This window comes from Ceratotherium simum, chromosome 24 (genome assembly GCF_057802395.1).
Source record: "Ceratotherium simum simum isolate JZ-2026a chromosome 24, ASM5780239v1, whole genome shotgun sequence".
NCBI lineage: Eukaryota > Metazoa > Chordata > Mammalia > Perissodactyla > Rhinocerotidae > Ceratotherium > Ceratotherium simum.
Window position 1 is genome coordinate 28575074 of NC_141923.1, and position 64219 is coordinate 28639292.

The 64219-nt window shown below is 43.3% G+C and overlaps 2 protein-coding genes across 10 annotated transcripts; one reads left to right on the plus strand and one right to left on the minus strand.

Annotated features, from left to right (window-relative positions):
• The first annotated feature begins 435 nt into the window (after nt 1–435).
• Nucleotides 436–27995, plus strand: MLH3 (mutL homolog 3). 8 transcript variants are annotated; one of them, XM_087448183.1, is made up of 15 exons: nt 453–551; nt 1940–3598; nt 4520–5270; nt 8460–8558; nt 9235–9320; nt 10294–10398; nt 11778–11850; nt 14789–14908; nt 16394–16465; nt 17996–18107; nt 19125–19284; nt 24469–24492; nt 24600–24678; nt 26665–26816; nt 27587–27995. In XM_087448183.1, the coding sequence occupies exons 2-15, from the start codon at nt 2003–2005 to the stop codon at nt 27707–27709; spliced, it is 3552 nt and encodes a 1183-aa protein (XP_087304309.1). In that variant the 5' UTR covers nt 453–551; nt 1940–2002; the 3' UTR covers nt 27710–27995. The 8 variants fall into 8 exon arrangements, 6 of the variants coding, with proteins under 6 accessions (XP_087304311.1, XP_087304309.1, XP_087304305.1 ...); XM_087448179.1 differs by having other exon boundaries at nt 1940–5270; XM_087448185.1 differs by lacking the exon at nt 14789–14908 and having other exon boundaries at nt 436–516; nt 1940–5270.
• Nucleotides 27996–35324: 7329 nt separating this feature from the next.
• Nucleotides 35325–41564, minus strand: EIF2B2 (eukaryotic translation initiation factor 2B subunit beta). 2 transcript variants are annotated; one of them, XM_087448189.1, is made up of 9 exons: nt 41332–41564; nt 41114–41234; nt 40807–40955; nt 39717–39880; nt 38977–39072; nt 38234–38371; nt 37127–37193; nt 35974–36063; nt 35325–35878 (listed from the first exon to the last, which is right to left on the minus strand). In XM_087448189.1, exons 1-9 carry the CDS (start codon nt 41492–41494, stop codon nt 35721–35723), a joined length of 1146 nt encoding a protein of 381 aa, XP_087304315.1. In that variant the 5' UTR covers nt 41495–41564; the 3' UTR covers nt 35325–35720. The 2 variants fall into 2 exon arrangements, with proteins under 2 accessions (XP_087304315.1, XP_004426422.1); XM_004426365.3 differs by lacking the exon at nt 35974–36063 and having other exon boundaries at nt 41332–41562.
• Nucleotides 41565–64219: the final 22655 nt, after the last annotated feature.

Here is a 64219-nt window from a genome sequence, read left to right on the forward strand (position 1 = left end):
CTAGATAATTTCCCAGTCTTTTCCAGCTCTGAAATGCTATAATTCCGTAAGATGGAAGGCTCTGGATTTATTCATTCATTGAGATCCTAACATAGGCCAGGCACTCTTCTTGGCCATGGGGACACAGCAGTAAAACAAAACTGACAAAATCCCTACCTTCATATAGCTTACCTTTTAGTGAGAGAGGACAGACAAGCAGCAAATAAAATATATATTGAAGTAAATGGTAGTACGGAGAAAGGAGGAAAGGGGAAACGGGAAAAACAAAAGTAAAAATTGCTAGAAACAGCTTTTCACACCATGCTAAAAGGGGATAAGGATTGAGAATTCGGACTACCAGTATGAAGGGACTCTGGGCTTGAGAGCGCCTAAGCCGGTAACACTTGGTGCGCATGCGCATTGGGGCGTCACGGACGAAAGGGTGTCCTCGGCGAGCCTCCTCAAAAGCGCATGCTCCTGGGCTCGCGCGTGCATGAGCCTCGCGAGCCACCGTGCGCGCGTCCGGCGTCTGAGGCGGTTGGTGTCGGGGTGATGGTGAAGCGCGATCCTAGGTGACTTGGGGGGAAGCACGCGACGAAAGGATGGTTCCTGGAGCTCTTGTAACACCAGAGGGCGGTGACGACTGCTGCGGGCCAGCTTTTCGGACCCAGCTGCGCAAGAGCTCCAGGAGGCCTCCCGGCCTTTCTTCAGCGCGGGCGCCCGTCCCGGCTGCCGGGGGTGCGGGTTGAGAGTTGGGGGAGGGGTCGGGGTGGAGCCTGAGCCTGGGGGGTCCGCGCCCTGGCCCTGCCCTCCGAAACTTTCTTAGCTCGGGTCCCAGACCGCATTGTCCCATTTGACCCAGGAGCTGTGCCCCTGAAAGGAGTGGGATGTAATCAGGAAATCGTTGAGTTGGGTAACAATCGGAATACTGTTAAACATTTTGCTTTCATTCGCTGCCGGCTGTCAAGTTCATTAGCTTAGAAAGCATCAGATCTGCGATTATAGCTCTGATTTTCCCAGGTTTGAAAAAGTAGCCCTGCTATCTTGGAGAGGTCCAGCCTGTGCTGCTCTCTCACCTATGAAGAAAAGATGGCACATTTAATTACACTATAATCTTAATTTTTTTTACCTGCAAGAAAACAAAATCAAGTTCAGGTAGCCCCTGACCATCACTATTATGGCCAAGGTAGATTGTAGCCACCCGTAAAGACCAAAAAAGTATTAATACAAAAGAGTATTAATAATAAGGACCTTCTGAAAACTTTTTATCAAAGTAATACATGAACAATATTTTAAAATCAAATGATAGAGAAAGGAAGGCTTATAATGAAAAGGAATTTCCCTTCCTTATCCTTTCCCAATCCCAGTCTCTTTCCTCTGAGGCAACTACCTTTAACCAATAATAATAATAATCTCTCAATGCTCATCTCTTCTTGATACAATTTGATTTTTTTAATTTCCCCCTTCACCTTCCTTATTACAGTGTCTCCCAACACTTGATTATAAATTTTTTCTAAAAGTCATGGTTATCACCTAATGTATAAGTGTTATAAAACTAGCTTGGATGTCTTTTTCATGAATAAATTCTAGCTAATATTTCTTAGCTGAATTTAGTTTAGGCGTCTGTTTTTGGTGAATTGATTAGAGTTTCTAACACTGTCTTTATGGGTCAATTTCAAGTGTGATTCTGATTTCACTTTAGGGCATGTGGGATTTGGAAAGGAGCAGTCAAAATTATGAAATTATTAATGCTACTTTGGATGTTAAATCTGTTGCACCAAACGTGAGCTGTGTGATCTGCCTAGAGATCAGAGCTATAATTTGTTTTGTTTTGTTTTACAATGTGGTTTAATGAGAGATTTCATTTACCTCAGATGATATTTCTTCATGCTTGAGAGAAATGGGTAATGCTATGTAACTCTGAAGCTTTGATAATGTGTGTGTGGTTTTCCTCCCATAGGCAATTATTTCCAGTCAGAGAAGGAAACCAGTGCCTGGCCTTCTCACCAGCTTTCCTCCTGCCATGATCAAGTGCTTGTCAGTTGAAGTACAAGCCAAATTGCGTTCTGGTTTGGCTATATGCTCCTTAGGCCAATGCGTTGAGGAGCTTGCCCTCAACAGTATTGATGCGGAAGCGAAATGTGTGGCTGTCAGGGTGAATCTGGAAACCTTCCAAGTTCAAGTGATAGACAATGGATTTGGGATGGGGAGTGATGATGTAGACAAGGTGGGAAATCGTTATTTCACTAGTAAATGCAACTCTATACAGGACTTGGAGAACCCAAGGTTTTATGGTTTCCGAGGGGAGGCCTTGGCAAGTATAGCTGACATGGCCAGTGCTGTGGAAGTTTCGTCCAAGAAAAACAGGACAATGAAAACTTTTGTGAAACTGTTTCAGAATGGAAAAGCCCTGAAAGCTTGTGAAGCTGACTTGACTAGACCAAGCGCTGGGACAACAGTAACAGTATATAACCTATTTTATCAGTTACCTGTGAGAAGGAAGTGCATGGATCCTAGACTGGAGTTTGAGAAGGTTAGGCAGAGGATAGAGGCTCTCTCACTCATGCACCCTTCCATTTCTTTCTCTCTGAGAAATGATGTTTCTGGTTCCATGGTTCTCCAACTTCCTAAAACCAAAGACATATGTTCCCGATTTTGTCAAATTTATGGACTGGGCAAGTCCCAAAAGTTAAGAGAAATAAATTTTAAATATAAAGAGTTTGAGCTTAGTGGCTATATCAGCTCTGACGCACATTATAATAAGAATATGCAGTTTTTGTTTGTGAACAAAAGGCTAGTTTTAAGGACAAAGTTACATAAACTCATTGACTTTTTATTAAGGAAAGAAAGTACTATATGCAAACCAAAGAATGGCTCTGCCAGTAGGCACATGAATTCAAGTCCTCGACTTCGGTCTAACCCAGAACTCCATGGGATATATGTAATCAATATGCAGTGCCAATTCTGTGAGTATGATGTGTGCATGGAACCAGCAAAAACTCTGATTGAGTTTCAGAACTGGGATACTCCTTTGGTTTGCATTCAGGAAGGAGTAAAAATGTTTTTAAAGAAAGAAAAATTATTTGTGGAATTGTCAGGTGAGGACATTAAGGAATTTAGTGAAGATAATGATTTTAGTTTACTTAGTGCTCCTCTTCAGAAGCATGTGTCCTCTGATGAGAAGGGTGACCAGGTCAGTTTCCAGGAAGCATGTAATAATATTTTGGATTCCTATGAAATGTTTAATTTGCAGTCAAAAGCTGTGAAAAGAAAAGCTACTATAGAAAACATAAATACACAGAATTCTAAGGATTCAGAAGCTATCATAAAAAAGACAAATGATTCATTTTTGTACACTTATGACTCAGATGGCCCAGGCCATAGTAAAAAGACAGAGTCATCTTTACAAAACAAAGATAGCTCTTGCTCAAAATCAGGGATCTTAGAACAAGAAACAGCTGAAGCATCAGAATCAGGAGAAAATGAGAAACATAAAAAATCCTGTTTGGAACTTAACTCTTCAGGAAATCCATATGGAACCAGTTCAGAAATGTTCACAAGCCCTTTTCAGACATCTTATCACTTTGAGGAAAATGGAGAAGATCTGGAAACACAGAAAGTAAGTACTACTGTTAATGGCATGACTGCCAACATCCTGAAAAATAATAGAATTCAGAATCAACTAGAGAGATTTAAAGATGCTACTGAAATGGGATACCAACCTCTGCCTTATGAGACAACGTCATTGAGAGTACATGGTACTCAGAGAGAGGATGAGAAAAGAAAAAAAGAACCTAGTAATTGTGGAAAAAGAAACGTTTTTAGTTATGGACAAGTTAAATTATGTTCCACTGGCTTTATAACTCATGTGGTACAAAGTGAGCAAACTAAATTAACTGAAACAGAACATTTATTTAAAAATTGTGTTCGACCTGGTCCTGCAAGTGCCAAAGAAACATTTGGAAATAGAACATGCCATTCAATTGAGACTCCAAACATCAAAGATTTAACCAGCACTGTAAGTACAGAATTTGCTCAACTGCCCAACAAAAAATTATGCAGAACAAATATAAGTTATGGGCTAGAGAACAAACCCATAGCAACTTATAAAAATTTTGCTATTTTTCAGGAAGGTAGTAAAAAGTCAGATACAGGCTGCTTATTACCTAACACATCCTCTTCTTTCCCTTGGTGTAAACATGTTTCAAATGGTAGTAAGAAAACAGATAAGTTGATTGATTCCTCCAAACCCATAGCCCTTAAGAAGCTAAGCTTAAGTTCACAACTAGGATCTTTAGAGAAGTTTAAGAGGCAATATGGGAACGTTAAAAATCCTCTGAATACAGAAATGGAAAATAATAATTTTGAAATCACTACCAATCTCAGTCCTCAAGTTGAACCTGACAGTCTGCAGAAAGATAAGAACCACTTAGACAACTCCAATATTTGTAAAATCACTACTATGAGATGTAATGATTCAAATAGTAGTTGTCAACCAGTCAGTCACATTCTTTACTCAGAGAAGTTTCCATTCTCCAAGGAAGAAGATTGTTTGGAACAACAGATGCCTTGCTTAAGAGAAAGTCCTACGACTCTGAAGGAGTTATCTCATTTTAACAGAAAACTTTTGGATGTTGAGAAGTCACCTGAATCTCTAGCCTCTAAATTATCCAGAATGAAAGGTTCCGAAAGAGAGACTCCAACAGTGGAAATGATGAGTCATTTTAATGAACTTCTACAATCAGATTCCAGTAGGAAAGACATTGACTTGTGCAGTGGGTTAACCCTAGATTCTTATAAGTTATTTAAAAATGAACATAAGAAAACAGAGAGTGGCATCATCCCGATGTTGGACTCTGTCACACAGGATGAAACATATTCTGACAATACAACAGAGAACTCGGTGATACCAGAAACTCCTTTGGTATTACCCTCTAATAATTGTAAGTCTTTCAGTAAAGATTCAGATGTTCTTATAGATTCAGAACAGCAGAGAGGAAGTCCTGACTCTCCCAGTAGAATGTTAATGAGTCACATAGAAGATTCCACAGTTGACCAAAAGGGAACTTGTTTTCAGAGTGAGGAATCTATAGCAAGAACTTGTTCTGAAGATGAAGAGTCAAACACATGTTCTTTGGATTGGCAGCAGCATTTTGATGTAGCACTGGGAAGAATGGTTTATATCAACAAAATAACTGGACTTAGCACATTCACTGCTCCTACTGAGGATGTTCAGGCTGCTTGTACTAAAGACCTGACAACTGTGGCTGTGGATGTCATGCTTGAGAATGGTAAGTATATAGTGTTCGCTGGCATGCATTGCTTTTGAAGATGGGAATAATGGCCAAGGAGTTAGATAATCATTGTTCAAAGAGATTATCTCAGCAGATAGAACATTTTGAAGTTTAATTATAAAACATTTTATGATATATGAAGATTCTCTAGGTCCAATACTATTTAAATCTAGAAATACAATGAAAGATTGATGGAGAATGGAAGTGTACGTATATGTGTCTATGGGTGTGTGTATGTGTAAGAGGGCGAGACAGTTTTTAAATTTTATTTATTTATTTATTTAGTGTGTTTGTGTGTGTGTGTGAGAAAGATCAGCCCTGAGCTAACATCCATGCCAATCCTCCTCTTTTTGCTGAGGAAGACTGGCCCTGAGCTAACATCCGTGCCCATCTTCCTCCACTTTATATGGGACGCCACCACAGCATGGCCTCACAGGCAGTGTGTTGGTGCGCACCCGGGATCCGAACCTGGGCAGCCAGCAGCAGAGGGTGCAGGCTTAACCACTATGCTATGGGGCCGGCCCCAGGACGAGACAGTTTTTAATGAAAATTGTACTATTAATAGTTGAGAAGATGCACAGGGCTTCCCTACCGTGCTTTCTGCTCTCTCCCAAACATAACTCTCCTAGAAATTTGTCTTTAAAGGCACCTGCAATGCGAGTGTGGTATTTTTCTAGAAGTTGTTCTCTGCAGCTCCCAGGTAAAGGGCCAGAATGATCCTGTTATCCTAGATTTCCCAATAAAATCCATGGCTCAGTATGGTACCATATTTATGAACTTTTTTTTTTTTAGAAAATAGAACTTGGCCATAATTTTTTTTGAATATAGGTTAAGTATGTACTTTCATAACTATACTTTTCAAATGTACTTTATGATAATACATATGCTAATCCACTTGATCTGTTTGGTATAAGTAGTTGTTATTCAGGAAAACAATAACGTGGCTTTTAGATCATACCACAAAGCTGCTTCAGAGCCTAGACGAGGACTCTGAGTTCTCAGGTCTCAGTCAACATTAGAGGTGACATTGTTTTGGCAGTGTGTTGAGAGCCAGATGTTGGGAGATAGTAAAACTGACTTCCATCTGGATATATATAATCTTGGTTTTGTATCAGGAGGACAAACATTAAATCTGTGTCCATATTAAAAGTCTTGAATGTTGCAGAAGAATGTAAATTGTATGAATGTAATTGCAAATTAATTTATAATTTCTCCTTAGGATGAATATCTCTAGCAGGAGGCTCTGATTTATTTAAGGTTAAATAAGACCTTTATTTTTTAATGGTTTCCAGTTTTTTTCCTTGTGAAAAAAATAATCACTAGGAGCCAGCCCCATGGTGTAGCGGTTAAGCGTGCACGCTCCGCTGCTGGCAGCCCGGGTTCGGATCCCGGGCGCACACCAACGCACCGCTTGTCAGGCCATGCTGTGGCCGGCATCCCACATAAAGTGTAGGAAGATGGGCATGGATGTTAGCCCAGGGCCAGTCTTCCTCAGCAAAAAGAGGAGGATTGGCATGGATGTTAGCTCAGGGCTGATCTTCCTCACAAAAAAAAAAAATCACTGTAGTAACTTTCAAAGTATTAAATAGGAGAAAAGCCTTTTCTTTCAATACTGCTCCTGAGACTATCAGGTTGCTCTTAAAGACACGTGTTTTTTCAGTCTGTGTAGTTTTATGTCCTGATTATATTGAATGCTTATCAGATGTCACTGTAAGGCACTGGCGCCTCATCTTCCTGAACATGGTGACCAAAAATAACTGGATTACCTTAAACTGAGATAGTTGTTGCTAAAACAAAGGGGGACATCTTGGCTGCCATACTCAACATAAACATCTGTTCCTCTTAAATCTAGATATTTAAAACACTTAAACTTACTTAACTTTCTGGATTAGCAAGTCTTATAGTGAACTTCTGAAGGTCATGTTAACTCAGAGTTTCATAATGAAAAATAAAGTATTTTATGTATAGAAACGAGTTCCATGAAAAGATGGCTCCTAAGCACCCTCCATTCACATGGAATGTTACCTTTCTAGAAATGGCTGATGTATATAGCAGGACATTAGGACATTGTTGAAGCATACACAAAAATGTTACATAAGGTGAATTCTTAAGAGGTAAATTTAGTTGTACAGCAGAGAGGATCTATAAAGGTATTTTTAAGTAGTAGTGCAAGTCTCTAAGCCCTGGCAGTTTTTTTCTTTAAAATGTCTTGAACTCTGTCCTTTCTGTTACCAGTGACACAGCCTTATTTCACATCACACTTTAATTTTATCATTCTGAATTTAATCTCCCTCCAGTTTTTGTCCAACAGATTTATTTTTTTGAAATATTAGTTTCATCATGTTTTGCCCCTGTTCAAAGCTGTCAAATTCAGCATTGTTTCTAAAACTCAAATCTGATCATCTTTCAGAGAGGAGGTATAATTTGGGCCAGATCTTACTGGACTTTGGAGATTAAATTCAGAACTTTTCATTCATTCATCTATTCATCTATTCATTCGCTTATTGATCTTTCACACTGTGCTAGGTGCCACCACATTGCAGATTAATTGACTTTGCTTTCAGGAGTTCGCAGTCTATTAGGGAAGACAGCTATCTAAACATAATTATAATATGATGACATAATTGTTATAATAGACACATATACTGGCGATAAGAGACATATAAACTGGGGACTTGGGAAGGTTGCACCAAGTAGTGGAGGATGGCAGTTAAGTACCACTATATGTCTAATACAGAGTTTCTCAGCAGTGGCACAATTGACATTTTGGACTAGATAATTCTTTGTTGTAGGGTTTGTCCTATACATTGTAGGATATTTAGCAGCGTCCCTTGCCTCTATCTGCTAGATGCCAGTAGCACCCCTCACTCAAGGTGTGACAACCAAAAATGTCTCAAAATATTGCCAAATGTACCCCAAGCAAAATTGCCCCCACCGAGAATCAGTGGTCTCTTTTAATAGGTTCTCATTCTGTCTGGTCTAGATGGATAATGGGACTTAGCATTAATGTAGATTCCTAAATTAGCAGAATAATCTCATTAAAGAACATCGGACTCTCAATCTACTGTTTAGTAGTCTGCCTTATGTCTTGATTCAGTTTGTGCAGAAAGAGATTTTATGTAACTTAATTTTTAAATTGTTTATATTTTGAGTTCAAATGTCTAGGTTTTTCTTTTTTATATTTAGGATCTCAGTACAGGTGTCATCCTTTTAGAAGCGACCTTGTTCTTCCTTTCCTTCCTAGAGCTCGGGAAGAGAGGACTGTGATGAGACAGAATAACAGAGGTAGGGGCAATGAGAGAGACTGACAGTACACCTAGTACATTCTGTACCACCTAACTCAAAAACAAAGCAGAGTTGTATTATTAAGCTTGATCAGTGCCAGCTGTGCCTTGCTGGAACCAAGAATTCCCCACGGTCCTATTTAACAGCAGAACTAAGTAATTCAGTGCATGCATTTAGATCAGAAATTACTTTTCCAGACTTGAGGTCAATACTGGGTGATTATGCACAGTCTGTGGCATCTTGTGAGGAGAAAATGGTTATTTTTCAAGATCGGAGTTGTACTCCATATTGCAGTAGTTTTATGTAAGAAAACTCTTACCCACAAAAAAAGCTACAGACATTTATTATTTTTTCTTTTCTTTGTTTCTGAAAATAGAGAAGGTATGTTTTGTGAGGCTACTAATTTGGACCAGTTTCTTCTGGACTTGTATTCTGAAATATCTCTTGAAAATAATTTGGAGAAAAAGCTATAATGCCAGAAGATACGATCATCAATTCTAGTTTTAAAAATAACAGATCAAAACAATTTAGAGATACAGCAAACACTGGACATTTGTAGAATATTGTAAAGTGTGTCTGATCTTTGGTCTTGAGCTACACCACACCAAATATGAGGTGCCATTCACCCTTCCCCGAGGCTCTTGATGCTGATTTGACCTATCCCTTTTTGCCCTAGATACTGTGTATGATGCTGTTGGTAGTGAATCGCTTCAGTCTTTGTTCTCAGAATGGGACAATCCAGTATTTGCCCGTTATCCAGAGGTGGGTTTGCAGCAATTTTTCTTTACCTGTTATTTTAAAATTTGAATTTCATTTAAGTTGGGTATGAGCATGAATGACTATACTAATTTGTAATTATAAATGGAAAGTGGGCATGTTTCCAAATAATGTATTTGGAAATTATATTTAATGTAGAGAAGAGGAATCAAAATTCATAGCATTTTGGGAGTTCAGACATTTTGGATTAAACGTGTAATCAGTATGTGAATAGTAAATGTGTTTACCACTCTTAGAAACCCTGACTTGCAGTTTTGGCAAAGTATTTAAGGTGGTGATAATAAAAAGTGTTATCATTGGATAAAGCAGTGAATCTTCTCCTGGAGGAACAGTTCATCACTGGACCTGAGTGTGCGTTCTCTCCTCAGTGGGTTATCACAGAATGTGCTTAGTGTGTTGTAAAGAAGGTGTATAATAGATGAGCATCTGATTACTGATTCTTCAGTTAAGATATCTTTAAGGACTTGATCACGGAGCATAGACAGATTGCTATTCTGAAATAACATTGATTTTTGTCAGTAATTTTTTTTATAAACAAAAATTATTATTTAAGACTAATAATTCATAGAGCCTTTTGAATTTCTGTAAATTCCCTGAATTCAACCCACCTCTAGCAGGTTCTATGAAAATAAACGTTTTTAAGGCACTTTGAGGGCCGGCCCCGTGGCTTAGCGGTTAAGTACACGCGCTTCGCTCCTGGCGGCCCGGGTTCGGATCCCGGGTGCGCACCGACACACCGCTTCTCCAGCCTTGCTGAGGCCGCATCCCACATACAGCAACTAGAAGGATGTGCAGCTGTGACATACAACTATCTACTGGGGCTTTGGGGGAAAAAAATAAATAAATAAAATTATAAAAAAAAATAATAATAATATTAAGGCACTTTGAGATCTTTGGTAAAACATCTTCAGACATAGGAAATTAAAATTTAAATGATGTTTGTGCTGGTTCTTTCTAGGTTGCTGTTGATGTAAGCAGTGGCCAGGCTGAGAGCTTAGCGGTTAAAATTCACAACATCTTGTATCCTTATCGTTTCACTAAAGAAATGATTCATTCGATGCAGGTAAAAGATTGACTTTGAAATCTCATAAAAATATATATAAGACCTAAGCTAGACTAACTCTTGTGGAATTGGATTTACTTAATGATATAGACCACGCAGGTCAAGGCACATGTGTTTTTTTAAATCTTACTGGAACTTTTATCACCAGAAGAAAAAGCAAAGAACTAGTTATAATTACAAAGGAAAAAATGTCCTTAGTAGTGTGAGCAGGTTTGGAGGGATGAATTATGGATTCAGGCTCACAGTTTCAAAGATCATATATTGACTTCATATTTTGACAATAATTTATAAATCAACTAAGTACTGTAGAGACATTGTCCTTAAATGTGCGACACTGCCCCTTTTTAAATGACCCTCTATTATGTGAGGCTACAAATGACATGGCTTAGGAGACCCCAGATTGAGGAGTTCCATTAACAAAAAGGACCCCTTGTCTCATCTGCTTGTCTAGTTTGCCCTCTCTACACCACTCAAGCTGTCTTTGTCTCCTTGATTTCAATATGAAAACAAATTAGGATGTTAGACAGATCTAGGTAAACTCCTAACCTGGCATTGACCTGGTACCAGAGCAAAGCAAGCCCTTGATCCAGAAATAGACCCTAGGGAAGTGGTGTAGACTGGGGGCCAATGGGGGAACCTTATCTGTACCTGGACAGAGAGGAGCCACTAAGGTCTAATACCGTGGTGGCTTTTAATGGACTAGTTCCTCCAAAATGGTTTTCCTTGCTTTTGCATAAATTTCCAAAATTTATTTCAGCCCTATTTGTTAGTAATCTGGTCATATTAATAATTCTCTGGGGGCCGGCCCGGTGGCGCAAGCGGTTGGGTGCGCGCGCTCCGCTGCGGTGGCCCGGGGTTCCCTGGTTCGGATCCCGGGCGCTCACCGACGCACTGCTTTGGCAGGCCAAGCTGTGGCGGCGTCCCATATAAAGTGGAGGAAGATGGACACGGATGTTAGCCCAGGGCCGTCTTCCTCGGCAAAAAAAAAAACAGGAGGATTGATGGATGTTAGCACAGGGCTGATCTCCTCACAAAAAAAAAATAATAATAATAATTCTCTGGTCATATTGCCTATTAATAGGAGTCATTCTGTTGGGAACATTTCAGGTCTACTCTAAAGTTTTGTTAGCATGTCCCTCTTAGATGCCTCCGTCTGTGTTCTCTTATAGTCTCCTTTTATGTTTTCTGATCACTCTACTTGCCCATTCTTTATCCTTCCTAATGACTCCCTTAGGTTCATCAGCACCTTACCTCAGTCTTAGATGTGAATGTTATAATGCAAACAACTCTAAATTAAGTACAGTTTTGTCTCTTTCTATGCAGATAAGCCTTTGTTAATCTTTATTTAGTGTTGTACCACTTATTTGAATGTATGGCAGGTTCTCCAGCAAGTGGATAACAAGTTTATTGCCTGTTTAATGAGCACTAAGACTGAAGAGAATGGTGAGGCAGGTAAGAATGGAGTTTAGCCTCGATTAATAACCAGCTGGTCTTCTAATAGCTTCCTTTTAAGGTTATTTTTATATACAATACAGTTGCAATGATTTGGACAGATTAGGGAAAACCACTGTAAATTAATATTCTGAAACAACAGTTTTAATGTATTTTTAGTTTTATATACATATATATATAAGATACACATTAAACTATTAGTAGTAGTTACCTTGGGAGTGAGAATGGGAGTGGGCAAAGGGGAAATTTCATCTTTTACTCTTTAGAATATTTTATATTGTTTGACTTTTAAATAATGTTTTCATGTATTCCATTTATAATAATAGAAAGTTTATATAATGAACTCTGCTAGGTTTATCAAGCATTATATACAATTTCTTGGTGACCTGCTTTAATAAAACAGTAATGGTTTGTAAATAATAACATTAACTCATTCAAAAAATATTGATTGAGTGCCTATTTCATGCCAGAGACTGTACTAGGCCCTAGGGATACAATGGTGGGAAAAAACATACATGCCAGAGAAACAGACAATTACACAAACATTAAAATTTTCCCTGTAGCTGGTGTTGTGGAGGAGAGAAAACAAGATGCTATAAGAACGTGGTTTGGGAGATTTGATTTAGTCTGGGAGGTCAGGGAAGGTTTTCTTGGTAAAGTGAGATCTGAAGTCTGAGGATGAGGTAACCAGGTACAGGAGGGAGGGAGGAGAACACTGGGCAGAGGTAATAACACATGCAGTTTGTGTCTTCCTGCCATTTAGTGAGAGGAAGCAGGGCAAGTGCAGCGGGAACGAGAGCAAGGAGGTGAGGCTAGAGAAGGAGGTTGCAGCCAGAACGTAAATGCTAGTTACAAGCTTTGTCTTTGTCCCAACACCAACTGGAAACAATTGAAAGCTTTTTGTTTTCTGTTTTTGTTGTTTGTTTTCACAGTGGCACATGTCACATCACATTTGCATTTTGAAAATATTGCTCTGGTTGCAGTGTTGAAAATAGATTGGGTGTCGGGGTGGAGTCCCAGTAACTGCAGAGAGACTTTTAGGAGGATATTGCAATATCGGAGAAATTACAGTTAGCTGGGACCAGGGTGGACTAGAGAGAAGTGAATGCATTAGAAAGATATTTAGGAGATAAAGTTAACAGGGCTTGGTGATGGATTGGATACGGGGAAAGTATATCAAAGATGACTCCTAGTTTTCTCACTTCCATAACTGAGTGGATGATGTTGCAGGACCAGGTTGGAGGAGACACAGGCAGGGAGGGTGAAAATCGTGAGTTCAGTCTGAAATCTCTTTGAAATGTTCAAGAAGAGATGTCAAGAATGTGGGTGGATATTACAGGTCTGGGACTAGAGAAACATTCTGACATGGAGATATAAATGTGAGCTGTCAGCATAAAGTTGGTCATTGAAGTCATGGGTGTACATTTTATCACTGAGAAAAGGGGTGAAGAGTGAGGAGAGGAGAGATTCTGAATCTAGAATAATTCCAGCATCTAACAGCTGGGTAGAAAAGAGTGAACCAGCAAGAGAGATTGTGAAGGAACAGCTAGAGAAATAGGAAAAAAACAGAAGACAGGTGTGTTGCAAAGCCAAGACTTTGTACTAAATGCTGCCGAGATGTTAAGATGAGGATCAAAAATAACTGTTCAATTTCCTGACAGTGGAAGCCAGAGACTTAAATAAATGAGAGCTGTTTCAGAGAAGAAGTAGGGCAGGATGCTGACAGAGACCAAAAGGAGAGACTCAGAAATCTATGACGTGGAAGAGAGGGACTGAAGGAGGGTGAGAGTTAAAGAAGGCTTTTTTTTTATTTTTAAACTAGGAGACTCTTGAGCACAGTTACAAGGAATGCTTTATAGTGTAAGGTTCCAGAAAAGGCCTGAGTGGCTGTGACCCCTGAGCACTGGTAGAGAGGTTGGCTCTAGAAAGGTAAACCTGCAGGCGAGTGCTTCTAAAGTTTGAAAGTTCATTCTCTTTGTATTTCAAAATATTCCCTTTTACCTTGTTTACATTGTAGATTTGTTTAGTAAATGTCATAATAGATCTAAGGCAGATTAACTAAAAATTCTGTCATAATTATCATAAATATGGAATTAGCGAAGGTCAAATTCTAGTAGTTTTTTTCCTACTGTTTCTATAAAGTGAATAGATTTTTTTCTGAAGTTTTGATTACCTGGAATTCTTTGTTGTTTAACACCAAAATCTCTACTAGTGGCACCTGAGATGGGTGTAGCCACAAAATCTGCAGATGTTCAGAGAAGTAAAATGGACCTCTTTAAATTTCTCTTGAGGTTCTATATTATCAGTGTAATGATTAGCTGCCACCAAAGAGTACTCTTAGATAAATACATTTTCTAAATTAAAATGTAAGTATTTTTACTGTCGCTCACAAATACCAAAAGCAACCTATTCCTATAATTGACTTACTTTTATTTTAATATTTGCACATACTTTTGTAATGGACAAATAGATTATTGTTTTAAATTATAGTGAAATTAATGCCATCTATTGGCATTTTTTATTGCATTTTTCCACCTCCAGTAAAATACAGTTGCTCAGTTATGGTACCCTAAAGAATAAGGATGCATTCATTTATTCTGTAAATATTATTATTGAGTGCCTATGTCCTGGTGCTGATACACATGTTGGGAATATAACAGGCAGAAGTCCTTGCCCTTATGAAGCTTCTATTCTGTTGTGTTGGAATATCAAAAATACAGCTTCTGACGTGAATAAATTACCTTAATATATTCTATGTCATTCGAGAAATGGAAAACGTCGTGAACCCTACATAGACTATCAACCATTCCTCCAGAGTCAGGTGCAGGATTGACTTCTTCAGGTCTCCGACTCTTGGTAATTCACATTGGCTCTAGTTTCACGTTTGAGGTTGCTCCCTCAAAATTTATTATTTATTCCATTGTTTTGCCCAATACAGGATGTTCAGTATTCATCACAACCAGCTGCAACTTCTCCTATCCTCAAAGGAGTTTAAAATCCAACATTTTGGAGCTGTTTCTATGGTTGAACTGCTGTCAAAAACATGCTGTCAAAAAAAGTATTTCCTTTTTTTCTTTAAATCTTAATCTCTCATGCCATGAATTTGATGGTGCCATAGAAACAATTTTTTAATCTTTAGTAGAAATAGGAAAAATAGGCATTATCTATTTTGATCAAATACAAGAGGAGAACTTTTATTTCTATATAATCAGTAGCAATAAACCACAACCCTGTGGCCAAAAGTAATAAAATTACAAGCTAAAAAAATGTACTGATGTAACTGAGAATCAGTCCTGTCAACGAGAAAGAGATTTCCCTGTAGGTTTGGCTTTTTGGGTCAGAACATTCTGCCTCCTCTCATGCACTTGAGAGTCTAAAGCCTTGCTGCACAAAGTCATGGTCTGTAAATAGCATCACTTGGGACTTTGTTAGAATTGCAGAATCTTGTGTCCCATTCCTAACCTACTGAATCAGAATCTGCATTTTAATAAGATCGCCAGGTGATGCGTATACCCATCAAAGTTTGAGAAGCCTTAGTCTAAAGCAAGGCAATCTATGGCCTGTGGGCCAGATCCAGCCATCACCTGTTTTTGTATAGCCAGGGAGATAAGAATGGCTTTTACATTTTTAAATAGCTGAAAAAAAGCAAAAGTAGAAGAATATTTCTTTTTTTTTTCTTTGCTGAGGAAGATTTGCCCTGAGCTAACATTTGTTGCCAATCTTCCTCTTTTTTGCTTGAGGAAGATTAGCCCTGAGCTTACACCTGTGCCAGTCTTCCTCTACTTTGTACGTGGGTCACCGCCACAGCATGGCTGATGGAGTGATGTGGGTCTGTGCCCCGGATCCGAACCTGCAAACCCGGGCCACCAAAGTGGAGCATGCCGAACTTAACCACTATGCCACAGTGCTGGCCCCAGAAGAATATTTCTTGACACATTAAAATTACATGAAATTAATATTTCAGTGTCCGTAATAAAGTTTTATTGGAACAAAGCTACAATATTCACATATTGTCTATGGCTGCTTTGGTTCAAAATGAATAGTTGAGTAGTTGTGACAGAAACTGTGTATCCCAAAAGCCTAAAATATTTACTGTCTGGCCCCTCACAGAAAACATTTGCTGACCTCTAATCTAGAGTGTAATAGGATCACGTTCTTCTTGGGTTCCAGAGTAGCTTGCAAATCAAGGTCAGCTGATTATAATAATCTGTTTTTTTAATGATCCTTCATTATATCAAATTTGAATTAATAAAGCAAAATCAGTATTTAAACAGTAAGAATGTAGGGCTTTAACCTTGTTTTATAAATGAAATACTAATGATCTGAACAGTTTTTCATCAGGGATAAATTTGTTTTAGTTTTCCCGATAATTTTGACTTTTTTAGAAAATAAAAGATAGACTTCTTACTATTCAGTATGTATGTTTCTCTTATGCTCATGTTGTTAAATAGTTTGAATTAACCTTTTCTCCCTCAACACCACATGATTATTTTAATCTTGATCTGAGAATTTGAAACTCCAGTAATCCTTGCTAATCTTCTAGATGGAAACCTGCTAGTTTTGGTGGATCAGCATGCTGCCCATGAGCGTGTCCGTTTGGAGCAGCTTATTATTGGTAAGCATCTGTTTGGGACTAGAAAAGATCTGCGAGTCCCAAGCAGAATTTGTATACCTGAAAGAGTTTTTCTAACTGTGACTGTTGTGAGGAAAGATGAATTGTATGTTTAAAAAATTAAGCTGAGGGGCCGGCCCAGTGGCGTAGTGGTTAAGTGCGTGTGCTCTGCTGCTGGCAGCCAGGCTTTGGATCCCGGGCGCACACCGAGGCACCGCTTGTCAAGCCATGCTGTGGCAGTGTCCCATATAAAGTGGAGGAAGATGGGCACAGATGTTAGCCCAGGGCCAGTCTTCCTCAGCAAAAAGAGGAGGATTGGCATGGATGTTAGCTCAGGGCTGATCTTCCTCACAAAAAAAAAAAAAAAATTAAGCTGAAGTCCTTTGGTTTGGCTTCTTTTATAACTAAAAGAATGCAATAGTTCACTTTACTGATTCAAATATGTGGGTCTTACTTACATGGTCAAAGGCATATTTGTCATATATTTATCATCAACCCTAAGGATTGGGTACCTAAGGGTTAGGCTACTTTATCATGACATCCAGCACAAAGATAAGCCCCACCATATGCCCATATGATATTGGTATACCTTCTTCACAGTTCATTGGGCAGAGACCACCAGCAGTTCAGAGGGCCCAATATATTGTTTTTATTTTAAAATTTAATTTGTTTTTGAATAGGTAGTATGATCAAATAGGTTCAAGTCTGAACGATACAAAAGGGAATATAATAAAGTCTCCGTTCTACCTTTGTCCCTCATCCCACCTAGTTTCTCTCCCCAGAGGCAACTAGTATCACTCATTTGTTATGTATCCTTCCAAAGTCAATACATGCTTTTTAATCTTTGCTACCCTTTTTTCTCATCGTGAGGCAGTGTGTTCCCCAAGAGGTAAAATACCAGGAACATCTTTACCCCTGTGGTCAAGTAATGAAAAACCCTAATGTCAAAGAGTTAGGTGAGGGAGGACCTAGAGAGATCTTTGATGGGCTAGAATGACAATGATGTTACTTCTGTGTTCACTTTTCCTTATAAAATGAAGACCTAATTGTTGGGAAAGATGTAGTAAAAACAGTATTAGAAAAACTTACTTGCTATAGGCCCTGGACCATTTGAGAATAGTACTGACTGCTTGTCTTCAGAGGCTGGGAAACCCTTCTGAAGGAATGGGGAAGCCTTCTTGAGCCACAGGGTTGTGTAGTAAACCCATTTTATTTCCCCAGTAATCCACAGTATTCACCTCTGTTGTTAAAATCACATTTATTGACTATCTACAGGAACAGTGCATTATTCATTTGAATGTAAGATTTAAGTCTTATATTTCTTATTTTGGAAAATACTGCTAAAATGAATAAACAGACTGGATGTTTACTAGTTTGACTTCAATAATGGAAATTCAAAACCTAAAACTGAACATTGAACACACTGCTAAGCACTGTAATAAGTACATGGCTGTGCCTTACCATGCTTCATTTTTATCTGAATCTAGAAGACTTCATTTCCTATTCTTAATCCATTCATCTTTCTCCCAACAGATTCTTATGAGAAGCAACAGCCACAAGGCTCTGGTCGGAAAAAATTACTGTCTTCCACTGTAAGTCCTCCACTAGAGATATCAGTGACAGAGGAACAAAGGAGACTCTTATGGTTAGTACCACCATGAGGATGTGACGTTGGTAGTGTAAATTCTCACAATAATTCTCTGAGGCATAAGCATAACTATTGTTCCTTTTTTCAGATGAGGCACCTGAGACCAGGAGAGGTTACATGACTTATTCAAGGTCATAACAACTATTAGGTGGTGGAGCAGGCACTCAGATGCAGCTCTTCTGACTCCCAGTGCTGTTCTCTTCACTATATCACAGCTGTTGAGTATAGGATAGAGTTTCTCTGATAATTTTTTCCAGCAGTTGGCTTAGAATACGCTCAACATTTCTTGGAACCAGTCAGTGTTTATGCTGTGCTGTTTCTGAAAGCAAAGTTACTGCAGTAATTGCTTCCATTCTGCTTTGCCTTGGCGCATTCTAGATTCTTAGTTTTCGTTACCATAATCATATTGGGAAGAAAGTAAAACACGGAGCCGCAGGGAAGGGGCAAATCATATAGTGAATCACAAGATAGGACGTTTTCCCACTTTTGGACAGTGCAAATGATTGGAAATGAAAAAGAGAATTGTCTCTGAATTTGTTTCAGGTTTGGGAATATGCTATTGCCAATAAATCTTTTTCCCTGAGGCATAATTTATATTAGAGGCAGATCCATTTATTTACATCCCGTTAATCAGGACTTCTCAGTTCCTGGGGCTGTTAATTACCTCCCTGCTTTAACGCTGATTCAAAACATTCTCAGCCCTTTTATTTGTGCCAGACTCCTCTAAGTGCCAACAATGAGAAGTTAGCAATTCCTCAGTGAAGAATAAAAACTGAGGAACAAGACCTAGAAATAAATTGATTCTCTCAATGGAAAAGAGAAAAAAAAATGAAGGTTACTGTAATTCGGAAAGGAAGTTTGATAATAAAACCCTAAATAAACGCCCATAAGTGTCAGAAAAACAGTACAACCCTTAAAACTTGTGGCAGCTTTTGAGAAACTATTAAGTATTCAGTACCAGTACTAAAATGTGAATGAAAAGTAATGCTTTTACATTTGAGGTTATCTCTTTAGGTGTTACCAAAACAATCTGGAAGATCTGGGCCTTGAAATTACATTTCCAGACACTAGTGAGTCTCTGGTCCTTGTAGGAAAAGTGCCACTCTGTTTTGTAGAAAGAGAAGCTAATGAAGTTCGAAGAGGAAGATCTACTGTGACCAAGAGTATCGTGGAGGTAAGACATAACTGCAGGTGTTGAGGAAATTGCTGAGTGATAGTAACCTCATATTTTGTTTAGAAACTCGATATTCATCTTTTATTCAATGAGAATTTATGAAGTACCTGCTGTGTGCCAGGTGCTAGAGATTCAAAGATGAATTAGCTTGAGGAGAGGAAGAACATCTAAATAATTATAATATAGTGAAATTTGGCCAGTAGAAGTATGTTCAAAAGTGCTATGGAAATACAGAATGATTACTGTGCCCAGGAGGGTGGAGGTCAAGGAAACTGTCACAGAAAGCTGTTTTATTAGGAAAAGTCTTGTAGAACAGCAGGAGCCTGCCAAGTACAGAAGAAGGGAGAACAGCATTCTAGACAGAGCAACAGATACCAGAGACTTGAAGCAGATCCTATGTTTAGGGAACTACCAATATATATGGCTCCAATTAAGATCTCTATGGGGTAGTGGTGGGACTGGATGAGGCTAGATAGGCTGTCAAGACTAGCTCATAAAGGGATTTAGCATATTCTGCTAAGTAGTTTGAATTTCATCCTGTAGGCAGCCAATGAAGAAGAGTAAGATACATTTTAGCATTGCATTTTAAATATGAGTACTCTACATATATGTTTTGTAAAGGTCTGGAAAGCTGCTGCTGGGATGTGGCATTGGAGGTGATGACGAGGCCATTACTTCTTACTTTTCTTATGTGTTTCATTTTTTTTTTTTTTACAACAAATATAATTTATTTTGTCTTTGTTGCCTTTTCTTTCCTCCTTTCCTGTTTTCTATTAGAGTTTTCTTTTTTTTTCTCTACTGGTTTAGAAGTTACATATTCCATTTGTGTTCCTTTAGATTAGCCTTAAATTTTAGCCTGCATACTTAACAAAGTTTAAAGGTAATTTGTTCCTCTATTCTCTTCCTAAACTGTACAAAAACCTTACAACCCTTTATCTTCCGTCACTCCCCTCCCATCTTACATGTTGTTACCTAGTATTTTAATTCCACCTTGTTTTTAATCTCCCTGGTAGTCATTACTTTTATAGTCATTGTTTATTTAGATTAACCAAATTGTTACCAGAGTCTTTGTTCACTGTTGCTTCTTGAATCCTACTTATTCTTTCTGTGTTCAGTTTTCTGTTTTATGGAAGTAAATCTTTTAAAAGTTCTTTTATCAAGAGTCCATGAATGATAAATTGTCTTTGAAAATGTCTTTATTTTCACACTTGCATGATTGTCTAGCTAAAAATAGAATTGCACATTGCCAGTTATCCCTCAGCATTTTGAAAATATTCCATTACTTTTGACATTCTATTTTTGCCGTTAAAAATCCCTTGTCAATCTAATTATTTGTAGGTAATCTGATTTTCTCTCTGGTTGCTTTTAAGATTTTCTCTTTCTGGGCCGGCCCCATGGCTTAGTGGTTAAGTGCACGCGCTCCGCTGCTGGTGGCCCGGGTTCGGATCCCGGGCACGCACCGACGCACCGACGCACCGCTTCTCCAGCCATGCTGAGGCCGTGTCCCACATACAGCAACTAGAAGGCTGTGCAGCTATGACATACAACTATCTACTGGTGCTTTGGGGGAAAATAAATAAAAATTAAAAAAAAAAAAAAAGATTTTCTCTTTGTCTTTGGTGTTCTGCCATTTCCCTATGATGTATCTTTGTATGGATTTATTTTCATTTCCTTCTTGGGATTCATCATGCTTCTTTTTTTTTTTTTTTTTCTTTTTGTGAGGAAGATCAGCCCTGACCTAACATCCATGCCAACCCTCCTCTTTTTGCTGAGGAATACCGGCCCTGAGCTAACATCTATTGCCAATCCTCCTCCTTTTTTTCCCTTTTTCTCCCCAAGGCCCCAGTAGATAATTGTGTGTCATAGTTGCACATCCTTCTAGCTGCTGTATGTGGGACGCCGCCTCAGCATGGCCGGACAAGCGGTGCGTTGGTGCGTGCCCGGGATCCAAACCTGGGCCGCCAGTAGCGGAGCACTCACATTTAACTGCTAAGCCTTGGGGCCAGCCCCCCATCATGCTTCTTTATTTGGAAAAATGTACAGTTATCACTTCAAACATTGCTTCTTCCTCCATTCTCTCTCGTCTCCTAGAAATCCTGTCAGATGTCTATTGGACCTTATCTTTCTAGTCTCCATGTCTTTTAACTTCTCATATTTGCCATTGTTTAATCTCTCTGTGATGCATTCTGGGAAATTTCCTCATTTATCTTCTAGTGAACTAAATTCTCTCTTCACCTACTGTTTAATTAGATGTTTAACTTGTCCACTGGGTTTTTTATTTCAATTACTATATTTTTTTATTTCCAGAATTTTTATTTGGTTCTTTCTCAAATCTGTCTGTTCTTTTTTCATGGTATCCTGTTTTATTCATTTTGGTTTCTTACTCCTTTATCTCTAGCTCTTTCTGTTTGGCGCACAGGCATATCCACATCAACTCAGTCTACCATTTTTCTGGAAATCTGAATTACTTTAGTAATATCTAAAAAATTAGAAGATAGATTTAGTGGATAAATTGTGGGATAGATTGATATGGGAAAGATTTGAGGTAGGGAGAGCTGTTGAGAGGTTCTTGCACTGGTTCAAATAAGAGAGGATGAGGATTTGACAAAGTCAGTAGCAGTGGGAATGGAGAGGATGGACATATTTGAAACATAATTTGGAAGGTAGAATCAAGAGGACCTGGTAAGCAAGAGAATATAAAAGGGATAAAGGAGAAAAGATAAGTAATGATTCTGAGGGTTCTACCTTGGATGAGGGATGACTGGAAGGATGGTGGTACCATTGACAGAAAAAGGAAATACATACCTGGTTGGGGTGTCAGATTATGAGCCTAGGTTTAGACACATGGAATGTGCCTTCAAGTGGGGATGTCCAGTGTACAGGCAGCCTGACAATCTAGTGTTTGGGAAAGAAGTCTGGGCTATATGTATCTATTTGGGAGTTAACAGTACATATATTTTGATAATATCAGAAGCTGGAGAGGGGTCTAGAGGAAGTGAGATTGTCCAGGGAGAATATGAAGAATAAAAAGAGAAGAGAGCAAAGGGTGGAGCCGTAGAATACCAGCATTCAGGGTGTATATGTTTCGGCAAAGGTCTGGAAAGCTACTGCCGAAAAGAGGAAACTGTAAAGGATGATTGAAAATATTTAGTCAGAGAGGGAGGAGGCAAGCCTAGGAAAAGGAATATTGCCAAAACCAAGGGAAGTTTAAGCAAGAAAGGAGTGGAGTAAAGCCTGGAAAGTTGGAGTTGGCCGTCATGAGGACATTGGTTACCTTGTGGAATGTGTTCCTGGGGGTGAGGTGGGGCAGAAGACAGACTGCAGTGGGTCAGGGAGAGAGTGAAGGGAGAGGAAGTGGGCTAAGTGGGCTCCTCTTTCAAGAACTTGCCTGCATACAGAAGAGAGAGGGTGATAGCTAAAGGTTAGGGAGGGTTGGGAAGTGTGGGGCAGGACCCAAGCTTGAGGAAAGATGTTTGTTTTCAGATGGGAGAGACTTCAGCATGTTTGGAGGCTGAGGGCGAGGAGACATTCTTGAGGAAGAGGCAGTTAACAGAGCCAGCTCTGGGACTACATTGGTTTACCCTTTCCAAAGTGCCCTTTGATCAGACACCGTGTGCTTTCCTTTCAGCTATGCTCTTTTCTCCCGACAGAGCTTATTTTCTCTAGGGTTCCTCCTCCAAGTTGTCTTAAATCCAAAAGATAGGATCTGTTAGAATCTTTTATTGTAATTCAATCCCTAAGTATTTAACCAGAAAATTGTAATAAAAACTTTTCCTAAAGTGACTTCAAAGACTACTAGTAAGAAGTTTACTTCAACTTGAGACAAAGCTTATGGTTTCAGAAAATCTTGATTATGTTAAGTCAGGCTGATCAGGAGAGATTTTTGTTGATTCTGGAAGAAGCTAGAACAGTTTTGGTATCTTGAAGAGGAGGAGGTAACTCCTTAGATCCTAGCAGTTGAAAGATCACTAATACATCTTCCTATAAAGTTCTATGCTTTAGCCTGATGAACAAGCCTTTTTAGTATTATTTAAATTACCTAGCATTAGTCAAACCATTGAAAAATGAACAGAGAGTAAGATCCATCTCCCGTTCACCAGGCTTACAAACTGATGTTTACACACCCCAGATATATAAGCACAAGGAGAATAGCAAAGAAGTTAGGTTAGATCTGTATCCACTCTAAGCTTTGTTAGTGGGTCAGGTGTTATAAGACATCTTTCTGTTTAGGCTTTTGGGGAAAATACATGGCTTTTAAAAAATATATACTATCTACCACCTAGCTCTTGGTAAATATGCTCATTTATAAGCATGGTGGACTAGAGTATATATGAGGGAGGGGAGAGTATTTTCTGAGTCTGGTTTAAAAAGAAGGCTATCATGTTGTAATCTTAGGAAACTAATTTATACATAGCCCTTTCTAGAAGTAAAGAAATCCTGTGTTTTCTTATAAAGAAATTGTTAAATGTGCCATATCACAAAAGTGTTTTTTTACCTCCAGAGGTTAAACAAATTGGTAGCATGAAATAGTGTCTGATTTAAATTTCTTTAAAGTCCTTTTGTAAATATTATCATCTACAGGGATATAACTATTGAAAAGGCTGCGCTAGGACAGAGATATGTGAGGGAGGAGAAACTTATTATCAGAATGTCTCAGAAAATAAGCTTTTTGACCTGAAGGGAATCGTCAAAAAAAAAAAAGCCTGTGGGAACTAAAATGACTGCTTATGTTTATGATATTTAAGCAAGTGTTATACTGAGTGCACAGTTGTGTTGATGATTGTTGTGTATTTATTCTGTTTGCATGTAATATTACACTTGTTCTGGCTAAGATTATAAATACAAACAGACAGCCTCTTAGTGAGATGCCTCCCTGATATTTAGAATCAGTTGAATCATCAAGACTACTCTCACTGGTTACATAACCTCATGAGCTGATGAGCTATCTCTGGAGGAAGTTTCAGTAGCTAAATATATTCTCTATTCAATAAGAGTTCTATACATCTGTCTTGGTATTTCATATTCAAAGTGCCTTACAAGAAATAAATTATGCACCTAAGTACTATATGGCTAGAACTCTCTCCTTTAAGAGACATATTTTAAAGAAGAAAATTGGGATATTTTGTACACTATCAAAGGGCAATTATAAGTAGCTTAATGGGTGTTTTCCTTTTTTCTTTGTAGGAATTTATTCGAGAACAAGTGGAGGTAAACTTTTCTCTTATTTTTGGGGTTTCACACAGAGGCACCACACACAAAAGCCTCCATTGTCCCATTTCCTTTTCCCACTAATATAGATTGTGTTTATGCATTAGCTACTCCAGACCACAGGAGGCATCCAAGGGACTTTGCCACTGACTGTCCAGAAGGTGCTGGCATCCCAAGCCTGCCATGGTAAGACTCTCCACATACCAGCTGTTGAGTGCCTCCGCATGCTAAGCACTGGCAGGGGTTTTTTTTGATTATGAAAATTATGAAATTATGAAAGAAGTAGAAGGCACATTTACTACTTCGCCTCTTGGAGGGTACAGTTTAGATCAACAAACAATACACTAAAAATGAACATGAAAACATTACTTGTACAAAGCAAAATACCAACACATGTATTTAACCAGAATGCAGACTGACTTATGAGTGGAGGAGTAACACCTAGAGGAGATGCATTTTCAGTCAAGTTTTGAATGAGCTGAGGGACATAGAGTCATAGGATGGAAGGAAAGTTTACTATAGGGGGAGGAATTAGCCTGTGCAGAGACCCAAAGGCAGAAACAAATTAGTTATATGAGGAGCAGCAAAAAGTATCAAGAAATTAGGCTAGTAAGAAAGAATAGAAGCCTAGAAGGTCACAACAAAACCTTTAGATTTTATACAGAAGGCATTAGGTTCCTGAGTAGGGTAATACGATAAAATATAGAAAATGGTATTGGAGGAACTTACTTTAGGGATCGTGACAGCTACAGGATCCCCTGCAACTATCATTTGACCACAGTGGGGTCTTCAGTCCACTGACACCCTCCCTCCTTTTATCTTTCCATCAGCCTTCTCCTCTTCTCACTCCTGTCTTTTCTGGCTTAGTAATGTCAGTCCCTCATTAGTTTGTCTCCTGCAAATATTGTAAACTCCTTCGCACCATTATCCTGTCTTTACTTCTCATATCTGCTCCATCACCAAATTTCATCACCTCTACCTTCAAAATGTATCTTAAATCTCTCTGATGTGATTTGTTTCCACTGCCACCTCCCTAGTTCTTGCCACTGTTGAGTCTTTTTACTTAGTCTCCCCATGTCCATTCTGACTCCCCTTCAAGCCATTGGACCCTCAGCAACCAGATGTTTCTTTTGTGTTCCTTTTGAAACATCCCTGTGAGTATGTCATTCTTCTAACTAAAACGTGCCAGTGACTACCCATTGCTCTGGGAATAAAAATTTTATTCTTCACCATGGCCTACAAGGGTCTTCATGATCTGGCCCCTGCCTGCCTCTCCAGTTTCATCTCACATTGCTCTCTGCCTTGCACTTGACATTCCAGCCTACGTCCTTGGTCTTGTTCTTGTGTGCTGGACTTCTGCTCTTGCCTTTTTCCTCTGTCTGAAATGCCTTCCTGCTGCTTCTTCAATTAGCCATGTCTTTCTTAACCTAAGGTCTCAGATTACCTACCATTTTGCCAGGAAAGCCTTCCCTGACCCTCCTAAACTGGGTTTGGTCTTCCTATTATATATTCTTTCATACTCTATATTTTCTAGTACTTAAATTTATAATTTAAATTATTGTGTAACTATTTGTCTAATGTTTGTCTCACCCATTAGGTCGTAAGTCCATGAGGGTGGAGATCATCTGGCTCATTCACTGCCTGGCATAGCTCCTAAGACAAAGTATATACTTTGCAAATATTTGTTGACTGAGTGAATTAATATATGCATAAAGGCAGGTTCTGACAATATGAGAGTTTAGGAAGATTATTATGGAAATAGAAAAAAGAAGCAAATAAAGTGGACATTGTAGGGAAACAATCAGAGATCTTGGTGATAGATTGACTCTAGACAAAGATGACCTCGATTTCACAACCATGTAAAAAGTAGACAAAAATATTGCTCTTGCCTCTTTGAGAAAACCTCTGAAAGCAAAATCCTAGCAAGTTAAAGAATGCCTCCTACAGGGATTAGAAAGACAATGACTCCATAAGGAAAAGCTGAGAGACAGGTCACTCCCGAAGCCTTAGTTTCATCCATGGCCGTAAGTGCCAATTTCAAGCAGTATTAAAGTCACATGAAAGAAGCTTAAGACATATCTTACTTTTCCCAGATATTTGGGTCTGACCCAGGGTCAGCACTGGTTTCCCACCATACACACCATAACCTTCTTGTTTCTGTCTTTCGTTTAGGGGCCATTAAGTTTAATGATGGCCTGAGCCTAGAGGAGAGCTGTCGCCTTATTGAAGCTCTGTCCTGGTGCCAGCTGCCATTCCAGTGTGCTCATGGGAGACCTTCTATGCTGCCGTTAGCTGACATAGACCACTTGGAGCAGGAAAAACAGGTACATGTATAGACTGACATATCCTGAACATCTGTTGCCTACTGGCTCTAGGTTTGATAAGATGTAGAAGTTCTCTCTGGGGCTACAGAAAGTTGGTAGAAACACAGCAAATTCACTGCTGGCAAATAAATGTAGCCTAAACAGCCAGTTGCTTGGTGGTACTTTCTGGAGATGGTGACCTTGCTGGAAATGGTAGCCATCTCCATGGATTTATAGAGTTATGATTTGGAGATCCTCAGGCAGGGAACCAAGCTTAGGAGATTTCCACATTATGCTTTGGCCCTGATTACTCAGCAGCCCAGGAACAATGATGTGGATAATGCAATAAAGGCACAGAGTGATTTGAATTAAAGAACATTTTCTGTCCTTGTTGTAATCTTCAATGAAACAGAACATGAGAGCATAATAGGAATATCCATGTTGCTGCTTTCCAAAATCTTTTCTTTTGCTTACCTTTCCTGCTAAGCACTATAAAGGCTTTTCTTTCATGGAGTTTTCAGGTACTGATGTTTTCTGACTCATCCAGTGGATTTTACTCCATTAAAAACTTGTTGTTTCACGTGACAATGAAGAAAGTTTTGTCTCCATTCCTGAAGAAATGGAAATCTAGACTTAAAGTTTTCAGTCCCACTTATCCTAAGGAAATCTATTATCTTTTCTGAATCCAGAATAGAAATCTAAACAGATTTGAATAGCCATAATTTGGAAATACTTATATGCCACTTGGCTTTTCATAGTGCTAATTGGAATTATTCTCTTTCTTCCCATAGATTAAACCCAATCTTGCTAAACTTTGCAAAATGGCCCAGGCCTGGCGTCTGTTTGGAAAAGCAGAAGGTTGTGATACAAGGCAAAGCCTACAGGCTTCCATGCCTCCTTGTGAGCCACCATGAGAACAGAATTGTTGATTTATGAGGAACCAAAGAGATGCTGTCTGCCTCTGTGCAAAGAGCATGAGCAGCAGGCACCCACGGTCTTGCCTGAATCTGCCCAGTGTACCCGAGCAACCAAGCAACATCACTCTTCCTTGAGCAGATGCTCCTCTAGCTGAGTAGCCAGATGGAATCCAAACCTGGACAGTTCATTCATTTGCATCCATGGACACAGGAGGTGGCCCTATGATATCTACTTTTTGTAACTTATTTAGGGATAAAATTTAATGATTGATTGTCTGCTTGATTTGTTTTTGGTTTTTCTTGGGATGGGATGGGGGTTATTTTGTTTTTGTTTTGCAGTTTTCCCAGCCTCATAATTTGCATTGATGTAATTTACCTGACGCTGACCTCGCAGGGATGGAGTCGGCCTTCCTGGGCTGCCCACAGGAGTCCCCTTCTTTTCCTCAGTCGTCTTCACTTCCCTCTGCTGCTGCTTCACATTCCAAATCTCTATGCTCAATAAAAACGTTCCCTGCAGTCTCCCATCAGGCCTATGGTTAGATTATTTTAGGGATAAAAACTATTGATAAACAAAGACAAGGATAGAATAGAGAAAATTTAAAGTCCTGTTCCTGGTTTTTTGTTTGTTTTATTGCCTCTTTAAAAACTCTTTCAGAGACTGATGTTCATATCCCAAACCAGTAAAATGGGGAAAGTACTATGAGCTTGTTTTTTAAAATATGATTTTTTTGTACTTTGTAAAGTATCTCTCTTTATGTGAAAGCAATTTTTCATATCAAAATGCAGCATTTATCCTTTTAGCCTAACCAAGATATGTTCTCTACATTTTTTCAGGAGATAAGACTTCTTTTGGTCCCTTTCAAATTATATCTTGGTTTTATTACAGGATGCCTATCTAATGGCCTCATAATTTCATTTGGGACCAGGACTGATCTTTCTGCAAATGCTTGTTATGCCACTCTTCATCTGTATTTCCCCCACCTTTTTAGATGATTTGATTTCTGGTTAATGAAACTCAATTAGACCAAAGTCCTATAGAAGGAAAAAAAAGCAAAAAACCAGCTGGTGATGTTTATCACAACTGGGATGCCGTACAATGAGAAAGATGTTGCAACAAGATTTTCCCCTTTTGTATTTATTTCCTGACCAGCCTGCTCAAATTGGCCTTTGTATCAATGGAATGATTTTCTTCATTTTTTAATAGAGGAAACAAATTTGTGCTCATGGAAGAAAAGTTCATTTGCCAACAGCCCTGCGGTGAATCTTACAGGAGCAATGAAGTATTGCATTCATTAGAGTGTGCCTCAGAGAAGGTTCAGGGAAAGCCTTCACTGGTTTTCAAGGGGATCCTTGTAGAATTACGTAATTGGAACCCTGAAGAATAGGCACCACTGTCTCAAAATGGCCTTTATTCTTCTAAATACATATAAATGGTTTCATAGACTGGGAGACATGACCTTAGAAAGGAGAGTGTTTTCAGGGGATCTGTAAGGCTGTCAGGGGCTCTGCCTCCAGGCCCAGTGGGGTGCCGTGGCCTCTGGACCTCTGCCTCCACTCTCCAGAGCTACATGGACGCCAGCTGTCCTGGGAGTTTTAAAAATCCTTTTAGGTCAAACCAATTTGTGGGATTAAAAAAAAGTGTTACGATACCTCTTATATTAGGATGATGGGGTACGATTTCAAAAGGTTTTGTTGTAATCCCAAACCATGCTTTTTACAAGAATAGCAGAGAATTAGAAAAAGTTCTCCATAAATTATGTAGCCAATCTTCCTGGCTAGCCAGACTCAAGGAATGTAACAGATAATTATCCTATTTTAATAATTTATAAACTCAGTAGCATGCATCAGCATAAAACCAACCTATTAGTTAAATATACCTAACATTACTTTTATTGCCTGTTAGAGTTTTGTTTTGTTCTAACTCAGGTGCCATAAGAGTAAAGATACATTTAATTTCCTAACACATGATAGTAATCATTAATACCTATATGGTGCTTTAAGGTTTACAAAATAATTTTTGCCTACCTTATTTGGCAAGCCATGCGGTGGTGGCGTCCCATATAAAGTGGAGGAAGATGGGTACGGATGTTAGCCCAGGGCCAGTCTTCCTCGGCAAAAAAAAGAGGAGACTGGCCCTGGGCTAACATCTGTACCCATCTTCCACCACCGCATGGCTTGCCAAGCAGTGCATCGGTGCGTGCCCGATCTGAACCGGCGAACCCCGGGCCGCTGCAGCGGAGTGCGCACACTTAACCGCTTGCGCCACTGGGCAGGCCCCTAGTTACCATTTATCGAAGGCTTACATATACTGGATGCTTTGTATATATTATTTCTAATCCTTACAACAGGCTCTTAGGAAGCTAGTATCTCTCTTTTACAGTGAGATTACCAAGGTCAGAGATGTTAACCAGTTTGCTGAGGACCAAGCTAAGCAAGCCAGAATTCAGACCCACGTCTGTGTGAGTTCATACTGCACACTCCCCATTATTACCCCATGCTGCCCTATATATTTATAATTTATTAGGGATTTATCAGTTTGTAAACTTAGTGGTTCAGCTTTGTTAGATTCTGGTTGGTGGAGGCTTTGTTAACTTCAGAGTAAAACTTGAGAGATGAGATGTGCAATGAAGCCATTCTTGAGAGTTCCTTTTTTGGTAACATTAATCAAAATTTTATTGAGAAATAAGGTTGCATACCTTTAAGGAGCTTAGCTTCAGTCAGGGAAGAGACAAGAAAACTGATGATGGAATATGGTAACTTCCTCTAGGTTTAGTGATCTTGAGTTACAGCTATGTCTTTATTATTGATAAGAGGAGATAATAATTCTGTCCGAGTTAAAACTATAGATGACAATAGGAGCTAGTATCAGAAAAGCTTAAAGCAAAGCTTAGAGTGTAGGCTAGAAGGAAGGGGAGAGACTGGGAGGGGGCTAGAGCAATGTCCAGAACCTAGCTGGGGATCTGAAACTCCATGAGTAGTTGAGAACAGAGAGGTTCTAGCAGTCAGATGTCAGAGCAAGGCAAAGGATCAAACACAAATGAACAGCTGGGATCTGGGCCTAACAGTGAAAAAAACACAGCAACCAAAACAGGCAGGGCAGAAGGGGGGCCCAAGGCCAAGTTCTAGAGATGAGTAGGGGGCTGAGGAAGCCACACGAAGTGAGAAGAACGGATGCAGCCCATCAGTTCCTAGAGAGCCCGACAGCCAAGCTCAGCTGAAGCTTCAGGCGGGTGCCAGTATCTGCATATCTGGATGAAGGGAGGAGCAGCTTCTGGCACAGAGAACCAGGCTCTCCTTACCTGTTCTCAACCCGACGTGCCACCCCATTCCATCAAAACCCTTTACAAAAGGAGGCTAACAGTGAGAACTCACTGGGATGTCTGCCACCATACATCATGGCTGTTTTCACCCTTTCTCAGCTGAAGTTGCTCATCAACATGAGATGGCAAAAAGGTGGGCTCAGGAGAGAGGAAAAGAAGTCTGGGAAGCCAAAAATCTGGCTAATCTACACCAAATAAACCCTTCCTTCCTTCTCCCCCTCCATTTACTCATCATTCAGTAACTATTCACTGTGAGTCCCTTCTAAATGTATTGCATCAGAAGTTGTGGGGGATATAAAGAAAAAAGAGGTCATCCTATGGCTTAGGCTTTTTCAAACCCTTGGATCATTTTCACCCCATGCCCATTTGTCATAGAGCACTCAGTGTTATCCAGAAACATCTGATAAAGTTCAGACAACCTGATCAAGGTCTGTGGGAATCTGAGTGTCTTACATATTGGAATCTATCAAGCCAGTGAGCTAGCGTGACTCAAGTGGCAGTCTGAAGAAGTTAGAGTTGGTCTGACTTGACCCTTACAACTTGCCTGACTAAACAACTTGCTCTTGTTTACTTCAAAAGCAAGGAGTATCCAATGATGTCCCCCTGACCCCCAAAAAAGGTGGTTTGGAGTTAGGTACTGCTATTGTTTATCATTATTCAAGGTGTTTCATCACCTCTCTTTTATAGTAGTTAACTGCAGAATTTTAATTTACATATAAATTATGAATTTTAGCAATCTTGTCAAGTTTTTAAGTAGCTTCCTTCTTCTCTAGGCAAGTCTTAATTCTAAATATAACATGCCTGAAAAAATACTCCTGAAAGGCTCCTTCTCTTCAGCACAGTATTTAACATAAACATCAAGCAATCACCATTTCAGTGTAGTTAGGCTCCAAGGCTGCCCTCCATTGTGAAGGGTTGTGAAGAAGATTGAAAGCTTAGACTACAGCTCTTTATTAATAATAACTGCTTAGACATTGCACAATATCCTGGCACAGCTGTTTGGTGAATGAAAGAATAATTCAAAGCAAAGTAGGCCAGATAGAAAACACTTTCAAACCACATTTCAGAATAGCTCCTTTGTGTCAACTAGGTACGTGTCCGCAGAGGGAGTTTGTGCGAGGACAGGCGGATAGTATGGGGCCTTTACAATAATTACATCACCATCTGGACTATCTTTACTGCAAAGCAGTTCTCATGTACTGAGTTCTACATATGTGGTATTACAGAGTCAGGTAGCTCAGTGATGGAACTGTGTGACTGACAGCCTTCATCAACCCAGAGACTGATGTAACAGACTGCTGTGAGACACGGTTTTGAAGCACATCTGTGAAACTTATGATCCTTTGGGCACCAGCATGTATTTCTTTGAGGTATCACTTTACACTTAAGTTTTTCTTGGTAGAGTGTTTTTTAGAGACTTCTCTTCTGAGGCTAAATTAGGAATTTCTGTTCCTTATTCGAGTTCCAAGAATTGTGCCTTTCCTGCCCTCCGCCCAAATTGGAAGATATAAACCGTGGGAAAAAGTATCTTTACAAACTGTATTGAGTAAGTTATCTAACTTGGTTTATTTAGCATATTCAGGAAACCTTTCACATCCATGGAATCCTCTATTAATTCTCTCTAAGCTACAACAGCTTTTTTTCTTCGTTTCCGGGTTCTGCCTGCAAAGGCAGGGGTGGGAGGTGGGCACAAAGGCTGAAAGGTAGTAAGTCGACATGGAACTCCTCAGTTACTCCCTGTTCAGATCACGTTCTGATATTTATTTCCAATATTGACTCTCAAATAGGAAAAGGGAGAGAGGGAAATAGAGAAACAAGGCATATAAATAGCTCTGTGGGATTTACTTAATTGCAGTCCTAAAGATTCTGAAGAATATGCATTTGTGCAGTTCTGTTCTAGGCACTGGAAGAGTTGACCAAAGAGACAGAGCCTCTACCCTTGTAACCTTCCTCCATCTCAGTTATGCCTGGGAAGGATGTTGGTGCTAATTTTAGACCCAGAGACTAAGATGCACAAAGGACAAGTATCATAAAGTGTTTTTGGAGCCAAAAACAGATTTAAATTCCTTGACTCACTGCTGCTCTTACTCCAAACCACACAATTGTCCCCAAGTGAATTGCTGTTAGAATTGGTGCCTTCAGAGGAGATAATTGCTCATAATTGGTAGCTATAAGCCACTTCACTGAGAAAGCGTGGGGTCTTAGATGCTTTAGGAAATAATGGACAGACTGAGGCCTGAGTGAGTCAGGATCGTCTGAGTCAAAGAGCGTTTAGGTCAGTGTTTTAGACTGACCCTCTGCTGTTTTGTTTTGTCCCTCTCGGGGAAGACAAGAGCCCTAAGGCAAAGATCTATCTCAAGGAGGTATCACAGAGCAGACGCTTCTCCCTCATAGCCCACCTCTGGCCAGGGTTTACCGGAGTGTGGTTATCAAATCCCCTGTTAAAATCCCTTGGAGGGGCTGGCCCCATGGCTTAGCGGTTAAGTACGCGCGCTCCGCTGCTGGCGGCCCGGGTTTGGATCCTGGGCGCGCACTGACGCACTGCTTCTCCGGCCACGCTGAGGCTGCGTCCCACATACAGCAACTAGAAGGCTGTGCAACTATGACATACAACTATCTACTGGGGCTTTGGGGGAAATAAATAAATAAATAAAAATTAAAAAAAAATCCCTTGGAGTGCTTACTGCTAAACGTGCAGACTCCCAGCACTCCCTCCCACCACCCTACACACTGCCCCAAGGGGCAGGAGGCAGCCTTTGCGACAAGCATCCCAGAGGTTCCTCTGCACCCTCAAGTCTACCTCAGACCTCTGCTTTGGACCAGTACTTCCCAAACACGGCAGATCATCTGGATTACCCAGGGAGACTTTTTGAAAACATAATTACTAATGTAGTACACATAAAACATGGGAACACTACATAAACTTACTAAATCAAGTTAGACGACGTCCTCCTGCTGGCACTGTTTGAAGTTATTCTTCTGTAGTTTTAACCTACACATGTGCACATTTTGTTTTGTTGTAATGAAGTAAGGGTCATACGCATATTGCTCTGTAGCTTGGTTTTTTCCCAGCTTGTTTTTCATTAACAGAAATTAAAATGGACTTCCTTACAAATCTATTCCACTCTGTCAACATGAGGGTCACAATTCAGATTGCTATGGAGGTTAAGCAGACAACATAAATGAGTTAAATGGACGTGGGAGGAACTGCGGAAAACTGGAGATTTTCCATCTAATGGAATCAGAAGCTACTCAACCACAGCCAAGTGCTGCCATTTGGGAATATGCGTGCAGCATCGCCAAATCTTCTGAGTTTTCGAGAAGCAAAAAATCTCCATTTGCTTAATGTGCAATCTCCAGATTTTTAAATATTGGTAACTAATTCAAATTAAATACTGGGTGAACCAACCAAAATGTCAATCCAGACACTGCCCTCAAGCCACCCTTTTGAAACCTCGATTGCAGTGTATACATATTGTTTCACAGTATGTCATACTTATTTAAAAACCTTTGTTTTTAATTAACAGAATGCAAAATGCTATTGATGCACACTTATGCTGTGACATTACAGCTGCTACAATGCACATTCTTGTCTACATCTTTGTGTGCGTATACAAATAATTCTAGAAGTGCAGGTTCAAAATTGCCCTAGAAGGGTTTGTACCAATTTACAATCCTATTAACAGTACATGAGAGGGTCCTTTTCTAAGGAGCTTTAAACAGATTCCTGGGGCCTGCCCGGTGGCACAAGCTGCTAAGTGCACGCACTCTGCTTCGGCGGCCCAGGGTTCGCAGGTTCGGATCCCGGGCGCGCACAGACACGTGTCACGCTGTGCTGTGGCGGCGTCCCATATAAAGCAGAGGAAGATGGGCACGGATGTTAGCTCAGGGCCAGTCTTCCTCGGCAAAAAAAAAAACAGGAGGATCGGCATCAGATGTTAGCTTAGGGCTGATCTTCCTTACCAAAATAAATAAATAAATAAAAATAAACAGATTCCCACCCAAGATCAGATAAACTAGGTCTGGAATGGAGCCCAAGATTGTGTATTTTTTTAAGCTTCCAGATGATTCTTATGATCAGAGAAGTTCTAGAACCACTGTCTTAGACTACTAGCAAGTTGTTTGAGACCCTTTCCAGTGAATTATAAAGGAAACTGTAAATACTTCCATTTGCACTTCTCTGTTTTAGACCGTTACCTCCTTACAGCCCTCTATGAAAACATGAAAAGGGCTCTGCTGCTGCTGTTTCAGGCAGTTCAATCAGAGCAGAACAATAAATAAACCAACTTGGGAACCTTCAAGCAGCATTTATTGGCACAGCCTAGGAAAAGGTGTGGTAGCCATTTCTGAGCAAAAACCTGTATCCCAGCAAGGTATTCAGTGTTATGTTTAACACACCACTAAACCAGAAAGTTTAAGTTCCTGAAACAGATGCCTCAGGTCACTAAGAGGCTCTAAAATCAATAGGTCGGACCTGCTGCTCTGCTAAGACCTGAAAGGCAAGAAACAGTCCTGGATGTGCGTCCTTGTTATGGGATGACTAAAGAGGCAGGGAACAGCATCAAGTTTTATTAGGCTGACTCCAGTTCACTCCCCCATTACAAGGAAGATGCGTTTCAGCAGCAGCACTGAAGTCTCCTCTCCATTCTGTGTTTGCCTAAGCAGCTTCTGCTTAGGACGAGTGGTGGTCATAGGACATAATCGTCAGGATGGTAGAGTTCACTCATCAGGCGGTAGATGTAGGAAGGTGCGTTCCCACCAATGTTGGAGATAAAGAGGGTAATGAGCTCTGGGGGGACGTAGTCAAACACAGGGCAGTGAACGCTGACCTTCTCCAGAATGTCCCCTGAAAGGCAATCACACGTGCTAAAGATAAAACTGAGGATCCTGCCCTCATAATTAAGTAGCATATAGATTCTAGGCTCAGTAATGCAGGCATACTTGCTACGCCAAGGAAGGAAAGCTGCAGCAAAACGCAAACCGGAAGAAATGACTTCAGATCATGATACTCTCCAGCGCCTTTCCACAGCCCTTAGAATAAAATTCAAACTTGGAATTGCAACCTTCAAGATCTGGCCCCTCCCACTGCACTACACTAATTATAATTTGTACCACTCTCCTTGCTCATTACTCTCCAGACATATGGCCATCTTTTTCCAACTGGCTAAGCATGTACCTAACTCAGGCCCTTTGCTCCAACGCCTGGAAAACTCTTTCCTTCATCTTCACATGGTGGGTTCTATTCATTCAGGACTCAACTGAAATGTCATCTCATTAAGACCCTTCTCCAGTCTAAGGCAGTCTCCTAGCCACTTTCCATCACATCATCCTTATTTGTTGTCTTCCTAAAACATCCCATGACCTGACATTTCCTTGTCTGTCTTCTGCAACGGAACATAAGCTCCGTGGGAGCAGAGCCTATCTGTTGTTCACTGTTACATCCCTAGTGCTAGATAGTGCTGGACACACTGCGGGTGCTCAACAGATAGAAATATTTCTTGAAAGAATGAATGTTTGGATAAATGGATGAAGTTATTGAACATCCAAGAAGAATTGGCACCCCAAGTACTATGCTTTGCTCCCGGAGCATGTTTAAGGCCATGTTAACTGTTGATGAGGCAGCAAGCTCACTGAGCAAAGCTGCTGATTCAGAAGAAGTCAGAGAGAAGGACCCCAACACACAAAGATATCCAGGCCACAGGCGAGTTTTATAAATAGGAACACTTCAGAGCCTGCTTCCTTTGGCAGCCAAGTCACCAAAATGATTCCTTACGGCAACTGAAAACAAGTACATTTTCCCATTGGGTTGTTGCCTGTGTCTCAAACAAGGTGCAAAGCCAAACCCAGTCAATGCTAAGTGATCTTCCCCACCACGGCCCCAATAACTCAGCTAAAATGTATTAGTGTCAGAATAAAATGAATGTGGACTATCAGGTCCCCAGGTACTCTAAGCTGCTCAAGAAAACATCCCCACAGGAAATATGATAAAAAGCACAACCTGAGAGCATTCAACTCCAGTGACCACAAAAACCAAATCAAAAAGACCAACACACACACACGTGCATGTGCACATGCACACACACAACTTCTGTACCTTCTGTGAAAGGCAGGACTTCTTCAGGAGCCACAAACTTGTGAAATGAATCTTCTTCATTGGGGAACTGGAAAAGGAAAAATTTAAAAAAAATAGAGACCCAGCAATTCCACTTCTAGGTATCTACTGAAGAGAAATAAAAAACACTTGTGCACACAGAAACTTGTACACAAATGCTTATAGCAGCATTATTCACAAAAGCTAAAAGACAGAAAAAACCCAAAATGTCCATCAACAGATGAATGTTTAAAGAACCTGTGGTATATCCATACAATGGAATATTATTCAGCCATAAAAAGGAACAAAATACTGTGCTACAAGTCAGATGAACCCCCAAAACATTACGCTAAGTGAAAGAATTCAGAAACAAAAGGGCACATATTATATAATTCTTTTTCTATGACATCAAAAATAGGCAAATCCATAAAAACAGAAAGCAAATTAGTGTTTACTAGGAGACGGGGAGAATGGAGATTAGGGAGTGATTACTTAGTGCATACGGACTGTTTTTCTGGGATGAGGAGAAAGTTTTGAAACTAGAGAGTGGTAGTTGCACAATGCCATGAATGTAGCAGATGCCACTGAACTGTACATTTTAAAATGGTTAATTGTGCTACATGAATGTTACCTCAATTAAAAAAAAAAGAGACCTGATATTTTTAAAGCAAATAGTTTCTATCACTGATGAAATGGCTCTTCACTTAGTAACTGCTTGTATTCAGGCTACAGAGGATAGTCCCCGGAACTACAACAAATAAAACTGATTCTGTGTTCCAGTTTCAACTTGCTTGGCATTTTCAGAAATGGCCAGGGTGACAGGGAGTGGTGGCAAGGTAAACAAATGGGCTTCTCCAACTATGCACTGGCCTGACCTTACAATTTCGACTTCCTAAAGCTGACAGTTGTAACTATCCATTGTTTTTCCTGGATCAAGACTTCCGTGGCTTTTTACAGCCTCTACTGGGTCTAATTCATTGAGTAAATGCAGATAAAGAGAAGCCGCAGAGCAAGCAAGTTGAAAGCCCAGAGTTTAAGCCTACGCTTGGGCTTCCTTCTCTCTGTTGGCTAGGGGCAGACTCAAGACCAGCTGGAGACAGACAGACATACCTGTGGGGAAAGCTTGAACATAGGAGCACAGACGATGAGGGGGGTGGAATGGTGTTTTGCTGCCAATGCTAGAGTATGTGTTCCTGTCACAGCTCTCAAGGCACCGTTGGCTAGGATGGTCTTTGTGCCAATGATCACCTTTGGGACCGGAAGAAAAATGTTAGCCATCCCGGGGATAGAGCCATAAAAGAGTCATTGGGCACAACAGCCTGAATGCACAGGCCTCAGTCTTGGCATCCTGGGGAGTCACACACCAGTAGAGGGAAAGGGATTCTAGGCTCAGGACCGCAAATTCTAGCATAAGAGTGGGTTCCCATGGAAAGAATGAACATAGTACGAGACCAAAAATCCCAATACCTATTGCTCTTAGCCCTGGCTTTTCCGGAACTCTATATGCCACACATCCTGAGAAGCTGGGAGCCCTTCTATTCACATCCACCACCAGCAAGCTCTCTGAGCATAAGGCAGAGCCCTCTACCCGATCCCTAGCAGCTGACACGCTTAGCTTAGTCCTACTTCATTCTTTCCAAAGCTTTCCCCAAAAAAGGCTATTCCAAGTGAGGAACAAGGATACAGATAACGGGAAAAGAAATTCAATTAACAGACTAAAAAGCCCAAGTGTGTATTTTCAAAAGGTGCTAGAAGCTTTCTTCTCTTCTCATGGATATTATAGGGGGGGAAACCACTATTTCAGAAGTATCATCTTCATGAATTCAACATAATATAACTCCAAATACACTCACCTTGTTGACTCTTGACATAACAGCAAAAATGGCAGCATCGGTCATGACAGTTGTCTCAATTCCTGCATCGGACAAATTGACTGCCATTTCATGACCCTGCAATAGGAGAGAGAGGCTGATGCTGGGACAAAGAGCTAGAGAGAGTGAAAGACCTTGCAAATGTAACTGCACCTGGGGAATTCTGTGATACGGAGCACTTCCAACACACGATTTCCAACAGATAACCCATTGTTCTGCCTATGCGAGGTATTCTCTGGTGAGCTGCAGGGAAGCCCAGGAGAAGCTAATAACTGTTTAATACTCCATAGCAGCACTAGAGCAGCCACAAAACTGGAAATACTACTTGCTTGCATAATCAGACATAGCTGACAAGCTAGCTCCTGGCTCATTATTTTACAACATCCTGCATCCTTACATATTTCCTTTTTTGAGAACTATTATCTACCTAGGAATTGAGTGAGGTCAGACCAAGCATCAGTCATCCCCAAGGTAATTTACCCTATTTTGATTCCTAAAAGAACCGATATTTATCTTTTCTGTGATTCAGCAGTTCACCTAATTTTCTCAAATCAATGTTTAAGAATGTTCACAGGATGAACAACTTGAAAATTCCCTTGATGTTTTACTTTATCTTCTCAATGTCTTGCTTATCAATCCAAAGTTGGTATGGCCCCCATCTATCCTTCCTTTATTCTCTCCTCATTTTTCATTTTTCTTAACAACCCCAGCAGTCCCCCTACCTGGCAGAAAGGAGCACACTCTGCCACAATGACATGGAATTTCCTCTTTCGGGCAGCCTCTTTGAGGAAGGCCTCTACAGTTCGAGAGAAGCCAATGGTCATGATCACCTCATTGGAGTGGATGTGCTCCAGAGCCTGAGCTGCAATGTTCTCCATTGTCCCTTCTGTAAGAATAGTCAGTTTTGCAAGGAAAATATGAAATTGCCATGCTACATCATGAACAGACATGACAGAAGACAGAAAGGGACATGTGTCATGTGTCCATCACACAGACTGCCCACCTACCTGACCGCAGTAACAGAGGCTTAATGGATTTAATGTGAAAGGTCACGTTTCCTTAAAAGTCCTGCTCCTCTGGGATCTTCTACCTCCCAAGTTCTCAGTCTGCCCTCTTTCCCAGCAGTACCCTACTCACCAAGTCCCCCCCGGCCCCCTGCCACTATACCAGCTCCTTACAATTGACTTTGAAGACAATAAATTCAGGCAAGAAATGGTCCAATCTGGGAAATCCTAAAGCGCTGAGAGTAGGGTAAACAGAGCTTCCCCCTAAAAGAACTCTTCCTCCAAAAGGTGGCCACAACACTTCCTTCTGCGAGGAAGGCCACAGAAGAAAAACAGGGGAGGAATTTGGGAGCAGCAGCTCAGTGCACAGACAGACCCAGCCTCTTCCTCCCCTGGGGATCTCGGATTGTAATGAATATCTGCAGGTCTCCTGGGTCATGAGGACAAGGGGAATAGAGGTGTTATGTATGTATGTATAAAAATTCAAGAGGAAGTTCAGTGAAGGAGGATCTATTAATTGTGGTTTTCGGGGGTTCATCTCTTTAAAATAAAAATAAAGCTCTTCCCTAATCGAGTCTCTGCCATAGTGGACTTGCAATCTATAAAGCATTAGTCTGTAAGGAAATGTAGAGAGGGTTATCTTAGTCCTGCCACCTGTTCCAACCCTCCCTAGTCAGGATGGAGAACAAACCTCTGAGAACCATAGGACTGGTTATCTCCCATCTCTACTAATGAACAACTTCCAGAGTCCTCTGTTTCCTCATCTGCCTGCAACCTGTACTGTCCAGCCGACGATCAGGACTCTTACCCAGCTCCACAAGCAGCTCATTAATTGCCTCAATGATGTTGGACTGGAGTTGGGCATAATGTGAGCTGAAATCCTCGATCAGGCCTCCAGATGTCAAGAGTTTGTGCAGGGACTCCTGCTGATCGCTCTCGTCGCTGCGTCCGTGGAGTCTACGGGAGGCAACCAGACCCAAAGAGGGAGCTGGGGAGGAGGTGTGGTCATTTAAGTAACAGGGGCTGCTCAGCTCCAATAAAGGCTCCAAGCAGGGAGGGGGCTCGTGCAAAAAGCATCAGTGGGTCCAACCCAGAGCCCAGGACGTGGGCCTGACCTGCCATACTCCTCCCGGATGATCCTGAGCACTCTCCGCACCATGTTGCCCACAGTGGTCTCTGAGGGCTGCGCGGCCGCCATCCTCCGGCCCTCTCTGCGGATCAGTTCCATGAGCTCCTCTGCGGTCCAAGAGAGAGAGGGTGAGCAGGGCAAACGCGCGCTGAGGATCGGGAACGGAAAGCGACGAGGGGCGCGATGGAGCTAGGCCCGCCTCACCTGCGTTGCTCCAGCGGTGGTCCGTGATGATCCGGCGCAGCAGCCCCAGCGTCTCCCGAGCCATGTCCTCAGAGCTGCGCGGCCCGCCGCCCCGCTTCAGGGCCTCTACGAAACTCTCGATCCTCTCGGACAACTCCGAGCCCTTGGCCGCGGCTCCTGGCATCTCGAAAAGAGCCGCCTTGCCGGCGGAATCCACACCTGCCCGAACTCTGGGTTTGCACTTCCGGGGACGTCGAGGTCGGCTTCCGCTGTGCGAGGAAAACTCCAGTGCGGGAGACTGCGGGCCACGCCCCTCGCTGCCACTTCCCGCCCCCTCTATCTGCCTGAGCCAATCAGAAATTTAGAGCTCGAGTTGTTCGGTTACAGCCCAGTGTCCGGGCGCCGGCGGAGCCGGAGGACGGGAAGTGGCCTTTCCTGGTTTCTCAGACGCAGAACAAAGGTGACGCTTGAGGTCTCTAGAGGGTGACTAGTGCGGTTGCTGTGGAAACAGCCGGTCTTTCTACGCCCCCCACCGCGACTCGAGGCTAAACTGGAGAAGTTGCTGACATCATTCCTGGTCCCCTAGCTCCGGTGACCGCCCGGTCTCCTGACACAGACGCTCGGAGTGCGCGCCCACCTTGGGCAGACGCCTCATTATAACGCTGTTAACATTGCATATTATTGGTTCGTTTGCGCCTGTGTCTGTCTAATAGATTCAGCTCCGTGAGGGCAGGGACCGTATCTTTTTTGCCTTTGCGTTCCCAGCGCCCAGCACACCTAATATAAGCATGAGGAGACCGAATACCCACTAATCAGGAGATTCAAAGTAGGAGCTAATATGGGAGCAAAGATGATGTCTTTCCGTTTGGACAGACTACAGAGGCTGGAGAGTATAACAATACCAAGAGCTACCATTTACTCTGTGTTGGGGACTGTGTGTGAATTGTCTCATCTAATGCAACTCTGTGAGGTTGGTCCTCTTCTTCTCATTCTGCAGATTAGGAAACAGACCCACAGAATTTAAGCAGTTAGTAAGACGATGCCTACATATTTAAATCCAAGTCTGTCTGAACCCAAAGTCTGGGTGTAATGAGAATTTCTAATTATTTCCTTAAGATAAATTCTTAGAAGTGGAATCCTTGGGCGCACACATTTCTAAGACTTTTTGTTACAATTGACAAATTGCCCTCTGAGAACGTTATATCAATACCAAAATCAGACAAAGATAGTGCAAAAAAGAAAACTATATACCAATATCCCTCATGAGCATAGATGCAAAAATCTGCAACAAATTATTATCAAATCCAGCAATACATAAAAAGATTAATACATAATTACTAAGTAGAATTTAAACCTGGAATGCAAAGCTGTTTCATCATTTGAAAAGCACATCAATTTAATACACCATATTAACAATCTAAAAAGTAAAACCACACGATCATATCAGTTGATGCAAAAAGCGTTTGACAAAATTCAACAGCCATTCATGATTTTAAAAACTCTCAGAAGACTAGAAATAGATGGGAACTTATTTAACTTGATAAAGAGCATCTACAAAAGCCTACACCTAACATCACGCTTAATGATGAAAAACTCCTTTCTGCCTAAGATCAGAAAGCAAGGATGTCCACTCTCACCACTCCTGTACTTAAAGTCCTAGCTAGTGCAATAAGGCTTGAAAAAGAAATAAGTTTTAAAAACCACACAGACGGGAAAGAAAGAAAACTGTCCCTATTCAGAGACGACATGATTGTCTACAAAGAAAAATCCCAAAGAATCAAAATAATAACAAAAAACTTCCTAGAACTAATAAGCGAATTTAGCAAGGAGGAAGGTTAACACAAAAACCAATTCTACTTCTAAATACTAGCAATGAATAATCAGAAACCAAAATTGAAAACATCGTAGCTCCCAAAAGCCATAAAAGATTTGTAAATTTTCCTGTGTAAGTTTAAAATGTCTTAAAAATTGTATCAACTTACATACTAGCTAACATTTGCCATGTTCTAGCCAATTTTGGGTATTGTCGTTCTTTATTTTTCCAGATATCAAGCCATTAAAAAATAAGGTACGTACTATTTTATACATCCAAAAGAATATATATATATATATATTCTTGTGTGTGTGTGTAGTATATATATGTGTGTGTGTATATATGCAAGTTATGAAGCATGACAACAAAATGAACACCTATGAACCCATCTTCCAACTTAATAACTAAAATTCTCAAATGCATAGACAAGACAGTAGAATGGTGGTTGTCAGGAGCTGGAGGGAGGGGTAAGTTATTACTTGATGGGTACAGAGTTTTGGTTTTACAAGATGAAAAGAGTTCTAAAGATGGATGATGGATGTGCATTTACATTGCACAACAATGTAAATATACTTACTGCCACTGAACTGCACACTTAAAAAGGGCTAATATGGTAAATTTTACGTTATGTGTGTTTACCACAATTTAAAAAAATAAATATGTGATATATTAAAAAAAAAAACTAAAATACTACTGATACCATTACATCGAAGTGTGTGCACTTCTGCCTCATTTCCCTGTCTTTTCCCACACCTAAGGATAACCACTAAACTAAATTTTGATTGATATTCCTTTGCTTTATAAAAAAATAATTTATTGTATATTTACAATCCCTAAATAACATATTGTTTTGCTTGTTTTTGAGTTTTTTACAAATGGCATTATAATGTAATTTTCTACAACTTGCTTTATTCGCTCAACATGACGTTTCTAAAATTCATCCATGTTGTTACATGTACCTGTAGTTGTCTCATTTGCACTGTTGTGTAATATTCCATCATGTGACTATACCACAATTTTTGTATTCATTTTCTTTCAGCAGATATTTGGGTTGTTTCCAGTCTTTTTGGGAGGTGGGTGAATATAAGCTATAAATATTCGTGTGTATATTTTGGCACACCTACAAGTGAAACAGCTGGGTCATAGGCTATGTGAATATTCAACATTACAAACAGTGCTAGTCTTCCAAAGTGGTTAAATCAATGTGTGCTCCTTCCAGTGGGACTTAAAGAGTTCCAGCTGATCTACATCCTTACCAGCACTTGGTATTATCAACTGTTTTATTTTGGGGGAATCAGGTAGATATAAAAGGATGTATCACTGTGATCTTAATTTGTTTTCCTGATTACTATTGAGGTTGTTCATTTTTTTCACATGTTTATTGGCCATGTGTTTTTTCTCCTTTGTGAAATACCTGTTTGTCTTTTGCCTACTTATGGCTTTTTAAAAAATATTTTTCTAATAGATCTGTAGGAGTTCCTTATATATTCTGAATACTAATCTTTTTCAGTTATTTATCTTATAAATATCTTCTCTCAGTTAATGGATTTTCTTTGTATTCACTTTGAGATGTCTTCGAACAGCGTTCTTGATTTTAACATGGTCAGATGTACCAACCTTGTCGTCTTTTATAGTTAATGCCTCTTGTGTTTTGTTTAAAAAAAAAAATCCTTTCCTAATCTAAAGTCATAAAGATAATCTCCTAATTTCCTTCTAAATAATTTACAATTTTGTCTTTACACATAATTTTGAATTACTTTCTATGTAGAGTGAGAGATGGGAATCAAATTTTATTTTCTTTTTCCATTCTTTCTCCAGTGATTTTCAGTGCTACTGCTGTGATTCCGTCAAGTTACTATAATGTGTGAATCTGTTTTGGGGTCCTCTGTTTTGTTCCATTGCTAAATTTGCCTATCCCTGAACCAGTATCACATTATCTGAATTACTATTATCTTATTAATAAAAAAAAAGTCTTGCTAGCTAGTAAGAAAAATCCTCTTGCGATATTCCTTTCTTTAAGAGTGTCTTGACTAGTTTTGGGCCTTTGCTCTTTCGTATATATTTTGGAAATAACTTGTCTATTCCTCAAAAACAAACTACTGTGATTCTGGTTGGAATTGCTTTAAATATCCAAATCAATTTGAGAATTGACATCTTTAAGATACTGAGTCTTCCTATCCATGAACATGGTATATATGTCCATTTATTTAGGTCTTCTTTAATGTTGTTAAGTAAAATCTTATAATTTTCTTTATATAGTTCTTGCACATCTTGTGTAAGATTTATTCCTAGGCACCTTATATATTTGTCGCTATTGTAGATGATTATCATTCTTTTTCATCATTGGCAAATTGGTAGAGAAAATAGAAAAACTCCTTTTAATTTGCATTTCTTTTTTCATTAATCATAATGAACATTTTTTCATGTTTATTTACCATTTGCATTTCTTCTCTTATGAATTGCTGGTGCATGTGGTTTGTCCATTTTTCTAATGTGATGTATGGCAGACATTCTGGTTGTGCACCTAATATCCATTTCTTTCTTCTTCTTTGTTAAAAATAACTGATTTTGTTTGGTTTCTACTCAAAGGGAAAGTGGTTTTAGCTTACGGGTAAATCTTGATTGGTCTAAGCCAATCATGGTAATTCCATTCTCCTTTTTTTTACAGATATGGTATAGGGTAACCCATGTTCTAGCCAGTAGCATATGAGGGAGGTCTGTTTAGGACTTCCTGGAAAGATTTCCCTGTTCTTAAGAAAAAAACAGAAGGCTACTTAGTTTCTTCTATCTCTGGTCTTCCTGGATATGATGCCTAGAGTTACTGCAGCTGTCTTGCGACCATGCGGTCTCAAGACTGAGGATAAAGTTGACATGCTGAGGATGGCAGAACAGAAAAACAGAAAGAACCTAGGCTCTTGATAGTATCAACACATAATGGATATTTTACATATGTTAACTCTTTTCATCCTTACAGCAATCCTATGAGATAGATAATATGACCATTTTCAAAAGAGGAACCTGAAGCATAAATAGGATAAGTAACTTGCTCAGTGTCACACACCCGGTGCGTGGAAGAGGTGGCGTGTAAACCCAACAGTCTCGCTTCAGAGGCTACGCTGTTAGTCTGTGTACTGTGGTGTCTTTTATTAAAGTTGTTGTGTGAAATTAACAAACCTAGAAGTTGCCCTACCACTAGACGTCTTATTATATGAAGTGATAAATTTCTCTATTGTTTCTATAATTTTCAATGGAATTTTCTGTCACTTGCAGCCCAAAGCATCTTGATATTGGGTATTTATCTTTTTCTAGTTGATTTGTAAGATCTGTGTATATATTAAGGATACCAACTGTTTGACTGCAATTGGTGTTGCAATATGAGTACCTTTAGAAACTTGGCCCAATTCTCATATATTGCTGTGAGATTGTAAATTGAAACACCTTTCAGTAGGGGAATTTGGAAAAATAGAGCAAAAGACTTTAAAATGTTCATTCATACCCTTTAAACTAGCATGCCCGTGTCTAGAAATTTATCCTAAGGAAATAATCAGAAATAGGCACAAAGATTTATCCACAGTATTTTTCACTTTATTACTTATAACACAAAAATCAGAAATATTTCTTTTTTTTTTTTTTTGTGAGGAAGATCAGCCCTGAGCTAACATCCATGCTAATCCTCCTCTTTTTCCTGAGGAAGACCGGCTCTGAGCTAACATCTATTGCCAATCCTCCTCCTTTTGTTTCCCCAAAGCCCCAGTAGATAGTTGTGTGTCATAGTTGCACATCCTTCTAGTTGCTGGATGTGGGGTGTGGCCTGAGCATGGCCGGAGAAGCAGTGTGTCGGTGCGCACCCGGGATCTGAACCCGGGCCACCAGTAGTGGAGCATGCACACTTAACCGCTAAGCCACGGGGCCAGCCCCAGAAATATTTCCAAATATTCAAAATTAGGAAATTGGTTTGGAAATTATAGTACAGCCATACAATGGAATCTTATGTTTTAGAAGAATATTTAATGACTTAGGAAATGCCTAACGATAAGGAGAATTGTTGACAACATATTGTGAAAAGTAGGTTGCATACAGTCACTCTGGAAAATAGTTTGGCAGTTCCTTTCAAAACTAAAAATGGATTTATAATACAACCCAGCAATTGCTCTTGGTCATTTATCCCAGAGAAATGAGCACTTATGTCCAAGTAGGAATTTGTACATGAATGTTCATAGCAGCTTTATTTGTAATAGCCAAAAACTGTAAACTACCCAAATGTGCTCCAGTTGGTTAATGTTTAACAAAACTATGCTACATCCATACCATGGAATATGGCTTAGCAATAAAAAAGACCAAACAATTGATATATGCAACAACTTAGATGAACCTCAAGAAAATTACACTGAGTGAAAAAAGCCAATCTCAAAAGTATAGATACTGCATAATTCCATTTATGTAACATTCATAAAGTAACATAATTATAGAGATAAAGAATGGATTAGTGGTTGGGGGGTTAGGGATGGGTAGGGACATGGGATGGGTGTGGCTATAAAGGAGTAACACAAAAGATAGTACAGTTGAGTCTCCTGATTGTGGTGATGGTTATGCAAGGCTACACATGATAAAATTGCATAGAGCTGCACACACACACGAGTGCATGTATAACTGGTAAAATCTAAATAAGCTCTGTGGATTGTACCCATGTCAATATCTTGGTTTTGATATTGTATCATAGTTGTATAACATGTTACCACTAGGGAGGCAGGCGGAAGGGTGCATGGGACTTTGGTGTACATTCCTTTCAACCTCCTGTGAATGTACAATTATTTCAGAATAAATAGTTAAACAAAAACTTCATAAACTGGAATTTATAAAATAAAAACATCTATTTAAAAGAAAATTATAAAGCATTACATTACTTTAGCTATAATTGTTAAATGACTCAGTGCTAAAATAGGTAATAGAAGAGACTTTGTTTAAAGTCTGCAATTTTTCAAAAAAGCAGGACATATGGGGGGCCAGCCTGGTGGTGTAGTGGTTAAGTTTGCACACTCCACTTCGGTGGCCTGGGGTTTGCGGGTTCAGATGCCAGGCACGGACCTACACAAAACGCTCATCAAGCCATGCTGTGGTGGCATTCCATATACAAAATAGAGCAAGATTGGCAACAGATGTTAGCTCAGGGCCAATCTTCCTCACCAAAAAAAAAAAAAAAAAAGCAGGACGTAAAAAATAGTATATTTGGTGGGATCTCAATTTCATTTAAAAATATATGTTATTCATATGTGTTACATGTATACAATTTATATATACACACGCATATACTTAAACATACACACACACCTCTATATACACGTATATATGCTATGTATCTATCTATCTATCTCCGTCTACTCATCTATCTATCTATATAGGTGTGGGTGAGTGTGTGGATGTGTGTGTGTATAAATGACACGTACCAAGATGTTAACAGTGGCTATCTCTGGATAGTACGATTACAGGTTTATCAGAGACCGCTAATTGCCTCAAAAGCCATTCTTCTGTAGTAATCGAGTTTTAGTAGGGCAAATAGCCACCCAGAATAAAGACTACATTTCCCAGTCTCCCTAGCAGGTAGATGTGGCCCTGTGACCACATTCTTCCCAATGAGATGGTGTGGAAGTGTTGTGTTGCTGCTTCTGAGAACTTTCCCTAGGAGATAGCTGGCATGGGTCCTTGGCCTCTTTATCCCTTTCTCTTTCTTGCTGCCTTTCTGCTCTGCCAGCTGAGATGATGAGGATGCAGACCACACTGCAGGGATGGCAGAGGAGTGAGCTGGAGGGAGCCTGGGCACCCTGAGGTCTCTGTGGAGCGGGTTCCCATACCCGCCTGGACTTTTGGATTTCATGTAGCTGTGAGCAAAATAAACTTCAGTCTTGTTTAAGCCACTGTTATCTTTGCTTTGGGTTTGTGTCCCTTGCAGTCACCCCCAATCCTAACAAATGCAAGAGTGATTTTTGTTTTCGTTTTGGTACTGTTCTGTATTTTCCAAAATTTCTACAATAAACGCTTCCCATTTATAATCAGAAAGAAATTATTTGTAAGACAGAGAAGAAAAGTAAGAAATCCTTCATCAGGTCCATTCTCTCAACCGGGAGTATGACTATGTTGACCACATCTTCCAAATTTTCCCAGTGTCCCAATTTCAAACATTCTGACTAATTATCTGCATAATTATCAAATCACAGTTTCCGAAGTTAATTTGGAGAATAAGGTGATTATGATGATAATCTCAACTGGGGGGAGGGAGGCTGACTAAAATATTTGTGTCTTTCTCCTTCTGTTCCAAATAATCTCCTTTAGGCCATCAGATCACTTCCTTTTCCTGAAGGGCTTTGACTCAACGCTGGGGCATGCGAATGCACTACTGTTTTTATCCTTCTCTGATTGTTTTGGTGGATAAGTCATGTCTCTACGCAACCTGAGAACAAGTGCTATTGTAGTGGACACCTGTTGTTTTTGTCTGCTCTGCACTTGCTTTCCTTTGGGAACTGCTCCTCCTCATCCTATGTCATTCGGGTGGAACTGTCAATCCCAGGGCCTCCTGGTGCCTCAAGTGGCCCCTAGCCACAGGGATGACACCCCACTCAGGTCTGGTCAGTCACCTCCCCTCTGACTGGTTGTGCAAAGCCATTGAGTCCTCCCCTGTGATTTGCTATATGGACCCTGGAAGAAAGCAGGTTTCTCACCTTTAGATCATCTGTGGTAAGGAGGTCACCTTGGGACTATCCGTAGCCAGCTTTGCTGCCTCGTGGAGAAAGCTTGTCTGCAGGAGCAAGTCAGGCAACTCCTCCAGGAGAAGCAGAATCAAGGAGACCAGGTCCTAGAGTGAGAGAAAGAGTGCATGAGCCGATGTAGGCCCTCAGATCTAGCCAGGCCTGAAGCTAGAGCCACTCTTCTACCTTCTGCTCGACTAGAAGCTAATCTTGGTCTAAATGTGGGTTTATATTTTTGTGGAATCTGGCTCTGTTCTTGAGAGTCCCTGCTGCTTGAACATGGTTAATTGCTAGGAATTTGGAGGGAAATTCTAATGACAGACACAGGTAGTGGTATCAGGGCATGTGATTAGAAAAAACACTCCCCTATTGTTGTTAGGATTGCATATTAACAGCTGCTCTTCATAGATCAACATATTAATATGTAACAATGTTGACTAAGCACCTTTATACCAGGTGTCATGTTGCATATTGGAAAACAGCCCTGTACTAGGGGAACCTCAATAGTAAAAAGCAGCATCCCTTACATTGTAGAGGATTTTGCCTTTTAGTTAAAGGCTTTCATATTCCTTATCTCTTTTGATCTTTAAACAGCCCTATGAAGTGAGCTGGTTCCAGTCAACAGATCAGTTATTCCACAATTGATAGGTTCCTCCTAAGTGGGAATGTACCAAGCACATAGGTAGACAAAAACAAATAGTCTGTGATTCCGGAAAAAAAGTGGAGACCAAGGCCCACTAGCCAGTTATCCTCTTAGCTACGGTAGCAGTGTAATTGAATGTTCAACTGTTTAAAAGCTTGGGTTTGGAAGTCATATGATCTCAGTTCAGATCTTAGTTCTGCCTCTCCCAAGCTGGGTGATCTTGTCTGTCGGTGGAGATGACAATAACAGTGACATTTCATGTCTCAAAGATTTAGAGACATTGTACTGCTATTGATCTTCAAAGCAGTAGGTCTGGATACCCACTACATAATCGAGAGAATTTTTAAAAATCTTCATAAAAGGTGATTTTAGTGTACTTAATAAAGATCTAGTTGTAATTTCAAAGACCAGGTAATCCAGAGGAAAAATAACACCAGCTTTCACTTCTATAACTCCTCTCTTTCAAGAATGAAATCAGTTGGGGCCGGCCCCGTGGCTTAGCGGTTAAGCGCGTGCGATCTGCTACTGGCGGCCGGGTTCAGAACCCCGGGCGCGCAGCGTCGCGCCGCTTCTCCGGCCATGCTGAGGCCACATCCCACATACAGCAACTAGAAGGATGTGCAACTATGACGTACAACTATCTACTGGGGCTTTGGGAAGTAAAAGGGGAAAAAAAAGGAGGAGGATTGGCAATAGATGTTAGCTCAGGGCCGGTCTTCCTCACAAAAAAGAAAAAAAAAAAAAGAATGAATCAGTTATTGCAACTACCTGAAAGCGTTTCAGAACAGCAGCAGACTTGCATGATGATGCGGCCATCAGGAAGCCTGGGTCCTGGGTCTGAGCGGCTTCCTGCTGCTCTTAGTGCATAAGTAACTCGCGGTGACTAACCTGCAGACAGAGGCTGCTGGTGGCTCCCAAGGGCCGAGGTTCCCCCTCTCCCATCTGGTCCCCCTCCTTCCTTGGAATAGTTTCTATCCCTGGTTTAATGCCTGTGGCCAGGAACATCCTTAACAACAGACAGTCATTGTCTAACCTCAGACGGTACTTTGATTAACTAGTTCCTGACCAGAGTGGAAAAGAAAAGGTGTGGGGACTGCTCACACATGCTCTCTCCAGCGTGCAGAATGTAGCGGGTGGGGACCGAACTGAGAATTGAGATCAGAAAGTTCTTTCCAGTTTCAGCTAATTTCACTTCTTGGGGCTTGAGTAATAAGAATCACAGTGTCCTCCACTTATTAAGCACCTACACTGTGCCAGCGACTTTATATATAAACCTTCCAAGACTACACAGTAAATGTTAACTTCTTCATTTTACCGTGGAGGGAGCCGAGGCTCAGAGAGGTGATGTGATGAGCCCTGTCATACAGCTGGTGGAGCAGAGCTTGGGTTCTAACCCAGGTCTGTGTCTCCAGAGACTTCCACAGTGCCTCCTAATTCCACAGCATCCACAGACTTCATGTTAGAGTGGGAGGAATGGCCTTTAGGAGTCAGACAGGGGCCAGGCTTCCAGCAGTCTCTGAGACCTTCAGGATCTTTGTGATATGAGCTCTGTCCCTACCCTGTCACATGAGTAAGGAGCTGGTGGATAAGACTGGAGCTGATGCTGAGAAAGCTGAGTAGCAGGCCTCTGAGAGCTTTGCCCTGGCCTTGCTAGGATGCCCAACACATACCAGAGGGTGCCGGGGGCAGACAGGGAAGAGCCCTGCTGGGCTCTGAATCTCACCTGCCAGTCCCTACCCCCTGAAGGGAAGACTGCACAGAAACCCCCTGGGCTCACAGGCTGGAGCCTGGGGTGGATGGCTCCGCAGAGCCCAGTGGCCAGTCATACCCCGTGGGAAAGCCTTGGCCCTGGCCCGCCCAGGAGCCACGGTGGTGCCGCCTCCTGCCCACGGCTTGGCTCAGCGGGTTCCCAAGTGGCTTGACTTCCTCCCCACCTCCGCCCCCACCCCCCTAGTCTCTAGGGAGCTGGGGAGGCCACTGGCAGAGTTGGCCCTCAGTCCCCCAGTCCTCCCCAAGCCCCTTCCCCACATATCTCGGAGCCAAGTTTCCCCAGGGGAACAGGACTCTCCAACCTCCCAAGAGCGCCCCTGCCCCTAGGTCTGTTTGTGGCTGGCAGGCCCCATCCCTACTCGTTCTGCTGCTCACTGAGGCTCCACTCAGGGCTTCAATAACAGGGCTTTGGGTATGGGCTGTTGTTTTTGCAGCTGGGCTGGGGCGGAGCAGCAGCGGGAAGGCATCGTGGGTACTGACCGTCTGAGAAAGCCCCGAGCCCGCATTCCCACTAGGGCTGGGGCAGCCCCTTCAGGCTAGTGACCGTGCTGTTGCTGGGGAGAGGCCCCTGGGCCAGGCCCGGAGTGTGGAGGGAAGGCAGAGGAAGAGGCCAGTCAGTAGGGGAGCGAGAGCTTAGGGGAGAGCCCAAGCCTTCTCTGAGCCACTCCTCCCCAGCAGACAGTGCTTCTCTCCTCAATTCCAGCTGCAGCTGGACCCAGCCTCTCCCCCCTCCCCCACCCCCGCACACATCTGGGAGACGCTGGAGCAAGCTTCCTTAAAACAAACAGCAAACAAAACAGAAAATCTCATTTATGAGGGGCGAAATGTTGGAAACTAAAAAGAATAAAGATCACCGGTAATCCCTTTACTCAAAAATATTCATTATGAACATGTTAATGTATTTCCCTATGACCTTTTTTAATTGTGGTAAAATATACGTAAAAAAAAATCTGCCATTTTAACCTTTTTTTTTTTTCCTTGAGGAAGATTAGCCCTGAGCTAATATCTGTGCCAGTCTTCCTCTGTTTTGTGTGTGGGATGCCTCCACAACATGGCTGATGAGTGGAGTAGGTCTGCACCCAGGATCTGAACCTGCGATCCCCGGCCGCCACAGTGGAGCGCACAGAACTTTAACCAGTCTGCCACGGGGCTGGCCCCTACCATTTTAACCATTTTTAAGTATACAGTTCAGTGGTGTTTAGTACATTCTCATTTTTGTGCAACCATCACCATCTCCAGAACTTTTAATTTTCCCAAATTGAAACTCTGTACCCATAAACACTAACTCCCCAGCCCCCAGTCCCTGGCAACCACCATTCTACTTTCTGTCTCAGTGAATTTGACTACTCCAGGTACTTCATATAAGTGGAATCATACAGTGTTTATCATATTTCTCTGGCATATTTCACTCAGGATAATGTCCTTAAGGTTCATCCATGTTGTAGCATGTGCAGAATTCATTCCTTTTTAAGACTGAATAATATTTCATTACATATATCACATTTTGTTTACCCCTTCATAAATTATTTTTTCACATAGTTAAGATTATACTTTGTCAGCAGTTAGATATCCTGATGTTTTTACTCAGATGTTGCCATGTCATTAAAATTTTTTCCTAAACATAATTTTTAGTGCTTACTCTTTACTTCCTTAGGTGAATGGATATAACATAATATACTTACCCAATCTCCTGCCTTTGGATACTGAGGTATCTTCTTTGTATTTTTGTTTGTTTCCTATTATAAATGACACTAAGAAGAACATGTTTGTAGAAATTTTTATGAGTACTCCCGCAGCCCTGCCTGTCTTCTGGCATTTCAGATTATTTCCCCATGGAGAGTACCAGAAGTTGGAATTGCGCATCAAGGTGATAAACACTCCTCAGTCTTCTTGATAAATATCACCCCAAACTTTCTAGAAAAATTATGCCTATTGCTCCTCCCATGAGCAGTGTAGGAAGTCCAGAGCCTCTTCTTTCTTTCACCATACGTTCAGTAAACTGCTGAGCAGTCATGTGCCTGGCACTGAGGAGCCGAGGATGCTTGTGCTGTGCCTTCTGTTCCCCTGGAGACAGGCAGAGACCTCCACAAGCAGGGATTCAGGGTACCCAACCATCTCCGAGTGCCCCCGAGAGTGCTCTGCCCTGGCAGGCTGGCCTGTCCAGTTGGGGTGGCAAGTTCTTGATGGCCTTGGGGCAGAGGGGCTCAGGAGAGAGCCAGACCAGGCCTGCAGCCTACTCAGGGAGACAGCAGTGCAGAGCTGACCTAGGGGCAAGGAAGCAACCATGGGGTAGGGGTGCAGGGTCTCCATCCTAGGTGTGGCCTAAGCTTGGCCCAGGACCACTCTGCAGACCCCTGAGTGACTGCTCAGCGAACCCCATGCAGAGGTATAGCTGTTTAAATGGTAGCCATTTATTGAGGGATCACTATAGGCTAGGCCCATTGACCTCTCTCACAAACCCTATGCCATAGGTGCTTCTGTTGTCCCCATTTTACTGACAAGGCGACTGAGTTTCCCAGCCACTTGGTACCTGTTCCAGGCACACAGCAGGTGTGCGGTAGAGCTGGCTTCGTACTCAGGTGTCTAATTCTGGGCTTATGCTCTAGACTCTTTCCATTTCCTGCTGCTTCTCACAGGCTCTGCTGGCCCCGCAAAGCTGGGGAGAAGAAAGGAAAGAGCTGTGGACCAGTGATGGTCTATGGGATAGGATTTAGCTCTGCTCTTTCTGCCCAGCCTTGCCAAATCCTAGGCCAGAGACCCCTGGCCACTGGGAATGAGGAGTGCTCTATGCCCCAAGGGGAGCTGGCTTGGGCAGGGATGGGGCAACTGGGGACCACACTGCACGCAAAGAGCCTGATTGTGTTACAGACTCTGCTGTTTGGGGAAATGGGTATCAGTAAGTCTTCTTGTTTTGGACAGTCTGGTGTCTCAAAGACCCAAAGAGAAAGAAAACATGGGCTGAGGAACCGGACCTAGCAATGTTGAAGCCTGCAGGTGAAGCCGGCCCTTCATGGGAGCTCCTGCAGGGTCTCGAGCTGGATCCCAGGTGCTGACGCCCCAGAGCAGCTCCTTGCCCATGGCTCCTTGGGGCCCAAGCAAAGGACAGGGCTTGGGCTGGGGAAATTATTCCACAGACAGATGGGAGCAGGAGATCAGAGGAGCTCAGAGCCCCCCACTGAACCCCAGCCTTGGGGGCCGGCAGGCAGAGGGGCCTCACCACATCCAGGAGGCACTGGGAGGCTTGACGGCCTGCGAATTCTGTGGGCTCCATTCCTGAGCCTGAGGAACATGCATTGAGATGAACCAGGTTGGGGGCTGGCCAGGCCTCGGGCGTCAGAGCACCCTACAAGGCAAGGGAAGGCAGCTCAGTGGGAACCCAGGCGGGAAGGGGTGAGCTTTTTTTCCGGAACAGGATTCCCTGTGGGGCAGAGAGCAGAAATCAGTGGGCTCCAGAGTCCAGGACGTGCCTGTTTGACTCCGCTTGGGTCAAGAGGGCGGCCCACTGGCCTGGCCTCGCCAGCCAAAGCCAACACAGGAAATGCCAAGCAGACCTCAATGTCCAGGCACCTAATTTGCTCTGGCTGGCAGGGAGTCCCCCCGCCTCCCCAGCTCAGCTGTTGGAAGCAATGGCGGCTAGGAGGGAGCAATGGCAATGGCGTTAGTGCTCAGAGGATGCGCAGTCCCCAGGCCTGTCCTCGTGGGCCCTCTACCCCGGGGCGGGAGGAGCCGGGCAAACACACAGGAGACCAGCAGGCAGCGAGAGGAGCCAGGCGTTACCCTGGACGGCGGCCACCGGGTTGTTGCTGGGATCCAGTTTCACGCTCCTGCTCCTTTGAGGAGAGCTGCGAGGGGTCATCTCCTCCGCGACGCCCCGGGAAGGAGACTGATGAGCAGACAGTTGTTAACGCCGCGCCGCCGCCACTGTGGTGATTAAGGCCGCTGTAATTGGCCTCACAGCCAGGCAGGGGCCGGCCTGCCAGCCAGCAGCCGCCAGGGTCTCTGGAGCAGGGGAGGGGGCTGCGGCGTGGGGAACAGCGTGTGCTGTAGCTGTTTGCACTGATCGGATTAGTTTGTGAATTGACACTCAATCCTCCTTAGTGATTTCCTTTCTGGGGCCCCAGCCAGGGCCAGAACTGTGGGGGTGGGGTGGGTTGTGGGCAGGGTTGTTCCCAGGCTTGTTGTAAGCTGGGCACTAGCTGGGGCGGGGATGGAGGGTCTTAATCCTAGGTGTGGCCTTGGCTTGGCCGAAGACCACTCTGCAGCCCCTCAGTGACTGCTCAGCCACCCCCGTGTGGAGGGATCGGCTCCTCTCTTGCCGGTAGGGACCCTCTTCCCCATATGCTCAGTGGTGCCTGGTACAAGTGGACCCTTTCAGGTGCCCTCTGTACTCCCAGGCCCAGCATGGTGCCTGGCACAGAGTAGGTTTGCCGAGGATATTGGCAAAGTGAGCAGATTGGTGTCCTCTTCTCCAATTGGCCTGAGTACCCTGTGGGTGAATCTCTGTGATCCCATCCAAGGTCTGGGTGGTCCCTGTGGGAGCATGTTTCCAGACAGACTAAGGCATGGAGAGCTCCCCAAAGGCCACCTGGTCCATTCCCCTGCCTCTACAGGCAGCATCCCTTAAGCCATCTCTGATGGGCAGCTGTGCTACACCTCGGCCGAGTTCTCCCTTTCTGCATCAGCTGGTGTGCGCATGAGTGTGCACATGCACGCGTGTGCCTGGGTGAGAGTGCATATGTCTGCCTAGGAGGAACATGGATATTTTCTTCCCTGTCCACCCTCTGTGTTTTCTCAGCTTCCCCTTGGAGGTCCCAGGCAGGGAGGAGGAAGGCTGGGTGGCTGGTGTGGAGGCCTCTGGGTCACGACCTTTTCAGAGCCTGTCTTGTTTACACTTCAGGCTGAGGCACAGGCTGGGCTGGCCTCCCACATGCCTGTCCCCTCAGTCCCCTCCCTGATGGGTTGCCAAGTCCTCTGTGAGTAGGAGCTGGTCCTGGCTGCTCAGGGCCTTGGCTGCAGTAAGGAGTGCCCGCCCTCAGCTGGTGGACATGTCGCTGGAGGCCAGGTAACTGGAGGCCGCAGGGAAATGTAGGACCGTAGCCAGAGAGGGAGAACACAGGCCCATCTGGTCAGCATTAGCAGGCAGGGGCAGTGGCCTGCACCCACCAATGGTGTTAGGCAAGACATGCCCCTTGAGGCCTAGGGAGGGGGCAGCCAGAGGAGAAATGTATGTGCCCCAGGCACGTTTGGGGCTGAAATGCAGTCCTTCCTTCCCTCTTGTCGGGTTTGGTTTGAAAACCCCTCCACTGCCAGTTGCCCAGCCCTGCCCAGCCCAGGCCTCCAGGGCCCCAGGCCCCTGGGCAGGAGTACAGCGTGGGCTCCGGAGGGACACTGGAGGAGGGCACTGCTGCACTCCGAGCAGACCTGCACCCTCTCCCTAGCCTGCTGCTTCCTTCCCGTTCTCCAGCCCCTCTCCCGTCCCAACCCTCCCGCAGCGATTTTCCAGCCTCTCTGCCCCATCATATCCACCCTCTACAGGGAAGAGGCTGGAAGCTCTGGCAGGGTGAGAACAGGCCTGGCTCTGCAGCCTAGGACAGCATCAAACCTTTCTGAATCTCAGTTTTCTCATCTTTAAAATGGGAGTAAGGAATATCCACATTCTACTTAGCGCCTTGGAAGGATATTAACGATGCACTGTTGAATAAAAACAGCAGGATGTAGTACAGAATGCATTGAAGATGGTCTGGAAGGATATCCAATAGATTGTAGACAGAGGTCATTCCTGGAGTATGGGAGTGGTGAGGGAGGGACAGAGTAGTGGGTGTGGGGGAGGAGAATTTTTACTTTTTGCTTAATATACCACAATATTGCTTGAATTTTATTTCAATAAGTATGTACCTCTTTTGTAATTAAAAAAATGTAAGAGTTCTATCTTAAAGCGTTGTTGCCAGCTTTAAATGTTAGTGTAGATTTCTTGAATGAATGAATGAATGAATGAATGAAGGCCTAGTGCGTGTCCTGCTCAAGACATGCTTCTCTTGTCCCCTGTAAGCTAACTCTGACTCAAGTCTTCTCTCTCTACTTATCTACCTTCTTTCTCTGAAGGGGTTAAAACAGCAGCCCTTCGGAAGCAGAATAAAGGGAGTCCGGAAGCCCCCAGTGAGTCCACAGTGGGACGTGTGGGGTGGCATGGAGGCATCATCCCCTGCCCCGCCTCAGTCCCCAGCAGGCCACCCGGGCCAGCCCACTCTGCTCAGCTCAGAAACTGCTTCCAATTACCCATGAAATCTGAGCTGGAAGAGACCTATTAAAGTCCCATTTAGTTGGATCCCCCTGGGGGCCAGGGATCTTTTCCAGCGACATCCTGCTCCTTGTCCGACTGGGACTCCAAGCCCTTTGGATGTTATCTCCTCCTGGGTCAATATTGTGACAACTCCAGCTGTGACCCAGGCCACCCTGGAGCCAGAGCTGATCTGGTTCTGTTGTGGTGCAGGGGGCCCCCCAACCCAGATCCCTTCCTACCTCGGGGCTCCCAGAGGTAACGGGCAGTCACAGCAAACTGACTCATCTTCAACCAGAGCCCAGTCCAGCCTGCACCCCTCTTTCCAGACTGGTCTGCAAGTTGCCAGATGGCTCCTGGCCTACCTGGTCATCCCATGGGAAGCTCTTACTGATAGGGACCGTCTTTCACATATTCCCAGTCCTGCCTGGTACAAGGCCCCATGTTTCATAATACCTGTTATATAAGAAATAATAAATAATGGTGATTAACGACCTCCTCCCCTTGTCCCTGGGCTCGCCTGGGTCAGACCTCCCAAGGAAGGCACAGGAGCTCCAGGAGGAGGAGGAGGGGAGCCTGGGGTATGGGGGGGCACCTCCCTCCACATCCTCCCTGAGCACCTCTGCATGTGCTCCCCCATGGCTACTCCCTAGGGAGCAAGAGGAAGCCACCAGGAAGGGCAAGGCAGGGGCACCAAAGCTCCTCAGAGAAGGGGGACCCCAGCACGGAGGTGGTGGCCCCAGGGCACACTCTCATGTTCAGTTGGCCTCAGGACCACCCTGGTAAGGGATGGTGCCCACTGAGGCCTGCCCTCTCCCTGCCCTCCTGAGGTGCCTCTCTGGTTTGGGCCTCTACGCACCTCTCCTGTGGGCAGGAAGCCCAGGGCTGTACTCCAGGGACCAGGCAGGACTGGGCTGGGCCTTTAGGGGTGGTCTGCTGGGAGAATCTTTGGCTTCTTTCCCAAATTCTGGAGCAGAAGGGAGGGAGTGAGGAAGCCACTTTGGGGGCAAGGCTGGGGCAGCCACTTGGAGGTGAGGGGAGGGCAGCAGGAAATGGAGGATAAGAAGGTTCTGGAGGGAGGAGTAGAGGGAAGGGTCTTGGGAGCAGTGCATGGAAGTACGCTGGCTAACCCTCTCCCCAGACTCCCTTCTGGGCCCCTCAGAGCTGCAGAGGCCACGAGACAGACCCAGAACAATGTGTGGGGGTACTTCTAAAGCACATCCAGGCCAGGCTCCTGCCTCTGACGCTCTCCTCTAGCCCTGTGGGTGGATATGGATCCTGCTGTTGGGATCTTTGCAGACGCAGATTTTGTGGCCTTTGTCAGCAAAGGACGCTGCCTCCTTAGGGCTAGCCTAAGCCTCCTGGCTGCACTTTAAACCTGTAACTCCTTGTTCCATTTAAAGTGGGTTCACAGACACAGACCCTCCGTCAGCATTAACCTATTGCTTTGTTCCTCCAAAGTTTACTCCACAGAGGAAAGAGGACCATAGACCTGGCATCTCCTGGGTACTCTGGCCCCGTCACTGTCCCCGCTGCCGGGGTGCAACATATGCAGCTCTTCACAGGCCCATGGAGTGCTCCTGTTGCCTGGGGACCAGCACAGAGTCATTATCTCTTGTTGGACCCCTCCTGAGCCCTCCTAGTCCTGGTTGCCAGCTCAGTAGGGGACAAGTGGTGCTGAGGGCTGAAGGCCAGGGGCCAGGTCACCATGGGGCCACACCCCTGCCACTCACAGCCGCTCATTGCCACGGCCCGGCAACCTCACAGGAATGCTTCATTTATCTCTGTCAAAAGTCAGGATGCAATGTGCAGCCCCTCCTCACGCCCCTGGAGGTTACGGGGGTGTGGAAGCCAGACCAACGGGCCTTGGCCTTCCCCAGTACCCCTAGGCTGGACGGAAGGAAGTGCACCAGGACACATACACCCACGTGCACTTACAGATTCACCTGCATATACAAGCACACACCTTAAACACACACAAACACCCATACAGGTTCACATGTGCACACACACATTGGCATGCGGGCAGAGGTTCACCTGCATAGGCTCACATGCACACACACGTGCACACACCCACTTTCACACGTGCAGAGGCACATTCATTCCCACACATTTCCAAACTCATGCACAGCTCCCCATGCTTGCTTATATCTTCCCATGAACGTATATATACATATATATATTCATCCACACACAATGACACGCTTCGTGGGACATTCATGGGAGGCTTTCAGCTGCTGCTTGGTTCAAATTATGGAATATATGATGGGAGTTGTTCAAAAGGGGAGGGGGTGTAAGAGGAACACTGGGCCCCCAAGGGAGGTTTCTCTTATGCCCTTTCAGAAGCCTTTGGCCTCCCAGGGCACCAGGAGATGCCAGGCCTTCCCGAGTGGGTAGGATTTCAAGAGGTGAGCGTGGTGGTGTGTGTTCCAGGAAGAAGGCTTGGCCTGAGCAGGAGAGTACAGAGGGGAAGGTTCAGGCCCAGTTTGGGGGAAGGCTGGGAGACCACTTGATTGGAGTGGAGGGTTCTCTGGTGCAGCCTAGGAGATGAGGAAGCCGAAAAGTGCAAAAGGCCTGTCTGCAATGGGAAGCCATGAAAAGTGTTTGAGCAGGAGAGTATCAAGATCAGAATGGCTCTTTGGGAAGCTTCATTCACTCAGTGCTTTGTGCTAAGGGAGCAGAGAGAGGGAAAATGAGTGATTCTGCCTGGAACAGGTGGGGAGGAGCAGGAAAAGCTTCACATCTGACATGGGCCTCAAAGGATGGATAGGAGTTGTCCAGAGAAGGAAGGACAGGAAGAAAGACCAAAGCTGAACCTGGCAGCTGGGGGCGGGGGGAAGGGCTGTACTATTATTCATGTGTGCCCCGGAGAGCCAAGCACAGGTTGTCTTGAGGAGCTGAACACAGTGTCCACACCAGAATCAGGAGTCCAAGCAGCTGTGACCAAGTCCACTGGGAGATGCAAAAAGAGACGAGTGAACAGTGCCTGATGCTACCCTGGAGCAGGCTGACCTGACCCCAGGGAGGAGAGGAACTATTCTCCTGAACGAGTGAGAGCTGTGCAGTGAGGACGTAGGAGGGGGCTTCAGGGCCTTCCAGAGGTACCCACTCAGGTCTCAGGGGCACCCGGGTAAAGAACGGGTGGAGGTATGGGGACCATCTGCTCCTGATCCTTTGACATATTCCTTCCCTGGGAAACCTCACTATAGGCATTCCAGCCGGCCTCCACCCACCCGTGACCCCACCATCCTGCTGAGATCTGTAGCCAAGGGGCCCAGCACTCCTGGCTCCAGCCCCACCACGGTCCCATCTCCAGCCTCCATCTCTTCAGAGCGGGAAACACCACATCCCAGCTGTCTGTCCCAAATCCACCTGGAGGCCAGCCAGCTTGGCAGAAGTCCAATTCAGTTAGGCCAGACCCAGGAGACACTGCTGGGAAGAGGCAAGAACTGGAAGGAAGCAGCTGAACCAAAGTCAGGCCCCTTTCAGGACCCTACCCTATAGGGTTCCCCCTGGCACATCCGTGGACTTGCCCATTGCCACATACTTCTGAGCCCCTGGTCCCCTGGGCTGCAGGCTCTAGGCCTTTCCGTGCAGTCCTGAAGAGATACAGGTTGCCATAACAGCTGCGGTTGGACTCCACCCTGATCACCAAAGGCCCGGAGGCCTGGCCTGGAGCCCCACTTGGGACCGAGTGAATCTGGTTGAGAACCCAGAGTCCCGTCTTGCAGACTTGAAAGCTTGTCAACAGGCTTACGCAGAGACCCTCACTCTGAGAACAACTCCCTCCTTCCTCCTGGCCTTCCCAGCCTCCCGCAGCCAGGAGCTTGCATCAGCAGCAACAGCTGCACAGCCCTCGGGGCAGCCTGGGGCCACCACCGCCACTGTGGAAGGTGAAAGGAGGTGTGTGGGGGCCCAGGGCCACCGCACTCTCCCTAGTTCTGGGGAGCAGGCGCCTCTCATCCTCCAGACACCAGCCCCGCTGGCCCCCCAGCCCTTGAACAGCCTCCTCCTTCCTTTCCCCTCTGCTTTATCCTCTACCCATTCAGCAACCAGACGAGAGACACTTTTCTGCAGCTCATGGCAACTGGGTGCAACTTGTTTGCTACATTTCACGTAAATTCCCCCTTTTCTCCTTTTGCCCATCAGAGAGAAGAGCCAGAGAAACCCAGGGTCAGGGCGTCACAGAGCAGGATTGAGACAGCCAGAGGACATAGCATCTGAGAGACAGTCCCCAAGGACACCTGCTCAGGGGAAAGGAGACATGGGAGAGGATGACGAGACAAAGGCCCGGGGTCAGGCAACTCCCTCAGAGCAGCGCCACGTGAGGGACAGCTTGGATGCTCCTGCGGGGGACGGGTGGCCAGTACTGAGGCAATCTGAGGAGTGCAGCGGGCTGGCCCCTTCCACCTTCCCCGCTGCTACTCTCAGCCAGGTCTGGGCCTCTGGAAGGGTCACCTGATGGGCAAGGGGTGAGGAGGCGGGGGTAAGGGTGTGAACTTCGGAGTCAGACACTTAGATCTGCCCCTCACAGGCTGTGTGACCTAGAGCAAGTGCCTTCACCTCTCCAAGCCTCGGTTTCTTCACCGAAAATGGGTCTACTGTTGTACCCACTATTTTTGTGAGACTTGAATAAGTTAACATTTGCAAAGTGTTCAGCAGAGTTCCTGGCACCTAATAAGCCATCTCTAGGTTAGGCTATTATTGCTCCTATTTTCTGAGCTTGGATTTCCTTGTTTGTCAGAGGGAGATAATAATACATGCATTTCAGTGGCTGTGGGGAATGAGAGACACATACAGTAGATGTCAATGCAGGGTCCCACTCCACGTTTCCCTGCCCCAGGGCCAGAACCACGCCATGTCCCAGCCCCATGCCTCGCTCTGCTGCAGAGTTCCCCCAGTCAGGCCTCATGCCCAGTCGGGCAACAGGTGGCAGGGCCGGCAAAGCACAGGTGCAGCCTTGCAGGGGATGTGGGGGGTGGTCCTGCCTGTTTCCTCCCCACGCACTACTTCCTCCAGCTGCTGGCTGGGCAGGCTGTGCCTGGGAGGAAGGCTGGGCGGAGGGAGGCAGCAAACAGCCACGTGCAGCCAGGGCTGAGTAAGCGCTGCTTCCTGCTGCCACCGTCAGCAGCTTCAGCAACAGTGGCCAGTGGGCGGCTCACAATGCTTGCTGGGGCAGGAGCTCTGCGACCGGGCAGGGTCACTTCCCTGAATTGTCCTCACGGCCAGCTCCCCCCAGAACACCTGGCTGGCCTGCTTGCCTGCCTGGGGAACCATGGGGTGCCCAGCCGGGCCTAAGAACACCATCCTGGGTGGCAGCCAGGACGCAGTCCTCACCAGGCCAGGAGGCAGGGGCTTGGCTGGGCACTTGCTCTGGGGTCTGGACACACCATGAGGCCGGGACCCTCAGAGAGCGAACATGAGTGTCCACTCTGTGCAGGACTCTCCACCAGCATGGGCTCAGCCACCTGCGGCCCTCACTAGCAACATCTCTCACTCTCATCTTGGCGGACTTTGGGTATAAAAGACCCCAGCAGACCCACAGCCAGAAGAAATGCAAACAGCAAATACTCTGGCTAGTAACCAAGGAAATGTATCCAGAGGCATCCCTGAGACACACTGTCACAGATCTGATGGCAAAGATGTAACAGAATGATAACACCAAG

Bases quoted from the DNA above. Each gene is read 5' to 3' on its own strand.
- MLH3 (XM_087448185.1), top strand. From the start codon at position 451: ATGCTCCTGGGCTCGCGCGTGCATGAGCCTCGCGAGCCACCGTGCGCG. The intron at 9,321-10,293 runs GTGGGTTTGCAG...GGTTCTTTCTAG, and splicing joins TATTTGCCCGTTATCCAGAG to GTTGCTGTTGATGTAAGCAG. The intron at 26,817-27,586 runs GTACATGTATAG...TTCTTCCCATAG, and splicing joins ACTTGGAGCAGGAAAAACAG to ATTAAACCCAATCTTGCTAA.
- EIF2B2 (XM_087448189.1), bottom strand. From the start codon at position 41,494: ATGCCAGGAGCCGCGGCCAAGGGCTCGGAGTTGTCCGAGAGGATCGAG. The intron at 40,956-41,113 runs GTCAGGCCCACG...TGCCTCCCGTAG, and splicing joins ATCCGGGAGGAGTATGGCAG to ACTCCACGGACGCAGCGACG. The intron at 35,879-35,973 runs GTATGCCTGCAT...ATTGCCTTTCAG, and splicing joins TTCCTTCCTTGGCGTAGCAA to GGGACATTCTGGAGAAGGTC.